The sequence below is a fragment of the Giraffa tippelskirchi genome, chromosome 13 (assembly GCF_054371585.1).
Source record: "Giraffa tippelskirchi isolate mGirTip1 chromosome 13, T2T-mGirTip1v1.2.pri, whole genome shotgun sequence".
NCBI classification, from domain to species: Eukaryota; Metazoa; Chordata; class Mammalia; order Artiodactyla; family Giraffidae; genus Giraffa; species Giraffa tippelskirchi.
In genome coordinates, this window is record NC_137287.1 from 46,308,731 (window position 1) to 46,380,819 (window position 72,089).

Genomic DNA, 72,089 nt, shown 5'->3' on the forward strand with positions numbered 1-72,089 from the left:
CGGTGGTAACTGGCTTGAAAACACATCTCTCTTACTGACTGCCTTTCCTGTCTCTTTGCTAATGATATTTTCTGAGTTCCCTTTCTGCATAAACTCAAATAATTGCCTCCAGTTCTGCTTTGGGGGACCCCCTAAGTAGGCAGCATGTGTTACTTTATGCTGCCACACTCATGGTCTTTCCTACTAAACTGACAACTTTTTGCAGGAAGGAAACTAGAAAGAGAGAGAGAAAATAAGAGGATAACATGGTAAAGAGAACAGTAAGTTAAAAGGCCATGATGCCAACATATTCTTGGTGGGTTCAAGGAAGAATAAGCTATCAGTCGGGCTGCAGTGAAGGGAGCAAGGATAAGCATGGCTGGAGTTGGAGATGAGCTCGGGTAGCGATGGTCTGACTTTCCCTTTCTTCAGAGACGAAATGAGAGAAAAGATGAGGACAAGCGGCTGAAGGGAGTTTTATGGACGAATGGCTTTGGAAATGTAATATTTCTCATTAATATCATCAGTGTCTGCATCTTTAATATATCATCAGTGCACACAGGCTATTTCTCCTGGTATTTTAAAGTTATTAATGCACATAATCAAACTAATTAGAAAACTTAGGATATTCTTGTTAAATGGAAAATTGGATATGTGAACAAGGTTCCAGGTTATATATTTGTTGATTAAACAGATATGAAGGCAGCACACATTTTTGGGTTAGGTATGATGGTGAGGTTAAAATGACAGTCTGTGAATTGGGCAGGGACACTAGCCATTTTCAAGCTGGATGTACTGGCCATTGAATTTGGGTTAGGCTATTTATGCTACATTCTCAGGTTATTAATCTCAAAAATGAAACCACCTGAATCTTGACATACATCCTTCCCAAACCAGGGGATAAGAGCATTAATACCAACCAGCTGTATCTGTGACCAGAAGCCATGAACCTTTTCCACAGAGCTGAAAAATAGATTTCATTCTTGACCTGAGACACTACCATTTATCTAAGAATTGATCCTAGTCTGTAAGAATCAGTGACTTTGAGGAGAAGAACGTTCTCTGGAGACCAAGCTGGGCGGTAACCAAATCCATTTCGTTTGTGTTTGAAGGTAGGCTTTCAGGTTTTAAGTTTTACAATGAACATGAAAAGATGCCTGACATCACTAATCACTGGTGACATGCAAATCAAACAACAATGAGATACCACCTCACACCTGTAAGAATGGCTGTTATCAAAAGGGCAAGAGATAACAAATGCCTGTGAAGACCTGGAGAATAGGGAACCATGGTGCATAGTTGGTGCAGTCACTATGGAAAACAGCATGGAAGTCTTTCAAACAGTTAAACATAGACCTACCATAAGATCCAGCTGTTCCTCTTCTGGATATATATATATTTAAAGAAATGATGTCAGGCCTCAAAGAGATATCTGCACTCCCATGTTCACTGCAGAGTGACTTACATTAATCAAGACATGTAAACAGCTTAACTGTCCACTGATAGATGAATGGATCTATCTACCTTTTTATTTATCTGGATTCATGTATATAATGGAATATTACTTAGCCCCAAAAGAAGGAAATCCTGCCATGGTAATAAGATGGGGGAACCCTGAGGGCATTATGCTGTGTGAAATAAGGCATAGAAAGACAAATATTATATGATGTCACTTATATGTGGAATCTTAAAGCACTGAACTCATAAACAGAGAATAGAATGGTGGTTGCCAGAGACTAGAGGCTGGGGAAATGGGGAGATTTTGGTCAGTTATAAGTTTAGTTATAAGTTCTAAGGATCTAAAGTACAGTGGCTTTAGATGACTGTATAGTATCATAAAGTATATGGTGACTACAGTTAACAGTTGTTGTTGTTATTTAGTCACTAATATGGTTCCAACATTTTTGCAACCCTGTGGACTATAACCCACCAGGCTCTCCTGTCCATGGTATTTCCCAGGCAAGGACTGGGTTGGCATTTCCTTCTCTTCAGTGCAGTTTGTTCGCTCAGTCATGTCCAGATATTTGTGCCTCCATGGACTGCAGCACGCCAAGTTTCCCTGTCCTCCACCAACACCCAGAGCCTGCTCACTCATGTCCATCAAGTCAGTGATGCCATCTAACCATCTCATTCTCTGTCATCACTTTCCCTCCTTCATTTAGTCTTTCCCAGTATCAGGGACGTTTCCAATGAGTCCTATCTTCGCATTAGGTGGCCAAAGTACTGGAGCTTCATCGTTAACATCAGTCTTTCCAATGAATATTCAGGACTGATTTCCTCTAAGATTGACCGGTTTGATCTCCTTGCAGTCCAAGGGACTCTCAAGAGTCTTCTCCAACAAAACAGTTTGAAAGCATCAATTCTTCAGCATTCAGCCTTCTTTATGGTCCAACTCTCACATCTGTACATGACTACTGGAAAAACCATAGGTTTGACTAGATGGACCTTTGTCAGCAAAGTAATGTCTCTGCTTTTTAATATGCTGTCTAGGTTTGTCATAGCTATTCTTCCAAGGAGCAAGCACCTTTTAATTTCATGGCTGCAATTATCATGTGCAGTGATTTTAGAGCCCAAGAAAATAAAGTCTGTCACTGTTTCAATTGTTTCCCCATTTATCTGCCATGAAGTAATGGGACCAGATGCCATGATCTTCGTTTTCTGAATGTTGAGTTTTAAGCCCACTTTTTCACTCTCCTCTTTCACTTTGATCAAGAGGCTCTTTAGTTCCTCTTCACTTTCTGCCATCAGGGTTGTGTCATCTGCATATCTGAGGTTATTGATATTTCTCCCAGCAATCTTGATCCCAGCTTGTGCTTCATCCAACCTGGCATTTTACATGATGTACTCTGCCTCTAAGTTAAATAAGCAAGGTGACTATATACAGCCTTGACGTACTCCTTTCCCAATTTGAAACCAGTATGTTGTTCCATATCTGGTTCTAACTGCTGCTTCTTGACCTACTTACTGATTTCTCGGGAGGGAGGTAAGGTGGTCTGGTATTCCATCTCTTTAAGAATTTTCCACAGTGATTTTGTGATCCACACAGTTAAAGGCTTTAGTGTAGTCAATGAAGCAAAAGTAGATGTTTCTCTGGAATTATCTTGCTTTTTCTATGATTCAGCAGATGTTGGCAACTTGATCTCTTGTTCCTCTGCCTTTTTTGGATCCAGCTTGAACATCTGCAAGTTCTCTGTTCATGTACTGTTGAAGCCTAGCTTCAGGAATTTTGAGCATTACTTTCCTAGCGTGTGAGATGAGTGCAATTATGCAGTAATTTGAACATTCTTTGGCATTGGCTTTCTTTGAGATTGGAATGAAAACTGACCTTTTCTAGTCCTTGGCCAATGCTGAGTTTTCCAAATTTGCTGGCATATTGAGTGCAGCGCTTTCACAACATCATCTTAGAATTTGAGAGCTCAGCTAGAATTCCATCACCTCCACTAGGTTTGTTGTGATGCTTCCTAAGGCCCTCTTGACTTCGTATTCCAGGGTGTCTGGCTCTAGGTGAGTGATCACATCATCATGGTTATCTGGGTCATGAAGATCTTTTTTGCATAGTTCTTTGTATTCTTGCCACCTCTTCTTAATGTCTTCTTCTTCTGTTAGGTCCATACTGTCTCTTTTATTGTGTCCATCTTTTCATGAAATATGCCCTTGTTGTCTCTAATTTTCTTGAAGAGATCTCTAGTCTTTCATATTCTATTGTTTTCCTGTGTTTCTTTGCATTGATAACTTAGGAAGGCTTTCTTATCTTTCCTTGCTATTCTTTGGAACTCTGCACTCAGATGGGTATATCTTTCCTCTTCTCCTTTGCCTTTTGGTTCTTTTCTCAGCTATTTGTAAGGCCTCCTCAGACAACCATTTTGCCTTTTTGAATTTCTTTTTCTTCGGGATGGTTTTGATCACTGCCTCCTGTACAATGTTACATCCATAGTTCTCCAGGGACTCTGTCAGATCTAATCCCTTGAATCTATTTGCCATTTCCGTTGTATAATTGTAAGGGATTTGATTTAGGTCCTACCTGAATGGTCTAGAGGTTTTCCATACTTTCTTCAGTTTACATCTGAATTTTGCAATAAAGAGTTCATGATCTGAGCCACAGTCAACTCCCAGTCTTGTTTTTGCTGACTGTATAGAGCTTCTCCATCTTTGGCTGCAAAGAATATAATCAATCTGATTTCCATCAACCATCTCGTGATGTCCATGTGTAGAGTTGTCTCTGTGTTGTTGGAAGAGGGAGTTTGCTATGATCAGTGCATTCTTTTATCAAAATTCTGTTAGCCTTTGCCCGCTTCATTTTTCACTCCAAGGACAAGCTTGTCTGTTACTCCAGGTATCTCTTGACTGCCTCTTTTTTTTTTTTTTTATAAATTTATTTATTTTAGTTGGGGGCTAATTACTTTACAATATTGTAATAGTTTTTGCCATACATTGACATGAATCAGCCATGGGTTTACATGTGTTCTCCTTCCTGGACCCCCCATCCACCTCCCTCCCCATCCCATCCCTCTGGGTCATCCCATTGACCCGGCCCTGAGCCCTTGTCTCATGCATCGAACATGGAATGGTGTTCTGTTTCACATATGATAATATACATGTTTCAATGCTATTCTCTCAGAACATCCCACCCTCACCTTCTCCCTCAGAGTCCATAAAATTGTTCTATGCATCTGTGTCTCTTATTCTGTCTCGCATATAGGGTTATCGTTACCATCTTTCAAATTCCATATATATGCGTTAATATACTGTATTGTTTTTCTTTCTGGCTTACTTCACTCTGTATAATGGGCTCCAGTTTCATCCATCTCAGTAGAACCGATTCAAATGTATATTTTTTAATGGCTGAGTAATATTCCATTGTGTATAAGTACCACAGCTTCCTTATCCATTCGTCTACTGATGGACATCTAGGTTGCTTCCATGTCCTGGCTATTGTAAACAGTGCTGCGATGAACATTGGGGTACACGCGTCTCTTTCAATTCTGGTTTCCTCGGTGTATGTGCCCAGCAGTGGGATTGCTGGGTCATATGGCAGTTCTATTCCCAGTTTTTTAAGGAATCTCCACACTGTTCTCCATAGTGGCTGTACTAGTTTGCATTCCCACCAACAGTGTAAGAGAGTTCCCTTTTCTCCACACCCTCTCCAGCATTTATTGCTCGTAGACTTTTGGATAGCAGCCATTCTGACTGGTGTGAAATGATACCTCATTGTGGTTTTGATTTGCATTTCTCTAATAATGAGTGATGTTGAGCATCTTTTCATGTGTTTGTTAGCCATCTGTATGTGTATGGAAATATAAGAAACCTCGAATAGCCAAAGCAATCTTTAGGAAGAAGAATGGAACTAGAGGAATCAACCTGCCTGACTTCAGGCTCTACTACAAAGCCACAGTCATCAAGACAGTATGGTACTGGCACAAAGATAGAAATATAGATCAATGGAACAAAATAGAAAGCCCAGAGATAAACCCACGCACATATGGACACCTTATCTTTGACAAAGGAGGCAAGAATATACAATGGAGAAAAGACAATCTCTTTAACAAGTGGTGCTGGGAAAACTGGTCAACCACTTGTAAAAGAATGAAACTAGAACACTTCCTAACACCGTACACAAAAATAAACTCAAAATGGATTAAAGATCTAAACGTAAGACCAGAGACTATAAAACTCCTAGAGGAAAACATAGGCAAAACACTCTCCGACATAAATCACAGCAGGATCCTCCATGACCCACCTCCCAGAATATTGGAAATAAAAGCAAAAATAAACAAATGGGACCTAATTAAAATTAAAAGCTTTTGCACAACAAAGGAAACTATAAGCAAGGTGAAAAGACAGCCTTCAGAATGGGAGAAAATAATAGCAAACGAAGCAACAGACAAACAATTAATCTCAAAAATATACAAGCAACTTCTGCAGCTGAATTCCAGAAAAATAAACGACCCAATCAAAAAATGGGCCAAAGAACTAAACAGACATTTCTTGACTGCCTCTTGACTGAAATCTTCTGAATTCTAGTCCCCTGTTTTGAAAAGGATATCTTTTTTTGGTGTAAGGTCCAGATGATCTTGTAGATCTTCATAGAACTTTTCAACTCCAGCTTCTTCAGCATTACTGGTTGGGACATAGACTTGAATTACTGTGATATTGAATGATTTGTCTTAGAAATGAACAGAGATCATTCTGTCATTTCTGAATTTGCACACAAGTACTGCATTTCAGACTCTTTTGTGGACTATGAAGGCTACTCCATTTCTTCTAAGGGATTCTTGCCCAAGGTAGTAGATATAATAGTCATCTGAATTAAGTTTGCCCATTGTAGTCCATTTTAGTTCACTGATTCCTAAAATGTTGATGTTCACTCTTGCCATCTTCTGTTTGACCACTTCCAACTGACCGTGATTCATGGACCTAATGTTCCAGGTTCCTATGCAGTATTGTTCTTTAGAACATCTGACTTTTTACTTCCATCACCAGTCACATCCACAACAGGGCATTGTTTTCACTTTGACTCAGCCTCTTCATTGTTTCTGGAGCTATTTCTCCACTCTTCTCCAGTAGCATATTGGGCATCTACCAACCTGGGGAGTTCATGTTTCAGTGCCCTATCATTTTGCCTTTTCATACTGTTCATGGGATTCTCAAGGCAAGAATACTGAAGTGGTTTACCATTCCCTTCTTCAGTGGGCCATGTTTTGTCAGAACTCTTTACCATGACCTGTCCATCTTGGGTGGCCCTACATTGGCATGTCTCATAATTTCATTGAGTTAGACAAGATTGTGATCCAAGTGATCAATTTGGTCAGTTTTCTGTGATTGTATTTTTCATTCTTTCTGTCCTCTGATGGATAAGAATAAAAGGCTTGTGGAAGCTTCCTGATGGGAGGGACTGGCTGTGGGGGAATTTGGATCTTGCTCTGATGGGCAAGACCATGACTAGCAAATCTTTAATCCAATTTTCTGTTGATGGATGGGGACATGTTCCCTCCCTGTAGTTTGGCCTGAGGTCAAATTATGGTAGAGGTAATGGCAGAAATGGCGACTTCCTCTAAAAGGACTTATGCCAGCATGCCACGGTTCCCTGGACTGTTGTGTTCAGTGCCCCTTACCCCATAGCAGGCCACTGTCAACCCACACCTCCACCAGAGACTCCTGGACACTCACAGGCAAGTCTAGCTCAATCTCCTGTTGGGTCACTGCTCCTCTCTCCTGGGTCCTGGTGCACACGGGTTTTGTTTGTGCCCCCCAGGAGTCTGTCTCCCCAGTTCTGTGGAAGATCTACAATCAAATTACACTGGCCTTCAAAGTCAAATTCCCTGGGGTTCTTAATCCTTTTGCTGGATCCCCAGGTTGGGGAATCTGTTGTGGGTTCTGCAACTTTTGCAGCAGTGTGAGAACTTCTTTGGTATAATTGTTCTCCTTCTCTAATAGTTAACAATACTATACAATATACTTGAAAGGTGCTGTAAGAATCGAGCTTTAATGTTCTTACCGTAACAACAACAACAAAATAGTGAATTATGTGAAGGGTGTGTTAATTGACCTTATTGTAGTAAACATGTCACAATATATACATGTATCAAATTATCACATTGTACACCTTAAACTCATGCAGTGTTATATATGAATCATATCTCAATAAAGCCCGGGCAGAGAAAAGTTATGCCATGAACAGGGAAAAGAAATATAAATACCCATTTTGACATCTTCCTTATATGCATTTTCAAGGATAAAATATTTTAGGAGAGATAATTGTTTACATTATAGTAGCTTTCTCTTAATTATGTACCTTTGTTTGGTAATCTGTTATCATTCTACAAATTACCCCCCAAATGTAGTGGTTTAGGACAATGGAAGAATTTACTTGGGACAGAGCTCAATAGAGAATAGCTGTCTCTGCCTCACTCGGTTTGTGCTGTAAACGGGGCTGGATGCTGGAATCATCTTGAGATCCACTCCCACATGTGTCTTGCTGAGAAGCTGAAACAGATGGGGCTGGTAAGACCAGGGCTCCTGGGGCAGGGCTGTCTCTTTCAGTGGGAGATGTCCACGTGGTCTCCCCTGTGTTGTAGCTTCAGTGTGGTTGAACTTCTTACATATGGCAGAGTGTTGTCAGCACACATCCCAAAGGATTGCATCAGACAAAGCCATACTGCCGTTTATAACCTAGTCTCAGAAATCACACATCACATCCACCAAAGTCTATTGACCAAGACACTTACAAGCTTTGCTCAAGTTCGAGGGAGGAGACACAGCTGGAGGAGTGTCAGTGTCACGTTGTAGGAAGACTCTCTATCTTTGGAAAACAGTGTCAGAGTATCTTGCCTTTCCTGATATGTGCTGAACTGCAGACCTGTGAGTTCTCTCCCTAACAGGCAAATAACTCACAGCCTTCAAGATCTGCATCTGGCTCCTTGAACAGAACAACTGGAAACAATAAAAGGATGAAGAAAACACTCATATTACATACCATGCCCAACATTTTTATACCTGACATCAGACTGAATCAATTGAATCAAATTTTCTTCATCTGCTGAAATATATAGAATTCCTACCTCAGGGTAGTTACAGTGATAAAAAGAGATAGTTCAAGTAAACCCTGGACAGAAGGCCTGCCTGTATAGTTACAGGTTTTAGAGGGGAGTGTTAATGATGGATGGAGATAGAAATTAATAGCAGTAAAAGAGATGAAGTATTTTTTAAATTGTCTGTTTTGAATCGTCTCTATAGATTTCCTTCTGTGTGGTTCCTCTAAATTGCACAATAAATGAGATTCCTTTAGTTTTATGCCATTCAAGTTCAAGAACATTACTGCTGAGTATTAGTGTGTATATTTGAAGAATGCACATGGATTTGAATTAAACAGAACCAATCAAGTGGCCTCTTAAAAGAATACCTCAGTTCTGTTCTTGGTTCAGCTACTAAATCACTGTGGAACTTGGCACTGGTACACCTTGTGTTAGGGACAATGATTACATTGCTTTAGGGTTGCCCCTTTCTACTGCAGAAGATCTATGAGTTAGCATTTGGAGTGAAACCTACAAACACTGAGTGGGAGGCAACAGCTCTCAGAAAGGAGGCTGCTACCCTTCTGTGAGCTGATTGGGGGTTCCCAGATTCTCTCCTTCCATCAGGGCCCCAGACTCCCTCCTTCCATCAGGGCCCCAGACTCCCTCCTTCCATCAGGGCCCCAGACTCCCTCCTCCCATCAGGGCCCCAGACTCCCTCCTCCCATCAGGAACCCAGACTGTCTCCTTCCATCAGAGCCCCAGACTCTCTCCTTCCATGGAATCCCCCACATCCCTTGCTTTCCAGGCTCCTCCTTTATCATGGTACTCCAAGCTCTCCCACAGCCACTTTACAGTTCTCTTCAACTATTCATTTGCTCTTCCTTTCTCACTCTGCCATTCATTGAAACCTTGTAGATTCTCCAAGGGCAAGTAATGTGTGCTCCTCTTTAGTAATTCTTACATCACTGCATATACTTTTAACCCCCACCACCGCCTGGACACTGTTCTTGGTCTAAAACGTCACAATGAGCCGCAGAAGCGCTGTGTTTCAGGCTGGCTCCCCCACAAGCATACCTGGAGATCTGGATTCACGTGCATGGAGCATGTTTCTGAGGTAATAGCGAGACCCAGCAGTACCTGGGTGGGACACTGAGGCAGTAAAAGAGGAGCCACCAAGAGGGACATTTTCCAGCAGGTTCTACGCTATGGACAAGTAGAGCTTGATCCCGTTGGGGAGCCCTGGGAAGCAGTGCGGGGTATGCTCCTCAGAGTGAGCCCACCCAAGGGGGAAGGCCTGGCCTGTCTGCCCTCCCATCTGCTCCTATCAGCTCCTGGGCCTCTCTGCAGTCCCACAGCTGGAGAGAGCTCTCAGGCAAATACTTGTGTGTGGTAAACGGTGGTTCATTGTGGACTAGAATAATGGGGCAAAGGGATGTATTCATTCTGTAGGGCTACTGTAACAAAATATCACACAGTAGGTTGCTTAGACAAGGAGAAATGAATTGTCTCACAGTTCTGGAGGTGGGAAGTCCTAAATCAAAGTGTAGTCCACCTCTGAAACTGAGGAGGAATCCATCCTCGCCTCTTTCTGCATCTAGTGGGCTGCTGGCAATCATCGACTTTCCTCAGCCTGTAGGTGCATCACTCCAGTCCTGTGTCCACACCTGTCTGCTCCATGTCCACCTGTCCACACCACGTCTTCATTCTGTCTTCCCTCTGTGCACATCTATCTCTGTGTATACATCTCCCCTTTTTATGAGGACTCCCTTTGGATTAGGGTCCACTCCAATGACTTCATTTTTCCTCGATCATCTTGATAAAGTGCCTACTTCCAAAGAAGGATACGTTCTGAAGTACCAGGGGTTAGGATGTCAGCAAATATTTCTGGGGAGACAGATGAATGACAAGGGACAAAAGCACAGTACTAGCAACTCAGCAGTGGCCACAAGACTAAAAAATGTCAGTTTTCATTCCAATCCCAAAGAAAGGCAATGGAAAAGAATGCTCAAACAACCGCACAATTGCACTCATCTCACACACTAGTGGGAGAAGACAATGGCAACCCACTCCAGTACTCTTGCCTGGAAAATCCCATGGATGGAGGAGCCTGGTAGGCTACAGTCCAGGGGATCACAAAGAGTTGGACACGACTGAGCGACTTCACTCTCACTTTTCACTTTCATGCATCGGAGAAGGAAATGGCAATCCACTCCAGTGTTCTTGCCTGGAGAATCTCACGGATGATGGAGCCTGGTGGGCTGCCATCTATGGGGTCGCACAGAGTCATACACGACCGAAGCGACTTAGCAGCAGCAGCAGCACACACTAGTAAAGTAATGCTGAAAATTCTCCAAGCCAGGCTTCAGCAATATGTGAACCGTGAACTTCCAGATGTTCAAGCTAGTTTTAGAAAAGGCAGAGGAACCAGAGATCAAATTGCCAACATCCACTGGATCATCGAAAAAGCAAGAGAGTTTCAGAAAAACATCTATTTCTGCTTTATTGACTAGGCCAAAGCCTTTGACTGTGTGGATCCCAATAAACTGTGGAAAATTCTGAAGGAGACGAGAATACCAGACCACCTGACCTGTCTCTTGAGAAACCTGTATGCAGGTCAGGAAGCAACAGTTAGAACTGGACATGGAAGAACAGACTGGTTCCAAATAGGAAAAGGAGTACATCAAGGCTATATATTGTCACCCTGCTTATTTAACTTATATTCAGAGTACATCATGAGAAACGCTGGGCTGGAGGAAGCACAAGCTGGAATCAAGATTGCCAGGAGAAATATCAATAACCTCAGATATGCAGATGACACCACCCTTATGGCAGAAAGCGAAGAAGAACTAAAGAGCCTCTTGATGAAAGTGAAAGAGGAGAGTGAAAAAGTTGGCTTAAAGCTCAGCATTCAGAAAACTAAGATCATGGCATCTGGTCCCATCACTTCATGGGAAATAGATGGGGAAACAGTGCAAACAGTGGCGGGCTTTATTTTGGGGGGTTCCAAAATCACTGCTGATAGTGATTGAAGCCATGAAATTAAAAGATGCTTACTCCTTGGAAGGAAAGTTATGACCAACCTAGAAAGTGTATTAAACAGCAGAGACATTACTTTGCCAACAAAGGTCCATCTAGTCAAGGCTGTGGTTTTTCCAGTAGTCATGTGTGAATGTGAGAGTTGGACTATAAAGAAAGCTGAGCACCAAATAATTAATGTTTTTGAACTGTGGTGTTGGAGAAGACTCTTGAGAGTCCCTTGGACTGCAAGGAGATCCATCCAGTCCATTCTAAAGGAGATCAGTCCTGGGTGTTCATTGGAAGGACTGATGTTGAAGCTGAGACTCCAATACTTTGGCCACCTGATGCGAATTGCTGACTCATTTGAAAAGACCCTGATGATGGGAAAGATTGAGAGCAGGAGGAGAAGGGGAGGACAGAAGATGAGATAGTTGGATGGTGTCACTGACTCAATGGACATGGGTTTGGGTGGACTCCTGGTGTTGGTGATGGACAGGGTGGCCTTTCGTGCTGTGGTGCATGGGGTCGCAGAGTCAGACACGACTGAGAGACTGAACTGAACTGAGCATCATCTGATGTAGTATCTGCTTGAAAGAGCCTATACTCTAGTGGGAGAAGACTAATAATAAAGAAAATATGTAAGTACAACATATAAGATACAGATGATCATAAGTGCAGTGGAGAAAAATGTAGAAAGGAAATAGGGTATTTCTTTGTGATTCCTAAAGCCTTAGCACAGTTCTACACACAGAGTCGGAGTTAAATAAATGTTTTTGTCATGGCTAAATGGAGAGAGCATAACAATTCACATTGTCCTTCACTGGATATGTAATATCTATCAGTGATCATCCAGTTAGTGCACTGGGTCTTTGTGGGTCTTTTGTGTTTCTTGTTATTTTAATGGTTTATTTATTTACTCCCTAAGGATGTTTAGCATCTCCATATGTTGAAATGTTGAGATCAGTAAAATGATCAATTACAAGTTAATTGTAATCTCCCTGGAGAATTATTTTGTGGAAGAAGGGTTAACATTTTGATATCTTTGTTGATAAAAGTGCCTCCAAAAAAAACAAAAAAGTGATTTTATAATGTGTTAGCCTGAAAATGGAATGTCAACATGAGAATGTTTCCTAGCTTACCTAAAATGGTCACAGTGATACAGTGAACCTCGCATGAGGCTTTCATTTGGTCTATTTAATTTTCCTATTATTTTTAATGCATTTCCTTAGCGACTCAGAAATGGACATTCTAAGCACTGAAGGTATAATTGTATAAAAATGCACTGGCTTTGTTTCAGTTTCACAGTGGTAGAAATTATAGCAGTACAGACCTTCTTACTCTGTATATTATGGGGAAAATGACATTAATGCAAAACAATGGGTGACAACTGAGAGGTGTTGTTAAGCAGTACAGTGACAGAAAATTCCCTGAATAATTACCAGGTATAAAAAAGGGAACAGGTCAGTGCCATAATCCCTTTCTGTTATTAATTGGAAAAAGGATGGTTTTCATCTTATTTTGACAATCCTTGCCTAAACTAGTAACAGTTTCTCAACTCTGCATTGCTAGGTCAAGTCACCAGTTGCAGCTGCTGACAACCAAGCATCCTCTCCCTGCTCTTTGCAGTCTTGCTCCTTGGGCTATGTCCCCCAAGACACATGGGGCTCCATTCAGTACTGTTCTTAAAATACACAGTTGTGTTTTGTTTTTCCCTGAAAGCTACTAAATACAGTTTGAATGCCAGTGCTTTCAATTAAACCTCCTAGGTTTTATACTGGTGTCAAATAGGCCATCACCAGGGTTGGTTGCTTCCAGTAAATGTAGAACTAAGGGAGACTGTAGAGCGTAGAGACAGATGATCTTTTTAAACATTATAATGGAGATAAAAGTTTGAGCAAACTGCTCTTTTTCTTGCTTGAGGTAGAATAGAAACATTGTAAATGATACTCTTAAACAACTGAACCACTGTAAATATATCCACTGACAGAGGAAAAAGAAAGAAAGAAAAGGGCATTTATTTAACTGTGTTAGTTATTGGCAATGCATTTGTTAGAAAAGTCGAGCAATCCGATGTTGAGGGTTGATTTCATACGTAGCAAGATTACATAGTGAAGAGACAGTTAAATAACGGTCCTTCCTCCCTTGTCCTTCTTGGCATCTTTCTGTGTCCTGTGTGGAGGACTGGGTCAGCCTCCCCTGACTGTCCTGCACACTGGTCTGCTAGGAGGACAGTCAGCAAGCCTGTGTGTCCTGGCCCCCTCCTCCCCTGCGCACTGACTGCTCCTCACTGTGAACACCTCTGACTGTCTTCCTGAGCACCCTCTCTGTCAATGGAAGCCAGGCTCGGCCATTCATGGAGCAGGTCAGAGGTAGGCTGAAGTCCCTGTCCACGTGGGCAGGTCTCAGTCTTCCCCCTTCAGGTGAGACCACTCTTAGTGGGGTGCAACCTGCACTCATCCCAGACGTCCCCGGTTGGATGGAGCTCTGATTGCTCACAGCGGTCATCTGCCTGTAATGTACCCAGTATTGGCTTCCTTCTTTGCCTTCTCTTGTTTCCTGGAATCGCCCCAACCTCCACTCCCAAACTACCAGCACTCATATCTTTGTGTTACCATCACTATGAAGATGTTTGTGTTTTAGATATAAAGAAGCCCTTTGGCCTTTCTAATTGCCCTTTTCTTCTTTTCTCAAAGTGATATTTGTAGCCAGTCCAGATTTTTCCAGAAACCTGTGCTTAACATTTTAATATTGCTTTTTTTCTTTTTTTTTTTTTTTTTTTTAAAATACCAGGTCAGATTGGTTACGTTAGCATGATTGTATCTTCTAACCCTATTTGGTCTTCTCAAGCTCTCCCTTCTAGAGGATTACTTAAAGCACTTGCTTCTCAATCCAGAGGTTAAGTAAAGTAACCTGGGTCATACAGATTGGATTCAAGTTCAAGATGTCCTGACAAAAACTTCCTTCCCGACTCACAGTACACAACGTCTCCCAGTAGTTTAGAGTGCCAAGTAGCACAGTGGTAACTTGTTAGGTTGGAGGTAGTCAGGTTCTTCTTTTCCCTTAAACAGTGCAAGAAAAAACATAAACCAGAGCCCGGGTCCAGGCTATTCCCTGAGACCATCGTGCCTTGTGTGTGGCTAATGATCTTTCTGCCGGCCTTCCTCAAAGGAGAGGAATAGTGCTTCAAATTACACCTTAGTAATTTAAAAGAGGCGTCTTCAGAATAAGAGACACAGATGCATAGAACAGTCTTATGGACTCTGAGGGAGAAGGTGAGGGTGGGACGTTCTGGGAGAATAGCATTGAAACATGTATATTATCATATGTGAAACAGAACACCATTCCATGTTCGATGCATGAGACAAATGCTCAGGACCGGGGCAATGGGATGACCCAGAGGGATGGAATGGGGAGGGAGGTGGGTGGGGGGTCCAGGAAGGGGAACACATGTAAACCCATGGCTGATTTATGTCAATGTATGGCAAAAACTATTACAATATTGTAAAGTAATTAGCCCCCAACTAAAATAAATAAATTTATTAAAAAAAAAAAAAAAGAGGCGTCTTCATATGGTTTCCTAACTCTTAAGAGATGAAGATGTCACATCTTCTAGAAATTCAGTAAGTTATCTATGGTCTAAAATATACAGGATTTTGACCTGTACATACCATAGTATGTGAACAATTTTTTAAAAAAATTGGCCTGTGAACAATAGTAGTAGTAGTAGTTTCCTTTTTTACTTCAGGGAAATAATTATTGAGATCTAGTGTGTACATGTTTAAAAAAATTTTTTTTAAATATTTATTTATGTATTTGGTGCACCAGGTCTTATTGCAGGATGCAGAATCTTTTTTAGTTGCAGCATGTGGGATCTAGTTCCCTGACCAGGGATGGAACCCGGGGCCCCTGCATTGGGAGCACAGAGTCTTAGCCACTGGACCACCAGGGAAGCCCCACGTACTGTATACATGTTTTAAAAGCTGGTCCTTTATGCACGATGTTGTTGTTGTGCAGTTCCTCAGTCATGTCTGACTCTTTGTAACTCCATGGACTGCAGCACACCAGGGTTCTCTTTCCTTCATTACCTCCTGTAGTTTGCTCAAACTCATGTCCATTGAGTCGGTGATGCCATCCAACCATCTCATCTTCTGTTGCCCTCTTCTTCTCATGTCCTCAATCTTTCCCAGCATTGGGGCCTTTTCCCATTAGTCAGGCACCAGTACTTCAGGTGTCCAAAATATTGGAGCTTCAGCCTCAGCATCAGTACTTCCAATGAATATTCAGGGTTGATTTCCTTTAGGATTGACTGGTTTGATCTCCTTGCTGCTCAAGAGACTCTCGAGAGTCTTCTCCAGCACCACAGTTTGAAAGCATCAGCTCTTTGGTGCTCAGTCTTCTTTATGTTCCGACTCTCACATCCGTACATGACTACTGGAAAAACCGTAGCTTTAACTATATGGACCTTTGTTGGCAAAGCGATGTCTCTGCTTTTTAATAGACTATCTAGGTTGGTCATAGCTTTTCTTCCAAGGAGCAGGCATCTTTTCGTTTCATGGCAGCAGTCATTGTCCACAATGATTTTGGAACCCGAGAAAATAAATTCTGTCACCGTTTCCATTGTTGCCCCATCTATTCACCATGAAGTGATGGGACCAGATGCCATTACCTTAGTTTTTTGAATGTTGAGTTTTAAGCCAGTTTTTTCACTCTCTTCTTTCACCTTCATCAAGAGGCTCTTTTATTTGAGGTTATGCATGATGGTTCCTCACCAAAACTCACGGCTGGTGGTGGTTACTGCATCCTAGAAAATTCTGTCCTCTTCTGCTCTAAGTTTCCTTGCATTGTAGACTTCGAAGAAGTGAGTGTATCATGCCAAAATAAGAGAAGCTCGCAGGATGAAGAGGAGGATTAATAGGAAGGCTAAGCTCTTAAATAAATGCAACTCATATTTATTTCTCATCTTATGGCCAGGCTCCCAAGCAAGTTTACCCAAGAAACACTCCAAAATGGTTTTTGGTGATTATCTATCATACAGAAAAAGAAGTAAGATGAGTGATCTGTTCTTTGTAGAAATGCTTCAACAATAGGATGGTGGTGGTTTAGTCACTAAGTTGTGTCCAACTCTTGCAACGCCATGGACTGTAGCCTGCCAGGCTCCTCTGTCCATGGGATTCTCCAAGCAAGAATACTGGAGTGGGTTGCCATTTCCTTCTCCAGGGAATCTTCCCAACCCAGGAACTGAACCCAGGTCTCCTGCATTGCAGGCAGATTCTTTACCAACTGAGCTATGAGGAAAGCTCAGGGACAATAGGATGAAGTCCACATAATCTAAATATTAGTTTGTTTCCTCCGTCTACAAACCAATCAGGGTCCACCAAGGCCATGGAGAAAGAATTGTTAAGGATTACCCACTTGGACTTTCTTGGTAGTCCAGTGGTTAAGAATCTGCCTTCCAATACAAGGACATGGGTTCACATCTCTGATCTGGGAAGATTCCACATGCCTCTGGGCAACTAAGCCTGCATACCACAACTGAAGAGAAGCCCGATCCTACATTCTCCAATGAAGATCTCACATGCCACAACTAAGAAACCGAATGCAGCCAGAAACAAATGAGGAAATAAGTAACTATTTCTTTTTAAAAAGATAGACGCTGCTGCTGCTGCTGCTGCTAAGTTGCTTCAGTCGTGTCCGACTCTGTGCGACTCCATAGACGGCAGCCCACCAGGCTCCCCCATCCCTGGGATTCTCCAGGCAAGAACACTGGAGTGGGTTGCCATTTCCTTGTCCAATGCATGCAAGTGAAAAGTGAAAGGGAAGTCGCTCAGTCGTGTCTGACTCCTAGCGACCCCATGGACTGCAGCCTACAAGGCTCCTCCATCCATGGGGTTTTCCAGGCAAGAGTACTGGAGTGGGTTGCCATTGCTAGAAGTCATTTCTCTAACTTGTTCCTTCAGGAATGTTTTATATGTTATTAAAAAAGTACAAAAGTAGATAGTGGCCAATACCAAAGATCATACTTCCCAAGATAGGGAAGTTCTGAAAGTAGATAGATGTGTGATATTACCAGGGCAGAAATGTAGAAACAGAACTGTCATATAGGATGTGTCCTATAGAACTATACAGGTAGCTGGAATATAGAATTACTTCAAGAAGTAATAGATGTACCTCTAAAGCATTTGGGTCAAAGTGCACAGCCAGTATCATTAGAGGACCTGAGGCCCTCCAAAATCTACTGAATCATAATATAAAAATTTTAAGAAGGCACCCTGTACAGCCTAGAGTTTGAGAAGCATTGCCTTAGAGCCTAGACTTATACTGTTCAATATGGTAGCCACTAGCCACATGTGGTTATTGTGCACTTGAAATGTAACTAGCCTAAATAGAAATACACTGTAAGTGAAAAATATGCACCCAATTTCCAAGATATGTAGTACAAGAAAAATAAGGTAATAAATATATTTCAATAATCTTTATATTGATTACATATTGACATGATAATATTCTGAATATATCAGGTCAAATGAAATATATTTTATACAAATCATTTTACCTGTTTATTATTATCTGTTTAATGTGTTTACTAGAGGATTTGTAATTATATATGTTGACTGGCCAAGATGTACAAATTTACTATAGCCTGTCTCTCCTACTGATTACAATTAAAAACTCTGGATAGAATATGAAAAAAAAATTACTTGAGATGTTTGCAAAGGAACAATCTCAGATGGATTAGGTATTGGAGTCAAATCTAATTCCAAAGAAAGGCAATGCCAAAGAATGTTCAAACTACCACACAATTGCACTCATTTCACATGCTAGCAAATAATGCTCAAAATTCTCCAAGCTAGGCTTCAACAGTATGTGCACTGTAAACTTCCAGATGTGCAAGCTGGATTTAGAAAAGACACAGGAACCAGAGATCAAATTGCCAACTTCCTCTGGATCATAGAAAAAGCAAGAGAATTCCCATTAAACATCTAATTCTGCCTCATTGACTGCACTAAAGCCTTTGACTGTGTAGATCACAACAATCCTGGAAAATTCTTACAGAGATGGGAATACCAGACCACCTCACCTGTCTCCTGAGAAAGCTGTATGCAGCTCAAGAAGCAACAGCTAGAACCAGACATGGAACAACAGACTGGTTCCAAATTGGGAAAGGAGTACATCAAGGCTGTATGTTGTCATCCTGCTTATTTAACTTATATGCAGAGTACATCATGCGAAATGCCGGGCTGGATGAAACACAAGCTGGAATCAAGATTGCAGGGGGAAATATCAATAGCCTCAGATATGCAGATAACATCACCCTTATGGCAGAAAGTGAAGAGGAACTAAAGAGCCTCCTGATGAAAGGGAAAGAGGAAAGTGAAAAAGTTGGCTTAAAATTCAACATTCAAAAAACTAAGATCATGGCATCTAGTCCCATCACTTTATGGCAAATAGATGGAGAAACAAAGGAAACAGTGACAGATTTTATTTTCTTGGGCTCCAAAATCACTGCAGATGGTGACTGCAACCATGAAATTAAAAGACGCTTGCTCCTAGGAAGAAAAGTTATGACAAACCTAGAAAGTGTATTAAAAAGTAGAGGCATTACTTTGCCAACAAAGGCCTGTAAAGTCAAAGCTATGGTTTTTCCAGTAGTCATGTATGGATTTGAGAGTGGGACCATAAAGAAGGCCAAGTGCCAAAGAATTGATGCTTTTGAGCTGTGGTGTTGGAGAAGACTCTTGAGAGTCCCTTGGACTGCAAGGAGATCAAACGAGTCAATCCTAAATGAAAACAATCCTGAATATTCATGGGAAGGAGTGATGCTGAAGCTCCAATACTTTGTCCACCTGATGTAAAGAGCTGACTCATTAGAAAAGACCTTGATGCTGGGAAAGATTGAAAGCAGGAGGAGAAGGAGATGACAGAGGATGAGATAGTTGGATGGCATCACAGACTTGATGGACATGAGTTTGATCAAGCTCCAGGAGATGGTGAAGGACAGGTAAGCCTGCCTGCTGCGGTCCTTGGGGTTGCGAAGAGTCAGACGTGACTGACCAACTGAGTACAACAACAATGAGTAATGATCCATATGGGCATTAGAGCTGAGGTTTGGGATGTGGGAGGTGAGTTCGTGTTTTTTTTTTTGTGCAATAGAGTTTATTAAAGTATAAAAGGGATAGAGAAAGCTTCTGACATAGGTATCAGAAGGGGGCAGAAAGAGTACCCCTCGTGTTTTGTTTTTTCTCCTTTGCTGCCCAGCTTTGCTGCAACAGACAGAGGCTGAATCCTGGAATTGCACAGCACACATTGAGAGCAAAAACTTAGAGGAAATGCTCTCTTTTTGACCACAGGACTAGAGAAAAGGGACGCCTGAGAAAAGGGATGTGGTGGGGAGAAATCCTTGTACCTTCTTTTTTTCTTGCTTTTCTGTCCATTCTAGTCACTAAGCTGTGAATATAGGTGGTGGTACAGGGGCCTCAACCTTGAGAGAAGCATTGTCTTTGAGGTAGAAGAACCAGAAAAGGACCAAAAAACCTAAAACCCTGTTGTCTAAAGGGTGTGTAGAATCCATGCTATGTTTCTCTCTTTACTTTTGCCACTTAACCTCGGAGCAGCCCCACTTGCACAGCACTGCACAACATCGTGGGAGGAGACTGAGGAGACCCTATCTTGCTGACTAGAGGAACCGGAATGAGGAGGGTCTGGGAATTGGAGAGTGTATGAGGAGACTCAGAAGAAAGCTGGAGAATTGGGTTTCCAAATACTGGATGTGTAATGATACAACTTCTAGAATCTCCCCCTGAGCTGGGTGTGTGGGGATAGTTCCACCAATCACAGCAAAGGCTGTGAGGATGAACTGCAATTATCAAGAAAGAAAGAAAGTGAAGTCGCTCAGTCGCGTCTGACTCTTTACGACCCCATGGACTGTAGCCCACCAGGCTCCTCGATCCATGGAATTTTCTAGGCAAGAGTCCTGGAGTGGGTTCCCATTTCTTTCTCCAGGGGATCTTCCTGACCCAAAGATCGAACCCAGGTCTCCCGCATTGCGGGCAGACGCTTTACCATCTGAGCCACCAGGGAATCCATGACCCAAATGTCAGGCTATCCTCCAAGCAGAACATGCAACCAAGCACTCCCAAGTCACAAAGTACATTCTGAAAAGAGAACTGACTTTGAGACCATCACCACTGAAGGTGAAACTTCTTGGCAGTCTCAGGCTTATCATGTAGATTACTGGTTTAAAAAGGAAATTAGCACTCCTCAGAGGATTTTAAAAGGACCTAGAAACTTGCAAGAAAAAAATCTCCTGGATGCAATCCAAAATTATGTGACATGCTAAGAATCACAAAAATCTGACAAATACTCATGGAAAATGGCTATAAATAAACGCAAAACACAAGATGACCTAAGTCTTGGAATTGTCAGCAGAGACTTAAAAGCAGCCATTATAACCATACTCAGTGATGTAAAGTTAACATACTTTAAGTTCTCAGTAGAGAAATAGAAATAATTTTTATAAGTACTAAGTGGAAATTTGAGAACTGAAAAATGCCATATCTGAAATAAAGAAGTATACTGAACAGGCTTGATCACAGGACAGAAGTACGAAAGCAAAGAGTCCAATAGAAATAAAACAATGTGAATAACATAAGAAAGATAAAAAGAAAATGAACAGAGCCTTAGTGTCTCATGAGACAATATCAACAGGTCATGTCATTGGAGTCCCAGAGAAAAGGAAAAAGAGTTTGATGCAGGAAAAAAAAAAATTTTTTTAGGAATAATGAATGAAAACTTCCTACATTTGTCCAAAGTACAAATTTACAAATTTAAGAGGCTCAATGAATAAAAAAAAAAGATAAATTCAAAGAAAGCCATCTCATACATATAATAATAAAACTACTGAAAATCAAAGTAAAGAAGAAAAAAAACTTGAAAGTAGCCAGAGAAAGGCAACACGTATTATAGGTAACAGCGATTCAAATGACTGCAGATTTCTTATCAAAAACCATGGATGCCAGTAAACTGGAATAACATTTTGCTTGAAAGAATAAAAATAATAATAAACAGTCCACTTAGAACCTTCATCCAGAGAAAATATCTTTCAGGAATGAAGACAAAAGAGACACATTTTCAGGTGAAGAAAGACTAAGATGGTTTATCACTGGTAGACTTAACAATAAAAGGAATGGTAACAGGAGTTCTTCAGGCTGAAGTGAAATAATAAAGAAGGGAACTGGAAACATCAGGAATAAAGGAAGAGGAAAAATAAATGAAAATACTTGAGTAAGTATAAAAGATTAGTTTTTTCCTCTCAAAACTCTTTAAAAAAAGTATGACTGTTAAAGAGATATAGTAAAAAAAAGGTCAATAGATGAGTTTGTATAAGTATTAAAACTACAAACGATCCAAAAACAGTAAGAAAAAGGGAATTAAAAATAAAAAAGGGAGGGAGCAAAGAGAAAATAGATGGTTAAATGGTAAACCTAATCCATTAAACCTTTATCAGGTCAGATAAAAAATTAATACCCAATTAGATGCATTAATAAAATGATATAGCTAGGCTAAAAGAATAGAAAAAGATATACCATGCAAACCCATTTAAAAGAGAACTGGAAGAGTTATGGAAAATTACCATAAATAAGCAGATGTCTTCATCACGAAGATGTAAGAATCCTAAACGTGATCCTAACCTAGCAAAAAAGTGCCAGAATACATGAAGCAAAAAAGGATAAAACTTTAAAAAGAAGTAGACAAATTCACAATGGTTCTTGCCAACTATAACACTTAATTCTCAGGATTTGATAGAACATTTAGACAAAAACTCAGCAAAAATAAATAAAACTGAAAAACTCTATCCATCAACATCATCCTTCATTGACACATACAGAACCCTCCAGCTGACCACGTAAGAGTACACATTCTTTCCACGTGCTTTTAATTCTGGGCCATAAAACAAACCTTAACAATTTTTTTAAAAATGAAATAATGTGTAATAGTATTATCTCACTATTCAGAATTAAAAATCAATATAAAAGGGCTATCAGGGAACTCTGAAACATTTTAAAATTAAAACATTTATTTAAAAACCCATGGGTTATTGTCAGAAAAATGGGGAAAATATACAAAGATCTAATGGGATAAATAGCAAAACAACTTACAAAGTGATAAACTTAATCATTACCAATAATTATACTGAATATATACCCCACTTCCATTAAAAGGCAGATATTTTCAGATTGGTGAAAAAAATAATGACCCAATTATATGCTGCCTACATGAAACCCATTTTAAATACAAAGATTCAAAGTAGAATAAAGTCAAATTTGGTAGATGATGTATTATGATAATAGTAAGCAAAGAAAGATCAAGTGGATATATTAATACCAGACAGTGTTTATTTATAGACAAAGACTTTAGAGCAAATATCACCAGAGATAGAGAAGGCTACTCCTCAAGAAGACATAATAATCATAAAAGATTTACTTATCTAATAATATAACTTCAACATACATAAAGGAAAAAATAATGGTAGAAATGAAAGAACAGATTGGCAAATCCACAATTATAGTTAGAAATTTCAATGCTCCTATCTCAATAATTGACAGGTGAGATAGGCCAAAAATCAGTAAATATTACAAAGAAACATTCTTTGTAATATTTAAGACATTCTTTTCATGTGAACATGGAACATTCCCAAGACAGACTATATTCTGGGTTATAATAAAAGCATTTATAAATTTAAAAGGATTAAAGTCATACTAAGAATGTTTGGGCTTCCTCAGCTCAGATGATAAAGAATGTGCCTGCAATGCAGGAGACCTGTGGTCCATCCTTGGGTCAAGAAGATCCCCTGAAGGAAGGAATGACGACCCATTCCAGTATTCTTGCCTGGAGAATCCCACGGACAGAGAAGCCTGGAAGGATTGAGTCCTTGGGGCCGCAAACAGTCAGACACAACTGAGCGACTAACACACACACACAAGAATGTTTATCACAATGAAATTAAAGTAGAAATCAATAGCAGAAAAATCTTTGGAAAATTCTTACATATTTGTAAACCAAATAACACACATCTAAATAAAGAGGGCCGAACACTGAAGAATGGATGCTTTTGAACTGTGATGTTGGAGAAGACTCTTGAGAGTCCCTTGGACTGCAAGGAAATTAAACCAGACAATCCTAAAGGAGATCAACCTTGAATATTCATTGGAAAGACTGATACTGACGCCGAAGCTCCAATACTTTGGCCTCCTGATGTATTGGTGACCGACTCATTGGAAAAGATCCTGATGCTGAGAAAGATTGAAAGCAAAAGGAGAAGGAGGTGGCAGAGGATGAGATGGTTAGTTAACATCACTGACTCAATGGACATGAATCTGAGCAAACTCCGGGAGATAGTGAAGGACTGGTGTGTTGCAGTCCATGTGGTCACAAAGAGATGCGCATGACTTAGTGACTGAACAACAACAAGGGAAAATTATGAATAAGTTTTTAAAATAATTTTAAATTAATTAATTAATTTTTGGCTATGCTGGGTCTTCATTGCTGCATGGGCTTTTCTCTAGTTGCAGCAAGTGGGAGTTAATCTTTAGTTGAGGTATGTGGGCTTCATTTCAGTGGCTTCTCTTGTTGCAGTGGGCTCTAGGGTCAGAGGTCTCAGTAGTTGTGACTCCCAGGCTCTAGAGCTCAGGCTCGGTAGTTCTTCACATGGGCTTAGTTGTTCCTCGGCATGTGGGATCTTCCCAGATCATGAATGAACCCATGTCTGCTGCATTGGGAGGTGCATTCTTTACCCCTGAGCCACCAGAGAAGCCCCTATGAAAACTTTTATGCCGGTAAGTTTGACAACCTAGATGAAATAGGCAAGTTCCTTGAAAGCCCCAAATTACCAAGGCTGAACCAAGAAGAAATAGATAACCTGAACAGCCCTATATTATATCCTGAACTGAATTTTATATCCAGCCTGAATTGAGTTATATCCCATAATTAGTGTATATAATTACTTTATCATGATAATTTAAAGGATTGAACTAGTGGTTAAAAACCTTCCTATAAAGGTAAATCCAGACCTGGATGGCTTCACTGGTGAATTCTGTCAAACACTTAAGAAAAAAAATAATACCAATTTTAGGCAAAGTCTTCTAAAAAATTGAAAAGGAGGCAATACTTTTGGACCCTTTCTCTGAAGCAACCCAAACCCTGATATCAAAATGAAACAAAGATATTATATGAAAAAGAAAGGATAGACCAATATCTCTACCTCGGGAACATAGGTACAAAATTTCCAAACAAAATTTTAGCAATTCTAATCCAACAATTAAACAGCAAGATAATCCCTCATGACCATGTGAAGTAAAATGTATTTTAAGAAAACAAGATTTATTTAACATTCAAGAGATAGTTTAACTCACCATATTAAAAAGCAAACGAAAATCTTGGTGATTTTTGGTTAAGCAAAGAGCTCTCAGATACATCAACAAAGACGAAGTGTTAGTCGCCCAGTAGTGTCTGACTCTGCGGCCCCAAGGACTGCAGCCCACCAGGCTCCTCTGTCCACGGGATTCTCTGGGCAAGAATACTGGAGTGGGTTGCCATTCCCTTCTCCAGGGGATCTTCCCAACCCAGGAATCGAACCTGGGTCTCCTGCATTGCAGGCAGATTCCTTATGGTCTGAGCCACAAGGGAAGTCCACATCAACAGAAGCACAATCTATAAAAGAAAAATTGACAAATGCTTTTTCTATATTAAAACTTTGATCTTCAAAAAACTTGGAGAGTGAAGAATTATAGACTAGGAGAAACTGTTTGCAAACTGAGTATCTCACAAAGAACATTTACCTGCAGTATATGAAGAACACTCAAAATTCATTAAGAAAACAAACAGCCCAATAATAAAATTTGCAAAATATTTGAACATATTTCACTAAAGAAGATACATGAATGGTAAATACACACATGAAAAGATGTCTAACATCATTAAAAATTAAAATATGCAAATTAAAGCCTCAGTAGGGTAGCCACTCAGGTGGGTTCTTTACCAGTTAAGCTACCAGGGAACCCCTAGTAGGGTAGCACTATATGCCTATCAGAATGGCTGCAATAAATAAAAGCAACAGTGCTAACTGATGGTGAAGATGTTCCACTAATGGAAGAGATATATTGCTTGTGAGAATGCAAAATGGTACAGCTACTATCGAAAACAGCCTAGAAGTTTCTTACAAAGTTAACCATGTATTTGCTCTCTTTTCCACCTGTCTCACAATTGGGTGATTATTCAAGAGAAAAGAAAATTTATGATTTATGTCTATATATAAACCTATATACAGATGTTTATAAGCAGAATCTTCAAAATTGGACATGACTAAATGTCCTTCAGATATCTTCAAAATTGGACATGACTAAATGTTCTTCAGTGGGTGAAAGGATAAAATTCAGAATCTTCAAAACTGGACATGACTAGAAGTCCTTCAGTGGGTAAAAAGATGAAAGGTACATTCCTAAATGAAAGAAGACTCTTAAGAGGAGCAGACTACTGATATTTGCCACAAGAAGGAAAAACAACTACTTTATTTGATAGTTTAAAGCAACCAGTCTCAAAAGGCTTCTACTATCTGACTTCATATATATGCCATCTGGATAAGACAAACAAAAGGATGGGCAACCCATCAGTGTTTGCCAGGATTAGATTGGGAGGAATATTTGAATACAAGGGAGGAGAAAGAGCTAATCATTTTGGAGGCTGGAACTGTTCAGAATCTTGACTATGGTTGTGGATACATGACAATGTATTCATGAAGGCAGAATAATGGGCCCCAAAGACATTCACCTTCTGATCCCCAGAACCAGTACATATGTTATGTTACATGACCAAGGGGAGTTAAAATTGTGGGCAGAATTAAAGTTTTTAATCAGTTGATCTTGAAATAGGAAAATTATACTGGATTATCCAAATGGGCTCAGTGTAATTACAAGTGTTCTTAAAAGTGGGAGAGGGAGGTGGAGAGGGGGTCACCCTGATGTGACTGAAGGAGGACTCAGCTTGCCTCTGCTGACTTTGGAGACAGAGCAAGGGGGCTACAAGCCAAGGGATGCGGGGCACCTCTAGCTGCAAAAAACAAGGGAAGGGATGACACCCAGAACCTTCAGAAAGGAGTGCAGTCCTGTCCATGCTTTAGTTTTAGCTGAATGAGGATCGTGTCAGACTTCTGTGCTATAGAACTCTAAGATCATACATTTGTGTTGCTTACAGCTCTCAATTTGCAGTATTTTGTTATGATGGCAATAGAAAACTAACACAGTAGTCATGTGCCCAAACTTACAGAACTGTGTATCAAAAGCAGTCTTGACTTCATGTTAATTAAAAAATAAATTGAAAACCTTTAGGTGGTTCACAGTGTATTTCTGCTGGACAGCACTGGTGTAGACCATCTCAAAAACAGTGTATGTGTGTGTGCTCAGTAGTGTCCGACTCTTTGCAACCTCAAGGACTGTAGCCCTCCAGGCTCTTCTGTCCATGGGATTCTCCAGGCAAGAATACTGAAACAGATTGTCATTTCCTTCTGCAGGGGATCTTCCCGACACAGGGATCAAACCCACATCTCTAGAGTCTCCTGCATTGGCAGGCAGATTATTTACCACTAGAGCCACCTGGGAAGCCCCAGGAATACCTTTTTATTCTGAATATCTAGCACAGTGGCTGATGTGAAACATTATAAATGCCAAACATATGTTAGACTCATATGTGAATTAGAAACGTTGATGGGCATTGTGCCCAGCTTCTCTTCTCAAGCTTATCCTCCAGACCCCAGAAACTTAAGGACTCCCTCCCACCTCAATATTCCCTGTGATACATCCTCCTCTTCCTGATCTATTTCTAGAGCCAAGGAAGATGCATATAGATTAATCCTTTGTTTTAAAATGAATGTGAGCACAGGGACTCTGTTTTATGAGCCAAAGTTGAGTACACATACCTATGTACTTGAGCTAGAGAACATTTGAAATAGTCACAGAAGACACAAGGCTTTGGTCATCTTCAAGGAGGATGTGAGCATTTTGGATGAAAAGCTCCTACAGATTCAAAATGTAATTACTCTGCATTGTTTTCTGAACTCTGGCACTTCAGTATTACTGTGGGTATTATTTTTGATCATCAGTTTTTACAGTGTCATATTATTTAGAAGAGGTTTAGGAATTTCATACCTTTCTGTTTTCAAAAAAGGAGGCAGAGACTGCTCTTACTTAGATAATAACATTTAGTGTAAGATACTTTCATCCTTAATGTCTGGACTACAAAAAAAAATTGGAAGAAATCATGAAGATTGTTAATTTCCATGGCCAGAGTTAGCTCACATAGTTCAAGAAGATTCTTCACTTTTTGAGAGAATTTAAAAACTAACTAGTATCCCTTAAGAGAGGCTGTAGACATCTTGAAATTAAAAGTAAAATTTATGTGCTTATTTTTCCTGGATACAAGAAACATATCTTTCATCAGCATCACAAAGAGAGTAGCTACTGCCTTAGCAGATGCATGAAAGTCCATTTATGGAGAAGAGGTATTTCATATGCATTGCTCACATATCGGTTTTCCAAAATATATTTTGTAGAGCAATGGTCCCAAAAGCATCATTAAGAGGAACAGGATTCCATGATGAAATCATGGTAAGCATATTCCACTATATGTACTTTTGGAGATTCTTTATATACATCACATTATTTGTTACATCCTAGGTCTTGAGAAAATTTACTCCATAGTTAAATTCCAACTCTCACTAGAGAGTAACATTGTTGCTGCATTGTGTAGACACATTGTGAATCTAAAGCCATATATTTCATATAAATCTTTGTTGAGTCCCATGTGTTTTTATTAAAACTGTGTATGTATTTTTATAATTTACAGTTTAAAGTTCTTAAAGAAGCTTGTTTATCTTAAAGAAAGCTGTTTATATGAATGAAGAAAATATTTTAGCTTGTGAATGATTTTGGCTAAATACCAGTCTTAATTATCTACTGAAGGGAGATACTTTCACATTTAAGAAGGAATTACAATATTATTCTAATTGGATTCAACAGTGGAAAAAAAAAAAAACAAGCAAAGCATACCCAGTCAATTACTGTTTCTTCGTTTTACATTTCCAACGTAATTTATAGAGAACTTACTGGAAAAATCATGTCTTGGAGTATTATAGGTATTCAATACACGGATCTACTGAATCTTCACTACAGAGTACAGTAAATCTGAATCTTCACCTGAATCACCCCTCCTGGGATCAGAGAGGTTAGTACTCTTGCCTGGAAAATCCCATGGATGGAGGAGCCTGGTAGGCTACAGTCCATGGGGTCGCTAAGAGTCGGACACAACTGAGCGACTTCACTTTCACTTTTCACTTTCATGCATTGGAGAAGGAAATGGCAACCCACTCCAGTGTTCTTGCCTGGAGAATCCCAGGGACGGGGGAGCCTGGTGGGCTGCTGCCTATGGAGTCTCACAGAGTCGGACGCGACTAAAGCGACTTAGCAGCAGCAGTAGCAGCAGTAATTTTTAACCAGATATACTGAGATATAATTTACGTGCCACAAAATTCTCCCATTTATAACATGCATGAAATTCAGTATTTTCTAGTGTATTCACAGAGTTGCATAACTGTCACCTTTAGGACACTTTCATCACTGCAAAAAGAAATTCCATACACTTTAGAGGTAAATCCCATCCCACCTCCCCTCCAGCCCTAAGCAACTTGTAATCTAATTTTTGTCTCTATGGATTTGCCTATTCTGGACATTTCATAGAAACAGAATCACACAGTATGTGGTTTTCTGTAACTGCCTTCTCAGCACAGTGTTTCCAAGGTTCATCCATGTTGTGGCATGCGTGAGTACTTTATTTCTCTTTATGACAGAATAATATTCTACTGTGGAGATGTGCCACATTTTATTATCTATTCATCAGTTAATGGGGATTTGGGCAGCTTCACTTTTTGAATTTTTTTTGTGAGCACCAGTATATACAGTTTTATGTAGACATGTTCTCAATGCAGTTGTGTATATATGTCAGGGTGGAACTGTTGGGTCATTTTGTAACTCTGACTTCTGAGGGATTGCTGGACTATTTTTCTCACCCTGAATACTTTCAACTAAGCTAAATCTGCTTTTGAGCCTCTCTAACAAATTTTTCATTTCAGTTATTTAACTTTTCTATTCAACTTTCTTTTTGATTTGTTTTTATAATTCTCTTTATTGACTGATATACTGTATTTGAAAACACATCATTGTCACACTTTCCTTTAATTCTTTAGACATGATTTCGTTTAGTTTTTTGAACATAGTTAGGGTAATTGACAAAAAGTCCTTATCTACCTGGCCAACGTCTGGGCCATTTTATGGATATTTCCTATTGGCTGTTTTTTTCTTTTGTAGAGGCAGTATCTTCCTGTTTCTCTGTGTGCCCCATAATTTGTGGTTGGAATCTGGACATTATAGATAGCGTACCAGCTCTGGTATCCAGCATCCCCCCTTGCCTTTGCAGCCCTGTATGTTACTGTTGGCTGGTTTTGTGGCTGTTTTCTCTTCTTACTGCGTTTTCTTCAGCAGCTTCCCTAGACTTAATCTGTAGATTCTATATGCTCCACAGCGTGCTCGCTAAGTTCTCGCTAATTTTTTTTTAATTCTTTTTTTTTTATTTTTAAGCCTGGTACCTAAGGTTCACCTCGTGTCAGTATACTTTAATGGTTGTCTGGGTCACTGCTAGTTCAGAATTCCTTAATTGCCTTGAGGCACTTTGTCTTCTGCCCATGCTTTTGCACGAGGCTCTGTTTGAAGCACAACTTCAAATCTCAGGAGTTTGCCTTAGATTCCTGCTTGCATAGGACTTGAGAGTCAGTCAGAAATGAATGACTAGGCTTTTTCCTTCCTTGGGTCATTCCTGGGCCGGGAAATATCCCTGATCATGGGCACAGCCCTGCACATGTGCCCAGTCTTCTAGATCCTCGGGAATATGTCCAAGCTTTTCAAAGTTCTCTGCAGTCAGCTAGTTCTCCTTCATTTCTTCCTTCTCCATTTTTGTCCAGGTTCTTATTGGTCTCAAGCAAAGTTACAGCCTCTGGCAGCTGTGAGGTTAAGTGTTAATAGTAGATTGCTATTCGTTTCACCAGTGCCCTGGGAATAGGACTTTTTTCACCTGATCTGAGCTTCAAGTTGAATAAAATAGAAACAACAATGGTGGTATGGGGATTTTCCTGGGAGCTGCTAATTTTATCAAGATTGACTGTCCTGCAGAGATGGAGCTTTTACTGGAGTCCCAAAGAGGTCAGTGTCCTGTTGAAGCTGCAGGCATTCCATGGCCACCCCACCCTTCAGCTGGGGAGGGATATGGGTGGGAATACCCCCACATGAAAGTGACACAGACTTAACTGTTTTTTTTTTAATGAGATTCAGTAGTTTTTCTTGAATGGATATTTTCTGAAGAGATATTTTGTTCTGTGTCTCTGATTAAGTGGCAGAATTCTGAAATGGTTGAATAGAGATTTGCTTCTATTTTCATTGTTGGTGGGGGCATGGATTCACAGAGGTGTATGCTTTACTATTTCAGCTGAATAGTCTTAATCAGACTCAAGTATCGAGTAAGCAGGCATGCTGTGCACCCCTGTGCTTAGTCAATAAATGACTTAATGAATGGAAAGTACTCAGAAGAGCTTTCGGGCACACGTTGTAAGTACCATGAGCATGTGTGCACGTGAGTGTTGGTTGTGATGACTGTTGTTCTTCCCCCGCCCTCCCTCCCACCCCCAAGAGCAGTGTCTCTCTTCTGCTTCACTGTTTGGAGCATAGTGAAGAGTAGACTATTTGAAGCTGCAACTCTGTGAAGCCATTGATAAGAGAGGAACACATTTAAGATGTATTTTCAATGATTTAACATTGTAACTAATAACCAGTGCAAAGAGCTTCAAACCCCAAGCTAGCCTTGCAGATGGATAGCTTCTAATCAAGCTTGGGAGTAAAACGAGTCAGAGCGAGCTGTGACTGGAAAGAAATTCAGTGTGATGACAGAGGTACCAAACCATACTGAAGGTGTCTCTGTTCTTTGATTTACCCTTTTTAAATAAAAAAGTGATTTCACTTCAAAAAACCTAATTGAATAGAAAAGCACTGTTTCTCTTTTTCTTTCTAAACCCTGTTTCTAAGGATCAAGGCTGCCCATGGCCAAGTTGCTAACGGGATCTTATGTTGATTACAAGGGAGACAAATAGAAGGAAATTAGAAATTAGAAGCCTCCTGAATTAGGTTATTTTACATACAACTTATAAATGGAAAACAACTCACCATTCTATATAGCAGTGGCCCCCAATCTTTTTGGCTACAGGGACTGGCTTTGCTGGAGACAGTTTTTCCATGGACCACATTGGGGGTTGGTATTGGGATGATTCAAGCACATTACATTTATTGTGCACTTTATTTCTATTATTATTACATCAGCTACACCTCAGATCATCAGGCACTGGACCCCAGAGGTTGGGGACCCATGTGATGTAGAACACTTGAACTGGGTAGCATGATCCCTGTGAGGGAAAACACCTGTGTGAAGGTGAATAAAAATGTCCTTTTGAAGCAATATATCGAAATACAGAAACAGAATGCCTTGATTTTTAAAAGAATAAAAAGTTACATGAAATTACAAAAGCTTTAGATAATCCATGACATATTGACCTCAAATCTATGGGCAGTAGAATCAGTAGTCTTAAACATGCAACAAGACAAGGCTGGGTATTTGTATTTATTAGTGACAAAAAAGGAAAGTCCTGCTTTTCAATGACCCTGGAATTTAGACAGGAAGTGACCAATCTAAGAAAATGATGCCAGGAGCCAGATTTCCATAGTGGGTTTTCATTTTAGTTTTGTTTGGAGAGAAGCAAAATCTATGTGGATTTTTGTTGTTGTTGTTGTTTTTTTTTTTTTTTTTTTTTTTCATTGAAGCATTATTTTATTTTATTTTATTTTTTTTTATAAATTTATTTATTTTACTTGGGGGCTAATTACTTTACAATATTGTAATAGTTTTTGCCATACATTGACAAGAATCAGCCATGGGTTTACATGTGTTCCCCTTCCCGAACCCCCCACCCACCTCCCTCCCCCTCCCATCCCTCTGGATCATCCCACTGCCCCGGCCCCGAGCCCTTGTCACATGCATCGAACATGGAATGGTGCTCTGTTTCACATATGACAATACACATGTCTCAATGCCATTCTCCCAGAACGGCCCACCCTCACCTTCTCCCTCAGAGTCCATAAAATTGTTCCATGCATCTGTGTCTCTCATTCTGTCCCGCATATAGGGTTATCGTTACCATCTTTCAGATTCCATATATATGCATTAGTATACTGTATTGTTGTTTTTCTTTCTGGCTTACTTCACTCTGTATAATGGGCTCCAGTTTCATCCATCTCAGTAGAACCGGTTCAAATGTATTTTTTTTAATGGCTGAGTAATATTCCATTGTGTATATGTACCACAGCTTCCTTATCCATTCGTCTGCTGATGGACATCTAGGTTGCTTCCATGTCCTGGCTATTGTAAACAGTGCTGCAATGAACATTGGGGTACACGCGTCTCTTTCAATTCTGGTTTCTTCGGTGTGTATGCCCAGCAGTGGGATTGCTGGGTCATATGGCAGTTCTATTCCCAGTTTTTTAAGGAATCTCCACACTGTTCTCCATAGTGGCTGTACTAGTTTGCATTCCCACCAACAGTGTAAGAGGGTTCCCTTTTCTCCACACCCTCTCCAGTTGTTGTTTTGTGTGTGTGTGTGTGTGTTTAAGGACACCTAGACAAAAGGGGACAGGCCAAGGCATTCTCTTGACCCCAGGCACCCTGTATAGGAGCCCCTTCCCTCTGCTCCAGGGAAGGCTGCGTGACTCCAAGGTTGGAAGCCTTGGAAACTCAAGGAGGCAGCTCAGCTGTGCAGTAGTCACTGCACTGCGGAGAATGGCGGCAGCAGCCTCTTAGGTGGAGGCTGTCAACCAGGGCAATTAACAGGAAAGATGGCAAGCTGTGGTGTGTGGATTCAAGTGAGACACACCCCTAGGGAAGTCCTGGGAAGAACTATTTGAGGTTCAGGGGAGGAATCTTGACCTACCATCATGCTCCAATCTGGGAAATCTGAATGATTGCTATGAATATGACTGCTTTAGTATTTACACGGGCTTTCTTGGTGGCTCAGATGGTAAAGAATCCACTTGCAATGTGAGAGACCTGATTTCAATCTGAGTTGGGAAGATGGGGAGAAGGGCATGGCAACCCACCCCAGTATTCTTGCCTGGAGAATCCCCATGGACAGAGGAGCCTGGTAGGCTACAGCCTAAGGAGTCACAAAGAGTAGGACATGACTGAGTGACTAAGCACAGCACAGCACAGTATCTACACACCAGTGAGGGTTGAAGACACCCTTCCTATATCCCCAACAAAGTAGTCTATTTCTAAATCTGTGTTGTTTGCAGCAATTTTTTTTTTTCGGAGGTGGGACGGGGGCTTCATGCTGCATAGCATGTGGGATCTTAGTTCCCCACCCAGGGATTGAACCTGTGCCCCTTGCAGTGGAAGTGAGGAGTCTTAACCATTGGACCACCAGGGAAGTCCTTACCCCAATTCTTTAAAGCTGCTTTTATTTACAGTTAGTAAATGAGGAAGGGAAGGCGCAATAAGGTAAGCAGCTTTCCCAAGGGTGCACATCTAGTGCTCAGCAGAACCAGCTCAAATCTTGGTCATCCCAAATGTTATTATCATTTCAGGACACCGGCTCTCATACACCTGTAGAAGTACACTCCTTACATGCACCTTCAAAGTGTCTGAATACCAATGCAGAGTAAGCAAAGAAGGCCCATAAACATCAACAACAACAAACATCAAAGGAATAAAGCAAAGAAGTTAAAAAAGAACTTCTGTTAGGTATTTCTGGGTCCTACAAAATCACAGTGAGAAAACTGGGAGGACGGAAATTTTTTCTGCAGGAAAAGTGCTCCAAAGAATGCAAAAGAAACCTGACTCACAGGCTATTACTGTGATAAGTTAGTGTCCAGTAGCCAAAGTAACAGTTGCTTTCTATTCATTTAACCAAGTTGGGAAAAGAAAGTTACCTTCAAAAGCTGAGATGCTGATAATTGTATATGTGAGCTTCCCATTTTAAAGTGAAAAGCATTACTGAAGCTGGCATCGCTCCAGTGGAAGAGTAGTCAATATTAGAATAATTTGAGTGAATTTTAAAAATTGAATGGTGACGAAGAAAATCAATTATGTCTAAATATAAATTAACCAATTCTCAAGGGATCCAATAGTACTAAATTACTCAACAAATTAGCCAGCGGGATATTACTATCCCAATAGAAATCATGCTGGTACATGCCAGAGGCTACCATTTTGGATAAATAATTTTTATTAAAAGTTTTCTTTCTCAAGGATCTGGGCCCAAAGATCTTGGCCAGTTTATGTAGTTGATTTTTAAGATGTTAGAGCCATCAGTGCTGGGACTGCCAGTGAGTCCCACTTTTATGGACTGAATTGTACTCCCCGACCCCCAGTCCGAATATTGGAGCCCTGACTCCCATTGTGACTCTGGTTGGAGATAGGGTCTTGCTTAAATGACATTTAAATGAGACCATAAGAGTGGCACCCTGAACCAGTAAGACTGGTGCCCTTATAAGAAAGGGACTGGCACGGCACTACAGTCCACACTCAAGGGCAAGGTGATGACACAGTGAGAAGCCAGCCGTCTTCAAGGCAGGAAAGGTCCCCACAAGACACCTGTGCTGCTGGCACCTTGATCTTGGACTTCCAGCCTCTAGAACCATGATAAAATACATATCTGTTGTGTAAGCCACACAGTCTGAGTATTTCCTTTCGGCAATCTGACCAAACTAATGTGCACAGCAACAATCCTCAAATTTGAGTGTGGCTATTTCATGTGCCTTATCATATGTCAACATCATTTAGCATTCTTCTGTCAGTCCATAGAGGAGGTTTCAAGATAAGTGAGTGATTTTAACTACCTTTGTGTGAATTTTAAAATAAGTGACATGAATTAATCCTGGCAGATCTCCTTTGTCTCTCAGTTTATTTTCACTGCATATCATTTACACGCATCTTTGTAAATTTTGTATCTGCCTGACTTCTCTTTCAACTGTAAATAATTTTGTTACCTTTAGAGTTGTCATTTAAATACCACTTAAAAAGTATTTTTACAAGGACTTTGCAATATCACAGGAAAAGCATGGTCATTTAATTCCGTAATGCTTGATATTCATCCAGGAAGAAGAGGTGATCTAAGGAAAATGCAGATGAGGCATGCATAATTTTTAGAGCTCATGAAAGGTATGGATGAAATAAAGTTGTCTCCAGGTATTTATCATATGGGCCATTCATTCTTTCAACATAGTTTTTGAGCACTAATGTTGAACTAAGTTGACAGAGACACAGTAGGCTTTATGCAAAGCACTCATTTAATCAGTTCTAAGCCAACTCTTCTAGGACCCTTTACTTTTTCTAACTAGTTTTCAAAAACAGCCCTGTTCTTCTGTGGGCTCTTTCGAAAGATACCCTTTTTACCTTATTTCAGTGTCTCAAGAAACTCATATTTATTACAAAATATTGAATTGTATTGAGGGTTACCTGAACTAATTAATAGCTTTTGTCCTTTAAAAGCTGAATTCAATAATAAAGCTACAATAGATTTATAATAAGCTATTTTATCCTAAGTGTGTTTTAAAGTCACTTTTTTTTTCATTCTCTGAGACCCAAAGGATACATACATTTCCCTGGGAAACAGGGCAACTCTACAAATTCATGACAACTCCTTCAAACAAAAGAAGAGAAAAGTGGATCCATTTAGCCAGACAATAAAAATTAAGTTACTTCTATTTTGACTAAAGAAAACATCTTCTTTTATGGAAGAATTTCAAAACTGTAAATTACAATTTAAAATGATAGCTGCAGGGCATAATCTACAGGAAGGCAATTTTTGTAAGGTATATTAAATTGAACTTTTCTATTATATTTGGTGAGATGTAAAATCATACCATTTTAAAAACTTAAAATAAGGAAGGGGCCTTGGAGAGCTCCCATTGACAAGCATATCACAAAGAAGAGCTCTTCTAGTGTAAAAATGCAAATTTGCCTTTGAAAGATGGAGCAGCATTTCCCCAGAGGTCTGTCTGAAGAGTGATTTTCAAATAAAGACACTTAGAGTTAAAAAAAAAAGAAAAGTTGTTCTCTTAATATCTGGTTAAAAAAACGCACAAACCAAAAAACAAACATCCATCGTCTATGGTGCCTCTGCTAAAGATACTGTATGTTGCCATGGCACCACAACGGGGTTGCTAGCTGGCTTGTCCACCTGGGAGAAGCCTTGCATTGCATTCTCCATACCCACACAGTATTAGGAGTCTCAGCAGTTTGTTATGCTTTGCTTTTTCCCTAATTTTCTATCCTGGCACTAAATAAATAATTCCTGAGCATCAAGCTATACTAGAAATGGCAAGAGGTTTGAAATCAAACATAGCCAGGTTGGGAATCAACTCTGCCATTTACTAAGTAAGTGGTCTTGGTCAGCCACTTCATCACTCTCATTTGTAGTTGAATAGTGGGAATATTGATGCCTGCTCATGGCATTATTGTACAAGTTAGAGACAGTGCATCTAATCTAGATACTGAGTCTAGTACCCAGTGGGCACATTTACCATTATTCAGTTTGTATGTGGAATTGACCAATTTGTCATCCAGCTGTAGTTTCTCAGTTTCAGTCTAAATTGAGTTGTGACCAATTTACTTGTGTGAATCCAGACTAGTTTGGATCAGGTCAAGTGAAAAATAGCACTAGACATGTCACCTGTATGCTAATTCAGAATCAGTGAAAGCCATGATATCACATGGTATCACAAGCCATGATGTCCATTACTAACACAGTGGCACGCACACACACAGATACACTGCTTCTATGAGCAACTTGTCCACCTTTATGAACTCTCCCCTAAATGCGCAAGAGTCATGATAAATATCATGAGCATTTAGGTACACAGATGTTTACTGAAAACCACTGTGTCAGGCACTTTATAAGATATCTAGGTAGCAGCTATGAACAAGATGGTCACAGTCATGGACTTCATGGTATTAGAGAGAAAACAGAAATTTAAAAATACTTATAAGTCCCTTTTCAACAGATTTTTTTACTCCATTTACAGCCCATGAAAATTTAACAGTCAATTTCCTCAGAACCCAGTTCTCAATTATGAGACACTGCCTATTTCCTGCTAAGGCAATAAGGCACCGGACCATATATTTGTATTAGTGTGTAGTGCTCTGTTGCCAAAAAAATAGTTCAATATCTGGAGTAAAGACTTCTGAGCAAAGAAGTAAAGGGGAATAGAAATTGGTGCCTCCTGGTCTGGTCGACCCAGGTTCAGTATTTATAGTAAATAATCTGCCACAAAGAATGAACCTAGCCATAGCCATTATGTATCTTACACACTTGGTCACCTAGGCTGGGTCTATTAGCAGGAATGCACTGGTCCATCTGTCCAATGAAAGTCCAGACTTTGAAGATTCAGGTTCAAAAAGAAATCAGATGTGGTGTATCAGAGGTAGGGGATGGGAGACAGGGCTCAGAGACAGGTGATCAAAAGGTGAAAACTTCTAGTTGTAAGATAAAGAAGTATTAGGATGTAATGTATAGCAAGATGGCTATAATTAATGCTACTGTATTATATAAAGGAAAGTTGATAAGAAAGTAGATTCTAAGAGTTCACATCACAAGAATTTTTTTCCTTTCTTTTTACTGTGTCTATATGACATGATGGATGTTGACTAAACTTTTGTTAATCGTTTCACGATATATGTAAATCAAATCAGTGTGCTGTGCACCTTAAATTTACACAGGATGTATGTCAATTATTTCTCCATGAAACTGGAAAAAGGAAGGTATGAATTGGTATCATTGGCTTGGAAAACTCTTGGCAGTATTAACAAAGCTAACTAGATGTGTATTCTCTGATATTCAGGTCATTCTATTCCTAGACGTGAATTCAACAGAAGTACACACTATTTTGTTTCTTTTTTCTTATTTTTCGGTTTCTCACCTTTGATACTAGTTAAATTACTTCCTGCCATCCCAGATGTGCATAGATTTTTATGTCTATTTGAGGACAGTAGTTGAAATTTTCTGCTGACCACATCAGTTCAGTTCAATTCAGTCGCTCAGTCGTGTCTGACTCTTTGCGACCCCGTGAATCGCAGCGCGCCAGGTCTCTCTGTCCATCACCATCTCCCAGAGTCTACCCAAACGCATGCCCATAGAGTCAGTGATGCCATCGAGCCATCTCATCCTCTGTCGTCCCCTTCTCCTCCTGTCCTCAATCCTTCCCAGCATCAGGGTCTTTTCCAATGAGTCAATTCTTTGCATGAGGTGGCCAAAGTATTGGAGTTTCAGCTTCAACATCAGTCCTTCCAATGAACACCCAGAATCGATCTCCTTTAGGAGGGACTGGTTGGATCTTCTTGCAGTCCAAGGGACTCTCAAGAGTCTTCTCCAAAACCACAGTTCAAAAGCATCAATTCTTCGACACTCATTTCTTCACCGTCCAACTCTCACATCCATACATGACTACTGGAAAAACCATAGCCTTGACTAGACGGACCTTTGTTGCCAAAGTAATGTCTCTGCTGTTTAATACGCTGTCTAGGTTGGTCATAACTTTCCTTCTAAGGAGTAAGCATCTTTTAATTTCATGGCTGTAATCACCATCAGCAGTGATTTTGGAACCCCCCAAAATAAAGCCCGCCACTGTTTCCACTGTTTCCCCATCTATTTCCCATGAAGTGATGGGACCAGATGCCATGATCTTAGTTTTCTGAATGCTGAGCTTTAAGCCAACTTTTTCACTCTCCTCTTTCACTTTCATCAAGAGGCTCTTTAGTTCTTCTTCGCTTTCTGCCATAAGGGTGGTGTCATCTGCATATCTGAGGTTATTGATATTTCTCCTGGCAATCTTGATTCCAGCTTGTGCTTCCTCCAGCCCAGCGTTTCTCATGATGTACTCTGAATATAAGTTAAATAAGCAGGGTGACAATATATAGCCTTGATGTACTCCTTTTCCTATTTGGAACCAGTCTGTTCTTCCATGTCCAGTTCTAACTGTTGCTTCCTGACCTGCATACAGGTTTCTCAAGAGACAGGTCAGGTGGTCTGGTATTCTCGTCTCCTTCAGAATTTTCCACAGTTTATTGGGATCCACACAGTCAAAGGCTTTGGCCTAGTCAATAAAGCAGAAATAGATGTTTTTCTGAAACTCTCTTGCTTTTTTGATGATCCAGCGGATGTTGGCAATTTGATCTCTGGTTCCTCTGCCTTTTCTAAAACTAGCTTGAACATCTGGAAGTTCATGGTTCACATGTTGCTGAAGCCTGGCTTGGAGAATTTTGAGCATTACGTTACTAGCGTGTGAGATGAGTGAAATTGTGTGGTAGTTCGAGCATTCTTTGGCATTGCCTTTCTTAGGGATTGGAATGAAAACTGACTTTTTCCAGTCCTGTGGCCACTGCTGAGTTTTCCAAATTTGCTGGCATATTGAGTGTAGCACTTTCACAGCATCATCTTTCAGGATTTGAAATAGCTCAACTGGAATTCCATCACCTCCACTAGCTTTGTTCATAGTGATGCTTCCTAGGGCCCACTGGACTTCACATTCCAGGATGTCTGGCTCTAGGTGAGTGATCACATCATCATGGTTATCTGGGTCATGAAGATCTTTTTTGTACAGTTCTTCTGTGTATTCTTGCCACCTCTTCTTAATATCTTCTGCTTCTGTTAGGTCCATACCATTTCTGTCCTTTATCGAGCCCATCTTTGCATGAAATGTTCCCTTGGTATCTCTAATTTTCTTGAAGAGATCTCTAGTCTTTCCCATTCTATTGTTTTCCTCTATTTCTTTGCATTGAGCACTGAGGAAGGCTTTCTTATCTCTCCTTGCTATTCTTTGGAGCTCTGCATTCAAATTAGAATATCTTTCCTTTTCTTCTTTGCTTTTCACTTCTCTTCTCTTCCCAGCTATCTGTAAGGCCTCCTCAGACAGCCATTTTGCTTTTTTACATTTCTTTTTGATGGAGATGGTCTTGATCCCTGTCTCTTATACAATGTCCTGAACCTCTGTCCATAGTTCATCAGGCACTCTGTCTATCTGATCTAGTCCCTTAAATCTATTTGTCACTTCCACTGTATAGTCATAAGGGATTTGCTTTAGGTCATACCTGAATGGTCTAGTGGTTTTCCCTACATTCTTCAGTTTAAGTCTGAATTTGGCAACAAGGAGTTCATGATCTTAGCCACAGTCCACTCCCGGTCTTGTTTTTGCTCACTGTATAGAGTTTCTCTATCTTTGGCTGCAAAAAATATCATCAATCTGATTTTGGTGTTGACCATCTGATGATGTCCATGTGTAGAGTCTTCTCTTTTGTTGTTGAAAGAGGGTGTTTGCTATGACTAGTGTATTGTCTTGGCAAAACTCTGTTAGCCTTTGCCCTGCTTCATTCTGTAGTCCAAGGCCAAATTTGCCTGTTACTCCAGGTGTTTCTTGACTTCCTACTTTTGCATTCCAGTCCCCTGTAATGAAAAGGACATCCTTTTTGGTTGTTAGTTCTAAAGGGTCTTGTAGGTCTTCACAGAACCATTCAACTTAAGCTTCTTTAACATTACTGGTAGGGGCATAGACTTGGACTACCGTGATATTGAATGGTTTGCCTTGGAAACGAACAGAGATCATTCTGTCATTTTTGAAACTGCATCCAAGTACTGCCTTTCGGACTCTTTTGTTGACCACGATGGCTACTCCATTTCTTCTAAGGGATTCCTGCCCTTAGTAGTGGATATAATGGTCATCTGAGTTAAATTCACCCATTCCAGTCCATCTTAGTTCGCTGATTCCTAGAATGTCGATGTTCACTTTTGCCATCTCCTGTTTGACCACTTCCAATTTGCCTTGATTCATGCACCTAACATTCCAGGTTCCTATGCAATATTGCTTTTTACAGCACTGGACCTTGCTTCTATCACCAGTCACATCCACATCTGGGTATTGTTTTTGCTTTGGCTCCATCCCATCATTCTTTCTGGAGTTATTTCTCCACTGATCTACAGTAGCATATTGGGCACCTACCGACCTGGAGAGTTCATCTTTCAGTGTCCTATCTTTTTGCCTTTTCATACAGTTCATGGATTTCTCAAGGCAAGAATACTGAAGTGGTTTGCCATTCCCTTCTCCAGTGGACCACATTCTGTCAGACCTCTCCACCATGACCCGTCCATCTTGGGTGGCTCCACACGGCATGGCTTAGTTTCATTGAGTTAGACAAGGCTGTGTTCCGTGTGATCAGATTTGCTAGTTTTCTGTGATTATAGTTTCAGTGTGTCTGCCCTCTGATGCCCTCTCGCAACACCTACCATCTTACTTGAGTTTCTCTTACCTTGGATGTGGGGTATCTCTTCACGGCTGCTCCAGCAAAGCACAGCCGCTGCTCCTTACCTTGGACAAGGGGTATCTCCTCTCGGCCGCCGTCCCCGACCTCTGGCACGGGGTAGTTCCTTTCGGCTGTGCTTCTGCGCGGTCCGTTGCAGCCTACCACATTGAAGTACATAAATTTTAACTTTATTTGGAAAAATAAATCAGATATGTGAAAAAGTAGAATGAATGGTATAATTAATCCTGTATGCCTAATTATTCTGAAACAATTTTTTTTAATTTTGGTTACATTTGATTTATGATTCCAATCTTCTTTTTCTTTACTTTTTCATAATGTAATTTACTTTTTTTGTGTGGATGGCTTTATTTTCTACCTAATTAATAGTCTAATAATTTGACAAAGAAAGAGGACCATTATCAAATATATTTATGCTGTATTAACATAAGGAATTTAACAGAAATGCATACTATGTTTACCAGATAATATGTATGGGAATTCTTATGGTACCACCATTTTAATAGCCCCAAACTAAAAGCAACCCAACTGCTTGTCAATGAATGGCAGATTGGCCATCACTGGTGCCATAGTTCTTGCAATGGCTGTGACACAGCAGTGACAGTGAACAACCTGCAGCTGCACGTGACATCCTGCCTGAGTGAAAGAAGCCGGAGAGACAAGGGTCCCGTGTATGCCTCTTGGTCTTCCTAAGCAGGCTGGACTAACACAGGGTGTTAGAAACCAGGATGCTAGTAACCCTTGGAGGGCAGTCACTGCAGAGAACACAGGGAGTTTCCAGACTGCTGGTGATGTTCTACTTGATCTGGGCACTGGTTTTATTGGTGTGCTCACTGAGTAAACATTAATTTGTGATTAATTATGAGTTAATGTCTGTGCACTTTTCAGTATATATGTGACACGTCTACAAAAACTCCCCCTGCCCTAAAGTTAGGTCTCTCTCATAACAAGTGGAAGTGGCGAAAGCTGGTCAAAAAATCTATGAGAAGATAAGCAAGTTCATTATGATCCTTGTACCTAAAAAGGTCTACAAGGCAAAGATGAATCTGACCTCTCTGGTTCAACATCAGTACCTTCTTTTTACCCCGTGGTTTTCAACTTTTCTTTTTGGAGATAATTGAATCCAGTGGCTTATGCAGTGATTGAACGATCACTTGTTCCAATGCAGTCCTTTTATTATCCGCTTTTAATTGTTGGCGTGCCCCACCTCAGTGAAATGGACAATACCGAATTTTGGCTAAAAGCCTCCCAGGTTATGAGTAAACAGGCTGCTCAGACAGGACACTGCAGTGACACAGCTCAGTGGCTTGTCAGGCTGGAATAGAAAGCTAAATCTGAATGAATGACTTTGTTCTTCTCCAGAGATGACCATTGTTCTCGTGTAGGCATTGATTTATTCACCAATCAGTCACAAAGCCTCTATCCTATTCTAGGCCCTGTATTTAAATACTGGGAACAGGGGAAAAGCTGCTTGCAGTCCCTGTCCTCATGGAACTAATGATCTAGCCAGGGGATAATGCATTTAACAAATAGCTTGAATGATAGGCTCTATCACAGGAGTGAATTATACAGAGGGCCTTGAAACAGAAAGAAAATAAATGGCGTATCCCTTCTAGGGATCAAAGGGGACTTTTTTGAGAGGGTAACTGTTGCACTTGGTTTTAGAGAATAAGGTGGAGCTTAGGAGGAGGGCAAAGGGGGAAGGGGAACCCACTGTGAGGGAGCAGTCTCTTAAGTCTGCACTGCTAATGTGCTCTTGCATGACGTGCTTGGAGGGAGCAGGGCAGGGACCTGGCAGCTGAGGACAGCAAGGCACTCCCAGAGGGTCTCAGTGCTACCCAAGCTGCTGCTGGTGCCCTGCCCAGACCCCTTTGCCTGGCTAGTGTCTGCTTCCTCCCGCTGCTGTGAGTGTGGGCTCATTTCTGCCCCTTCTCCAGAGAATTTTCCTTGGTCTGTATGAGCTACCTCATCTGGAATGCCTGCGAGGTTACAGATCTTGCCAGGGAAACCTGCCGCTGGTAGTGATCCGAGGCTGTGAGAGACCGCCGCTCACCCCACAAGCAGGCAGCTCTGTGGGGCTGTGCACGCCCCAGAGCTCCTGTGGGCTGCAGAGAACACAGGCTCCAGTGCAGGCACATCCCTGCGTGGCCCCCTGTGCCCGTCCTGTCTAGTTCCCCACCCCCTCCCTCTGGGAACACACCTCATAAATGATAGGCGCAAGCATTCCTGACTCAGCTTGTAGGGAGTCTGACCCAAGCCTTGGATTTCAATTCTGTAACTATTATTAATAGGAAGCCAGCGAACATTTTCAGTCAGTGGAATGACCCAGTCAGAACTGGATTTTGTAAAGTTAGCAGTGGGCTTCCCAGGGGAAGACAGAGGACAAGATGATTGGGTGGCATCACCAACTCAATGGACATGAGTTTGAGCAAGCTCCGGGAGATGGTGATGGACAGGGAAGCCTGGCGTGCTGCAGTCCATGGGGTCGCAAAGAGTCAGACACGACTGGGCGACTGAACAATACAATACAACCCAGGTGGCGCCAGTGGTAAAGAAACCACCTGCCAATGCAGGAGGTGTAAGAGACGCAGGTTTCATCCCTAGGTTGGGAAGGTCCCCTGGAAGAGGACAAGGCAACCCACTCCAGTATTCTTGCCTGGAGAATCCCATGGACAGAGGAACCTGGTGGGCTACAGTCCTCGGGGTTGCAAAGAGTTGGACATGACTGAAGCGCCTTAGCAAACATGCTCACAAAGTTAACAATGTCTCATGAACTGTGAGTGTGACTTTGAGAATAATCCTTTTGTTTATTTCTAATGTATACTGCTTTTAAGCACTGTTCTAATATAACTTCTTGATGCTCAGTGTTTGTGTGATCCTATTTCTGTGAGAAAAGTGTGATTATGTGGCTGCATCTGGGAAAATGGAAAGGGAGTTTTCCCTATGTTTATTAGTTTATTATAATTGAGTTCCAGAATTTTCCCCTTCATTTAATTGTTTTCTGATAATGGTTTTATCATGTTTCTTGCCGCAATAATTACTTTTCATCTCCTTGTACTTTGTTTAAACAACATTCTTCTCCAAAGAAGAAATACAGATGGCTAACAAACACATGAAAAGATGCTCAACATCACTCATTATTAGAGAAATGCAAATCAAAACCACAATGAGGTATCATTTCACACCAGTCAGAATGGCTGCTATCCAAAAGTCTACAAGCAATAAATGCTGGAGAGGGTGTGGAGAAAAGGGAACCCTCTTACACTGTTGGTGGGAATGCAAACTAGTACAGCCACTATGGAGAACAGTGTGGAGATTCCTTAAAAAACTGGGAATAGAACTTCCATATGACCCAGCAATCCCACTGCTGGGCATATACACCGAGGAAACCAGAATTGAAAGAGACTCATGTACCCCAATGTTCATCGCAGCACCGTTTATAATAGCCAGGACATGGAAGCAACCTAGATGTCCATCAGCAGACGAATGGATAAGGAAGCTGTGGTACATATACACAATGGAATATTACTCAGCCATTAAAAAATACATTTGAATCGGTTCTACTGAGATGGATGAAACTGGAGCCCATTATACAGAGTGAAGTAAGCCAGAAAGAAAAACACCAATACAGTATACTAATGCATATATATGGAATTTGAAAGATGGTAACGATAACCCTATATGCGAGACAGAATAAGAGACACAGATGCATAGAACAATTTTATGGACTCTGAGGGAGAAGGTGAGGGTGGGACGTTCTGGGAGAATAGCATTGAAACATGTATATTATCATATGTGAAACAGAACACCATTCCATGTTCGATGCATGAGACAAGGGCTCAGGGCCGCGGCAATGGGATGACCCAGAGGGATGGGATGGGGAGGGAGGTGGGTGGGTGTCCAGGAAGGGGAACACATGTAAACCCATGGCTGATTCATGTCAATGTATGGCAAAAACTATTACAATATTGTAAAGTAATTAGCCCCCAACTAAAATAAATAAATTTATAAAAAAATAAAATAAAATAAACAACATTCTTATTCTATAGTTCATTATTTCACAATATTATTAGAATTAGAATTTTAGTGATTGATCACTGGTGAGAGAGGCGACCAGCTCTCATTGGTGACCTGCTCAGGATCACTTGAACAATGTAATAAAGTGGCTTTCTTTTTTCTCTATTCCTTCCTCCCTCCTTCCTTCCTCTCTCTTTCTTTCTTTCTTGGCTGGATAATTCAACATGTTAAGTGTATAACAATTAGCCTTCTATCACAGAATAATTGCCTTTTAAATTCTGTTTTATAAAAACTCACTCTTGCTAATTAGTTGACCTTTATGAATAAAATATGCACGTTTCAGTCAACAGGTGCTGGGGTGATGATAGGTGCTTTGCTGTAGAGTGTTATTCTGTTCACTGGAAATATAATTGTCTTTCCAAAACTGTAATATTCGAGTCTTGATTCTTGCCATGTGAAGAAGAGAAATTTATGCATCTATACAATTCCTTCTCAGTCACAGAGGAAAGGAATAAAACTTTATTTAAGATATTACATATATTAGAAACCCATTGGAAACTTCAAATGAAGAATTAGTCTTATTAAAAATAAAGATGCTATGCTCTCCTTTTATCTTTACCTGTGGAAACTCTATTTAATCTTCAAAGCTAATTCAGAATATCACTTCCTCTGTGAGCAGGGAACTGAGGGCCTATATTTCTGATCCAGAAGCCAGTCCTTCCTTTTCCTTCATAATATTTAGTTCTGGCCCTCTTCAGCGGCCATTGAGTGCCCTCTTGGACTGTAAATGCATAAATTTCAATTAGTTATCAGTGCATAACCAACTTCCCCCAAACTCAGTAGCTTAAAATAATAAAAAAATGTGTTATCGATCACAAGACTCTGAGTCAGCAGGGCTGTCCTGGCCTATCTTGGATCACAGCTTTACACTGGGATGTGGCTCTGCCCTTCACTGCTGTGTCCTTACAAGCTTGGGCTCAGCAGGCTGGTGTTGGTCCAGGGGAGCCTTGGCCGAGACAAGTGGGCTGGAACTGACATGGGCCCTCCTGCTGCATTTTATCAAAGTAACTGTCAGGGGTCTTCCCTGGGGTCTCAAGTGGTGAAGAATCTGCCTGCAATGCAGGAGACATGGGTTTGATCCCTGGATCAGGGAGATCCGCTGGAGGAGGGAATGGCAACACACTCCAGTATTCTTGCCTGGAGAATCCCATGGACAGAGGAGCCTGGGGTCTAGAGTCCACGGGGTTCCCAAAGAGTTGGACACGACTCATTGACTAACACTTTCACTTCACTTTCAAGGCAGCCTAAGTGCAAGGAGTGAGAAATTGGCTCTGCATCTTGAAGGAAGACATTACAAGGCCACGTTACAAAGAACATGGTTGAGAGGAGGGTGAAGCATCAGGGGCCTTTTGCAGTGCATTTATCACACATACACGTTTGTTTACATGTCATCTCTCGATCAGTCTGCAATCTTCTTGAAGATAAGGTAATATTTTGTCATCTTGTATTCCACCATTAATGGTGTTGTTTAGAATGAACAAGTGTTGATTTTAAGATCACAGCAACTCTCCCTCTTTTCAATGATCTAGCTCTTTGTTTATCCTTTGTCACTCCTATCCACTGTGGTCCCACTGGGTTTCTGGGGTTCTCAATTGGGTGCCATAACTCAAAGAGCTGATCAAGGGATCAGGGTGAAGCTAAGTCTGGAACAACGAGAGTCTCTCAGAAATTTCACTTGAAAGGCCCATGTAAGGAGAAGATGTGGTTGAAGCTCCTCACCATCTTTCTTTTATTTTTGACTTTGTATTTTGTATTGGAGTATAGCCAGTTATCTTCCCCGATGGTGCTAGTGGTAAAGAACCCACCTGCCAATGCAGGAGGTGCAAGAGATGTGGGTTTGATCCCTGGGTCAGGAAGATCCCCTGGAGGAGGGCATGACAACCCACTCCAGTATTATTGCCTGGAGAATCCCCTGGACAGAGGAGTCTTGTGGGCTATAGTCCATAGGGTCACAAAGAGTCAGACATGACTGAAGCAACTGAGCATGCATGCAGCCCATTATGATCCATGGGGTCACAAAAGAGTCAGTGGTGATTTAGCTACTAAACAATAATAACAACATAGCCAATAGTTTGTGATAGTTTCAGGTGAACTGCAAAGGGACTCAGCCATAAAAATACATGTATCTATATATCCTTGCCTTCTGGAAGTCTGGTTCCTTAAATCTTCCTCTGGTTTTAAAGCCCCACAGTAAATATCCTTTATCTTTCTTCTTAAGGAAAAATATCTAACTGTCTTAGGGACCTTACACACTGCTAACTCTCAAAAGTTCGTTGAGCGACTGAATGAAAGCAAGAATCCTCCAATCACTGACTCTCTTTATCATATAAGAGTATTTAGCATAAGCTTTCCTAGGGCATTGATGCCTTTGGTTTCACCTGCCCTACAACCCTTTCTCTAAGAACTGCCCCCGCCCTGCCCCAGTCTACATGCTTAATGTGGAGCCAACCAGTTCCTGCTAAAGGCACCTTAACTTGGGGCTGGAGGATATTGGGGCTGGTTAGGATAGTCATCAAGTTCCCAGGGTTTGTGAATGGGAAACCAAGACAGTCAAACAATCTGACAACATAATGTGTTAAACTGACACACAAAGATGCTGTGGAGCATCTTTCCACCTATACAGAGATCTTTGCTGTGAGTGTCGAACCTCTCTAAACTTCCATTTCCACATCTCTAAAACAGATCCCAGGATCTCCCTTGGAAGGCTGTTTAAACTATTACCCGTGATCCAGAGTGTGAAGAACCTTGTACAGTTCTTCGTGTACAGGAGGTGGACTGTTTGTTTTTCTCTCCTTCTCCTATGTGGGTCTCCTTTCATTAAATATCTGCTTACTGAGTTCCTGAATTATTTTGAAAACAGAGCCCATACAAAACTCGTATTATGTGTCAAGTACTTTGTTAGGAGTTTTATTTAGCAAAGTGAATCAGCTATATGTATACACATTTCCCTTCTTGTTCGGATTTCCTTCCCGTTTAGGTAACCACGGAGCACTGAGTGGAGTTTCCTGTGCTCTCCGCTGGGTTCTCGTTACTGTATGCACAGTGTCAACAGTGTATGCGTGTCAGTCCAGTCTCTCAATTCATCCCACTCTCCTTTACCCCGCCTTGGTGCCCATACCTTTTTTCTCTATGTCTGTATCTCTATTTCTGCTTTACACGTAGGTTCATCTGCACCATTTTTCTAGATTTCACATATACACATTAGTATATAAGATTTGTTTTTCTTTTTCTGACCTACTTCACTCTGTATGACAGTTTCCAGGTCCATCCACATCTCTGCCAATGAAACTAATACAACATTGTAAAGCAACTGTACCCCAATAAAAGTTTTAAGAAGTCTTACCTAGTGGGAATAGTACTGAATTCTTGAATACCACCAGATGAAGTAATTTGCATATATTGACAGATTTAGTTCTCAAAGCAATCTCCTGGATGAAGACTTCTACGGTTTGACAGATGAGGAAACCAACCCAGGACCCTGGTCTTCAGTTCAGTTCTCTGTCTCCATCAATCTTCAGTCCTTTGCCAGTACCTTCTCAGTCTTGTGTCCTTTGGCTCAGACCAGAAACGCTGATATTTCTGTGTCCCTCAAGGATCAACGGATGAAGCTGCTCACAACTGGAGGTGACTGGGCTTTGGTGCTCTGCTTGTCTCACACCGAACCTAACACCCCCTTGTGGCTCAGAGTATAAACGTTTCAGTTCTCTATTCGCAAAAGTTTGGGGGTGATGGGCTGCCGTCTATGGGGTTGCACAGGGTCGGACACGACTGAAGCGACTTAGCAGCAGCAGATGTTAGAATAATTTTTCACAATAAAGTTTGTAGGGAAAAAACAGTTCTTTGATAAACATTCTCATGTAACCAGAACATCCAGCCTTCCAAACTGCCCTTGGAAAATGGACAGAGGCAAAGTACAAAGCTGATCTCCAGCGTTACGGTGTTTTGTAAATCAAGTCTGATTCTATTGTTAAATGACTTCTTGCTGTTGTGTTCCATTGCATCATTTTCTAATGTAAAGAGCAAATGCAGGTTTCTAGATTAGCAGTAAACATAAAATTACTTTAGAATCCATCCCCCCATTTTCTCACCTACTTTTTCTTTGTCAAGAGTCAGGAGTCTCCTAAGAAGATAAAATGTTCTTATATGCAGATTTTGGAACTAAAGTGTTCTGCCCAGCCTTGGTGGCGAGAGTGCTTTTCCAGCATTTTTTATTTGCAGTGCCTGTGAGTAAGAAATATGCTCACAGCCTCATTACTGAAGAGAAGGCTGTGTTTTAAAATATGTGAATAATTAGCTCTATAAGGAAATTCTAATGGGAGGGAACAGCAGAATGAGGACTCTCAGAGAGATTAGAAACGGGATGAGGATAACCCAGCTCATATATGGAAGAGGTAGGATTCAAATCTCAGCTTTTCTAACTTTACCCAGATATTTCTTAATGCCATTTTGATGCAGAGTTGGTAGCTGAGATACTTAAAATGATCTTCTGTGCCTCTCTGTCTCTGGGACATCTCAAACTCGACATGTCTAGCATTAAACATCTCATTTTCCCCAAAGCTGCTCTTTTTTTGCAGCTTGCTCCAGCTCAATGCACGGCAACTCCATTCTTCAGGTTGCCCTGGCCAAAATTCTTGGAGGCATCCTTGATTGCTGTTTTTTCTCTCATTCTTCCTTCTAATCAATCGGAGAATCAATCCTGTTTTATTCACATTCAAAATATAGTAAAAATCCAGCCCATTTCTCTCAACCTTCACCATTACCACCATTATCTGAACTGCTGTTATCTCTTGTCTAAGTTGGTGCAAAAGCCTGTTAACCGGCCTCGCCCTAGTCTTGCCTCCATACTGCTAATTCAGTCTCTCCAAGAGCTCCATTTCCTTCACAGTAAAAGTAGATCTATGAGATCTGGTGTCCTTTGCTGTGCACCCCCTCTGATATCTCTTTATTCCTCTCTCCCCTTCTCAACCCTCCCCTGTGACATTGGCTGCCTCGTTGCTTCTCAAACACATTAGCCAAGTTCCTGCGGTGGGATCTTGCACTGCTGTTCCTTCTCCTTGGGACACTATTTTCCAAGATGTTTACATGGCTCCCTCTCTTACCTTCTTGGAGTTTTTGCTAAAATATCACCTTTTATTTAAAAACTGCACCCCAACCCTAATAACAATCGATTTCCCTTATCTCACTTTAAAAATGTATCACACTTACCTTCTTCCAGCGTACAATGATATTGATTATCAGTTTATTGGTTTTCTTCCCCCTCCTCCCTCCCAGTTAGGATGCAGTCACCTGGGGGGAGAGATCTTTGTTTCAGCCCCTAATGTGTCCCATGTGCCTAGGACAGACTGGCACATAGTAGCACCCAATAAATGCATGATAAGTGAACAAATGAATGAATCAATGTAGAGACTTAACTTTTTCAGTTTGAGCATCTGTCTTTTAATTAAAATGGGAGCTGTACACAAGGATATTTTGGAGTCGAATGACTAATGGAGTAACACATATGTTTTTTCTGAGTTTGATCAAATTCATTAGAGTGGGGCTTCCCTGGTGGTTCAGTGGCAAAGAATCTGCCTGCCAATTCAAGAGACATGGGTTTGATCCCTGGTTTGATCCCGGGAAGATCCCACGTGTGGCAGAGGAACTAAGCCTATGCACTGCAACTACAGAACCTGTGCTCTAGAGCCCGGTAGCTGCAACTGCTGAGCCCCCAGTACTGAAGGCCACGCCTAGAGCCCATGTTCTTCAGTGAGAAGCCTGCACACCACAGCTAGAGTAGCTCTCATTCTCTGCCACTAGAGAAAAAACCCACAGAGCAACAAAAACCCAGTATAGCCCAAGAAAGAAAGGAAAAATTATTACAGTGGAGATTGCACAAATGCAAGCATACACATGCACACATGTGACTTTGGTTCCTGTTATCAGGTTGTTTTCTTTGTCCTTTTACACACGAATTTCTCTTCAAGGTACACACTTTGTCACTGAGACAGTGAAGAACTGCGTCCCTTGTCAGTCAAGGACTTTGGCCAATTCTCTCTCATTTCAGTAGCAACTAAACAAGAGTTGAGTAAAATGTTAAATATTTATGAAATTTCAAGTGGGACAATTCAGATGGTCTCTTTGGAAATGAGTTAACTATTCAGTTATTTCTTTTTCTTTTTTCTATGTTAGCATTTTCCACCCTGTCAAAGGACACATTAGCCATCCTACACCAAATGGAGACACTTCATGGGTTCATAGAGTGCTACAAAATCCATATTCCCACAGGATTAAAATGTTCTTAGTCTGCTTACACTCTGTTTGCTCATAAGTTTAGTCCCAAGTTGCAAGGGAAGGAATATAACAAACGTTTTCAAATCTAATAAGAGAATATGTAAGTATATGTATTCATGAAAAAGAACTGGAGAGAACCATCTCTAAATACTACTCTGTTCTCTCCAAGGGGCAGGATTCTGGGGAATTGGTGTCCCTTTCCTGTACACACCTCTTCTGAGGTGTTCTAACATATATTTGAAATATATTTCAAAATATTTCTGGAATATTTTGTGTCTGGTTGAACAAAAGTTCCAAGCCCCTTCCTCAAAATGTAAAATTTGGATCTGCCTCCATACTCTAATATTCTTTCATCTTAAAGAAGGAAGTTACTTCGTACCCAAATATTTTTAAAATACTCCTTTCTTGATACTCATTCTCCTTGAGTTATATATATATATATTTTTTTACTTTATTTTTTTTTAATAAATTTATTTATTTTAGTTGGGGGCTAATTACAATATTGTAGTAGTTTTTGCCATACATTGACATGAATCAGCCATGGGTTTACATGCGTTCCCCTTCCTGGACCCCCCTCCCACCTCCCTCCCCATCCCATCCCTCTGGGTCATCCCATTGCCCCAGCCCTGAGCATTTGTCTCATGCATCGAACATGGAATGGTGTTCTGTTTCACATATGATAATATACATGTTTCAATGCTGTTCTCCCAGAACGTCCCACCCTCACCTTCTCCCTCAGAGTCCATAAGACTGTTCTATGCATCTGTGTCTCTTATTCTGTCTCGCATATAGGGTTATTGTTACCATCTTTCAAATTCCATATATATGCATTAGTATACTGTATTGTTGTTTTTCTTTCTGGCTTACTTCACTCTGTATAATGGGCTCCAGTTTCATCCATCTCAATAGAACCGATTCAAATGTTTTTTTTTTTTTTTTAATGGCTGAGTAATATTCCATTGTGTATATGTACCACAGCTTCCTTATCCATTCGTCTGCTGATGGACATCTAGGTTGCTTCCATGTCCTGGCTATTGTAAACGGTGCTGCGATGAACATTGGGGTACACGCGTCTCTTTCAATTCTGGTTTCCTCGGTGTGTATGCCCAGCAGTGGGATTGCTGGGTCATATGGTAGTTCTATTCCCAGTTTTTTAAGAAATCTCCACACTGTTCTCCATAGTGGCTGTACTAGTTTGCATTCCCACCAACAGTGTAAGAGGGTTCCCTTTTCTCCACACCCTCTCCAGCATTTATTGCTTGTAGACTTTTGGATAGCAGCCATTCTGACTGGTGTGAAATGATACCTCATTGTGGTTTTGATTTGCATTTCTCTAATAATGAGTGAAGTTGAGCATCTTTTCATGTGTTTGTTAGTCATCTGTATGTCTTCTTTGGAGAAATGTCTGTTTAGTTCTTTGGCCCATTTTTTGATTGGGTCGTTTATTTTTCTGGAATTCAGCTGCAACAGTTGCTTGTGTATTTTTGAGATTAATTGTTTGTCTTTTGCTTCATTTGCTATATTTTTTTAACCACTTATATAGCTGTGAAGTTTGGTCTTTTATACATTTCCAGAAAGCAATGTTTCATAAGAGACACGATTGTTCTTATATTCATTCCTTATTATATTATCTATATTATTATATATATTATATCATTCTTATGTCATGTTCTTATATTCAGTCCTGAATATTCATTGGAAAGACTGATGCTGAAGCTGAAACTCCAATACTTTGGCCACCGGATGTGAAGAACTGACTCATTGGAAAAGACCCTGATGCTGGAAAAGATTGAAGGCAGGAGGAGAAGGGGATGACAGAGGATGAGATGATTGAATGGCATCACCGAGTCAATGGAGGTGAGTTTGAGCAAGCTCCAGGAGTTGGTGATGGACAGGGAAACCAGTCCACGGGGCTGCAGAGAGTCGGACACGACTGAGTGACTGAACTGAACTGATTGTTCTTTTGGGTGGTACAAGCTCTGATCTGATCTGATTGTTGGAGGATTATATAGTCTTGGTATCCTCAAAACTCTGTGACAAATTCCAAGTAGCCTGTTAGTGAAGAACAGTGATGACTGTCCCCATGAAGATGAAATCCCCATCTACTGCAAGTACGATATTGAATCTGGAGCTTAACGTGTTCCTGGCTCCTCAGGCAATCAGTATTTGCCCACAAACAGCTTGTGGAAAATAAGTGATCATTGACAGTTAGAGGTCATGTCCCATAAACATTAAAAGTCCTGGGCTGCAGGCATGTGTCAAAGTAGAGCCTGGAACTTCCCAGTTTTTGGTGACATCTTTCAAACTGCCAATGGCAGGTCTTTCAAACTAATCAAAGTTTAAGGCAAATAAAGTACTTTCCTTTTTGGCATCACTTCTTTTTGTGGAGGCAGCATTTTGCAAATTCGAAGAGCCTTCCATATATATACCATAGATCCCACAGACACACAGTGTCAGTGACCTTAAAAATCCTGCCGACCTTGCCATTTACTTGAGCAGAGAGGATCTCTCCATCTGCCATCGCCAGTACTCTGAGAAAATAACCAATGGCTTCAGTAAGAAATGTTAATCACAGAAGGGGAAGAGAGGATTCACTGTCACCATTAATAATCAAAGTTTTAAGAAGAAAGATGTAGATGTATTCTGAAATGGCTGTGACTGTCTTTCCAAATCAAAACCGGTCTGGATTTTTGTGTTTCGTTGAAAGCAAAACACAAAACTGTGAGGACCCATTATGTTGAGCTACATTTAGAAGCAATCAGCTTAAAAAGAGAAGTTTATTCCTTCTATGTGACCTGGAATTCTTCCCATCTGAAAACAGGTGCAGAGATGGTGCTGTCTACGTGAGATGCATAAACATAGTATATTACTTGAGGGCATTTTTTTCCCTCTCAGATACTTGTTTTTATTCCAGATTGTTCCACTGTCAATTAAATGCTAACTTCATGTCCATTCTTTGCTGCAAGGAAATGCTTATTCATTAACTGGAAAGAAAAAGAAAGAATCCACAGCTGCCCAAGTGGTTAACTAAACACTTTCTGTTTTCAACATCATCTGCCAAAAGTAATGTCTGACATTATGAGAGGAAAAAGATAAATATACTTGGACATTTGAGAAAAATAAATTCATTTTAGCATTACGTTATTTTTGTGAGGAAAAAATTGAATGAACTCTTTGTATTATGTGTGCAAATCACAACCACACATATTAAAATATAGAAGGCTTGTTTATCTCAGTTCCTGAGCTCTGCCTTACCCAAAAGTTTGTTTCTCTTAAAAGATGTATGAAGACCCTTGGGTTTCTAGAAAACTCTTCAGTTGAATGTGTCAGTACCCTTAATAGGCTTCTGATGTTTGTCTAAAGGTTATGACTACTTCCCTAAATTACTATTTGTGCTTTAGTAAGACCATAGTTTATTCATTAAAAAGATATGCCTTCAAATTCTTGATCAACAGCTTCCTTCTTTTTTGTAACTTAACTAAGAAGCAAAAAACAGTTTTGAAATTTATTAAAATATAGATTTAAGTATATATTAGAGCCATGGCTACTTAATATTGATTACATTCATTTATTAAGTATATTGATTGCATTAATTAATTATACTGATTGTGTACAGGACTCTACCACAAAATGAAAAGAAAAACTTGTAAAAGTCATTCATTTATAATTAACTGGTCAGCAGGCTGTTCAATGCCAGGAGATTATTTCACTTCAAAAACCCCTGCTAATTCTGTCTTCTTTCCCAACTGTTTCAGTGGCAGAGAATTATTCCTTACAGTTCAACTTGATTTTCCTCTTCTTTGTCCTCAGGACATGGGATTGATCTGTCACATCTGCAGGATAGCACTAATAAAATTGTTGCTAGAGCAGAAAGTGATTTGTTTTTGTGGATTTTTTTTTCTTTCACTTTTTGGCTATCCTGCATAGCTTGTGGGATCTTAGCTCCCCAACATGGGACCAGGGATCAAACCCATGCCCCGTGCAGTGGGAACATGAAGTCTCAACCACTGGACCACCAGAGAGGCCCCAGAAATTGATTGGTTTTTTATTTACCTTCTTCCATGGAGTGCTGCAGTCCATGGGTCGAAAAACGTTGGACATAGTGACTGAACAACAATAAAAACAAAATGGTTCTTGAAAATCTTCCCTTTTCATATAATGCTGTATCCCAACATTGCCATATTTACAAATTCTTCTTGTCCTCCAGTTTTAGCTCAAAGCCACTTTCTCCCAGCAGCTGCTCTCAGCCATCCATTCCTGACCCCACACTAAAATGACTTCGCTTGCCTTCACTGTTATAATACAGAACTTTAAAAAATGTTTTTTGCATACCTCTAATTTTCTCCCATAATTTTGGGCTCTATTTCATTATGCTATGTTTTCAATATGTTGCATACTTTTGGAAAGCAGAGCACAGGATTCATTCTTTTTGTACTTGCCATTCCATTCAGCAAAGTTCATTGTGTAAAGGAAGTCCTCCAGTCATGTGGTGATGAAGAATGAACATATGTATACCACTCATGACATATTTATTTTATGAATACCAACACATTAGGAGGAAGGGCAGGTTAGATGTCAAGCTTTTCAATGAAAATAATAATATTTAACAAAGCCTTTATATTCTGTATTTTTCAGGTTAAAGTGAAAAGTGAAATCGCTCAGTCATGTCTGACTCTTTGCGACCCCATGGACTGTAGCCTACCAGGCTCCTCTGTCCATGGGATTTTCCAGGCAAGAATACTGGAGTGGGTTGTCATTGCCTAAGAGAGACACAAAAGTTATGGTGACATACAGAAAGGAAGTTCAGGTTGCACAGAGGGGGAAAAGGAAAACTCCTCAGCGCTGTAAGTATCAATCATGTTGTTTTTTAAAATTTCCTACATCCATCAGTTCAGTGAGTCAGTGAGTCAGTTCAGTAGCTCAATCGTGTCTGACTCTTTGTGACCCCATGGACTGCAGCACGCCAGGCTTTCCTGTCCATCACCAACTCCCGGAGCTTGCTCAAACTCATCTCCATTGAGTCAGTGATGCCATCCAACCGTCTTATCCTCTGTCATCCCTTTCTCCTCCTGCCTTCAATCTTTCCCAGCATCAGGGTCTTTTCCAATGAGTCAGTTCTTCGCATCAGGTGGCCAAAGTATTGGAGTTTCAGCTTCAGCATCAGTCCTTCTAATGAATATTCAGGACTTATTTCCAATAGAATTGACTGGTTTGACCTCCTTGCAGTCCAAGGGACTCTCAAGAATCTTCTCCAACACCACAGCTCAAAAGCTTCAATTCTTCAGCGCTCAGCTTTCTTTATGGTTTAACTTTCACATCCATACATGACTAAATCCTACATCCATAGTAACAGGAAAAGGACTAGAACCCAGAGTCCTTTAGAGATAAGATCACTTCCCAGTAAATATGAAAATGTGCTCTTGACTTCTTTGGAATTGTTTCTAATGAATAATGAATGCCCTTGAAAGAATATTCTGCAGTTTGTTTTAAGCATAGCTAAAATATAAATAAAAAACAATGCATTGTATTCTCTCTGTACCTCTGTGTTGTTGTTTTTTTTCCTTCTTCTTCTTCTGTCCTTATATTAGGAGAAAGGGAGATGTGGAATGCTGGGAATATTTATAAAATTAGCACACATTCCTCCCATTAACATGGAAAATATCTGACCCACAGTTGCTCCAGTCTATTCACTGCTGTGGCTACACTATGGATAAAAGTACCTACGCTTCCACGGCCTTCTGGGCTTATCACAAAACTCTGGGTAAGCAAAGCTGTATGGTTTTCAAAACTGTCATCTTTAGTAGATTTACAGACACAAAGAGATTGTCATTAAATTTACTCAGTGACCCTAAGCTTGGAATCATCTCAAACTTACACTCTCAGCCAGGAGTGGGCAAAAGTCTAAGGAACAATTAGGAGCAAATAATAAAATTATGTTCCATAGCACAGAGTAAGAGGTGAGTGGAAGAGAATTGAAATGCTGATTCGGTAATGTTAGGTAATTTAGATCCCACTAAAGAATTATTTCTTCTTTGCTGGCAGTCCTACAATTACTCAGCAGGGTCAGCTGCTGGCAATATTAACACAATCAGCCTTCTGGAACTTGGAGGGGTATAAAAATCACCACAGGATCTTGTTAGAATGCAGATTCTGAGGCAGCAGTTCTGGGCTGCAGTCTGAGGTTCCACATTTATTTTTTTTCTCTTTTGTTTTTCAAATTTCTCTCTTTCTTTTTAATTAATTAACAATTAATTAATTAAAAACACAACATGACTATATTTTAACACACAACCAAAGTACAAAACATCATAGTAAATTGATGGCAACAAAATATGGTATTTTATCTGCATCGCATGACAAATGGTTAACATCCTTAATCATAAATGCATTCTTAGAAACCAGTAACAAAAATACTGATATACAAAGGCAAATAAAAAAAAGAAGAAAATTAAATAGCACAAGTGACTAGCAAGGATTAAGCATATATAAAATGACTGAGCTGAACAATAACAAAAGAAAAAGAATTTATTTATAATATCATATTACCAAAGATTAAATATCTAACATTTGTACAGTTTTAGGAAACAGACTCTTATAAACACTGGGGAACAAGATTGATGAGGTCCTATCTATATAGTAGGGGAAATCTAGTTTGGATTCAAACCATAAATATTGGATATCTTGAATATCTTTAGCCCTATAAGTTCCAATTTATTGGAGTTATTTCAACAAATTCATTGGATAAATTTACAGTTTATGTATTGATAATGTTCACTGCTTATCTTTCCTTTTTTAAAGTGAAGAATAGTTGAGATACAATATTATATTAGTTTCAGGTGTACAATGTAGTAATTTGATATTTTTATAGACTATACTGCATACTGCATACACAGTAATTATAAAATATTGACTGTTTTCCTTGTGCTGTACATTACGTCCGTACAACTTAGTTATTTTATACCTGGTAATTTGTATCTCTTGAACCCCTTCACCTATCTGCCCTTCACACTACCGCTGTCCCGTCTTGTAACCACTAGTTTGTCTGAGATTCCATATTTTAACCAGAGAAGACAATAGCACCCCACTCCAGTACTCTTGTCTGGAAAATCCCATGATGGAGGAGCCTGGTAGGCTGCAGTCCATGGGGTCGCTAAGAGTCGGACACGACTGAGCGACTTCCCTTTCACTTTTCATTTGCACGCATTGGACAAGGAAATGGCAACCCACTCTGGTGTTCTTTCCTGGAGAATCCCAGGGATGGGGGAGCCTGGTGGGCTGCAGTCCATGGGGTCACACAGAGTCGGACAGGACTAAAGTGACTTAGCAGCAGCAGCAGCCACATTTTAACTGGCTCCCGAATAATGCTGATGTTACTGGTCCTTAAAACACTCTAATCAGAATAACAAAGATCTACATTTTCACCATCTATACAGCATTTGATGGCTACATGTGGATACCAAACACTGAATTGAGATGTCCTATTTCATCCCACTCTTCTCCAGTAGCATATTGGGCATCTACTGACCTGAGGAGTTCATCTTTCAGTGTCATGTCTTTTTGCCTTTTCACACGGTTCATGAGGTTCTCAAGGCAAGAAGACTGAAGTGGTTTGCCATTCCCTTCTCCAGTGCACCATGTTTTCTCAGAATTCTCCATCATGACCCGTCCATCTTGGGTGGCCCTACACATCCATCTTGGTTGGCAAGAATCCCTTAAAAGAAATAGAGCAGCCCTCATAGTCAACAAGAGTCCAAAATGCAGTACTTAGGTGCAATCTCAAAAATGACAGAATGATCTCTGTTCATTTCAAAGGCAAACCATTCAGTATCACAATAATCCAAGTCTATGCCGAACCACTAATGTTGAAGAAGCTGAAGTTGAAGGCTTCTATGATGACCTACAAGACCTTCTAGAACTAACACCCCCCAAAAAGATAAACTTGTTATTGTAGGGGACTGGAATGTAAAAGTAGGAAGTCATGAGATACCCGGAGTAACAGGCAAGTTTGGCCTTGGAGTACAGAATGAAGCAGGGCAAAGGCTAACAGAGTTTTGCCAAGAGAATGCACTGGTAATAGCAACACCCTCTTCCAACAACACAAGAAACAACTCTACACATGGATATCAGCAGATGGTCAACACTGAAATCAGATTGATGATCTTTTTTGCAGCCAAATATAGAGAAGCTCTATACAGTCAGCAAAAACAAGACTTGGAGCTGACTGTGGCTCAGATCATGAACTCCTATTGTCAAATTCAGACTTAAATTGAAGAAAGTAGGGAAAACCACTCGACCATTCAGGAATGACCTAGATCAAATCCCTTACGATTATACAGTGGAAGTGACAAATAGATTCAAGGGATTAGCTCTGAGAGACAGAATGCCTGAAGAACTATGGACAGAGGTTCATGACATGGTACAGGAGGTGGTGATCAAGACCATCACTAAGAAAAAGAAATTCAAAAAGGCAAAATAATTGTCTGCGAAGGCCTTACAAACAGCTGAGAAAATAAGAGAAGTGAAAGGCAAAGGAGAAAAGGAAACATATACCCATCTGAATGCAGAGTTCCAAAGAAGAACTAGGAGAGATAAGAAAGCCTTCCTCAGTGATCAATGCAAAGAAATAAAGGAAAGCAATAGAATGGGAAAGACTAGAGATCTCTGCAAGAAAATTAGAGATACCAAAGGAATATTTCATGCAAAGATGGGCTCAATAAAGGACAGAAATGGTATGGACCTAACAGAAACAGAGGATTAAGAAGAGGTGGCAAGAATACACAGAAGAACTATACAAAAAGATCTTCATGACCCAGATAATCACGATGGTGTGATCACTCACCTAGAGCCAGACATCCTGGAATGTGAAGTCAAGTGGACCTTAGAAAGCATCACTACGAACAAAGCTAGTGGAGGTGATGGAATTTCAGTTGAGCTATCTCAAATCCTAAAAGATGATGCTGTGAAAGTGCTGCAGTCAACATGCCAGCAAATTTGGAAAACTCAACAGTGGCCACAGGACTGGAAAAAGTCAGTTTTCATTCCAATCCCAAAGAAAGGCAATGCCAAAGAATGTTCAAACCACCACACAATTGCACTTATCTCATGCTAACAAAGAGATGCTCAAAATTCTCCAAGCGAAGCTCCAACAGTATGTGAACTGAGAATTTCCAGATGTTCAAGGCGAATTTAGAAAAGGCAGAGGAACCAGGGATCAAATTGCCAACATCTGTTGGATCATAGGAAAAGCAAGTGAGTTCCGAAAAAACATCTACTGCTTTATTGACTACACCAAAGCCTTTGACTGTGTGGATCACAACAAACTGTGGAAAATTCTTAAAGAAATGGAAGTACCAGGCCATCTTACCTGCCTCCTGAGAAATATATCTGAATGCCAGTCAAGAAAAAACAGAACCAGACATAGAACAATGGACTGGTGCCAAATCAGGGAAGGAGTACGTCAAGGCTGTATATTGTCACTCTGCTTATTTAACTTATATGCAGAATACATCATGAGAAATGCTGGGCTGGATGAAACACAAGCTGGAATCAATATTGCTGGGAGAATTATCAATAACCTCAGATATGCAGATGATACCACCCTTATAGCAGAAAGCAAAGAGGAACTGAAGAGCCTCTTGATGAAAGTGAAAGAGGAGAGTGAAAAAGTTGGCTTAAAACTCAACATTCAGAGAACAAAGATCATGGCATCTGGTAACATTATTTCTTAGCAAATAGATGGGGAAACAACAGAAACAGTGACAGACTTTATTTTCTTGGGCTCCAAAATCACTGCAGATGGTGACTGCAGCTGTGAAATTAAAAGACGCTTGCTCCTTGGAAGGAAAGTTCTGACCAACATAGACAGCATTTTAAAAAGCAGAGACATTACTTTGCTGACAAAGAACCGTATAGTCAAAGCTATGGTTTTTCCAATAGTCATGTATGGATGTGAGAGTTGGACTATAAAGAAAGCTGAGCACCGAAGAATTGATGCTTTCAAGCTATGGCATTTTAGAAGACTCATGAGAGTCCCTTGGATTGCAAGGACATCAAATCAGCCAATCCTAAAGGAAATCAGTCCTGAATAGTCATTGGAAGGACTGATGCTGAAGCTGAAGCTCCAATACTTTGGCCATCGGATGAAAAGAGCTGACTCACTGGAAAAAACTCTGATGCTGGGAAAGATTGAAGGCAGGAGGAGAAGGGGATGACAAAGGATGAGATGGTTGGATAGCATCACTGACTCCATGGACATGAGTTTGAGCAATCTTTGGGAGTTGGTGAACAGGGAAGCCCAGTGGGCTGCAGTCCATTGGGTGGCAAAGAGTTGGACACAACTGAGCGACTGAACTGAACTGAACTGATAAATGTAAAATACACTTCAGGTATTTTACAAATGAAATTTAAATACCACAAATTATTCTATATAAAGTGTACACAATTGAGTGGTTTTTTAGTATCTGCACACAGTTTTATAACCATCACCACCACCTAGTTCTAGAACGTTTTCATCATCACAGAAAGAAACTCTGTATACTCTAGCTGTCATCCCCATTTCCACTTTCTTGCAGCCCCTGGCAACCTACTTTGTAGGTTTACTTTTTAAAGTAAAAAAATAATATACTTCCTTTCTTTATTGTTGTTGTTCAGTTGCTCAGTCGTGTCCCACTATTTGCAGCCCCATGGACTGCAGCACTCCTGGCTTTTTGTCCTTCACCATCTCCCGGGGTTTGCTCAAACTCACGCCCATTGAGTCAGTGATGCCATCCAAACTTCTCATCTTCTGCAATCCCATTCTCCTCCTGCCTTCAATCTTTCCCAGCATTATGGTCTTTTACAATGAGTCAGTTCTTCTCATCAGGTGGCCAAAGTATTGGGATTTCAGCTTCAGCATCAGTCTTTCTAATGAATATTCAGGATTGATTTCCTTTATGATGACCTGTTTGATCTCCTTGCAGTCCAGGGGACTCTCAAGAGTCTTCTCCAACATCACAGCTCTAAAGCAGCAGTTCTTTGGCGTTCAGCCTTCTTTATGGTCCAACTCTCACACCCATATGTGACTACTGGAAAAACCATAGCTTTGACCAGATGGACCTTTGTAGGCAAAGTCATATCTCTGGCTTTTTAATGTGCTGTCTAGATTTTTCATAGTTTTTCTTCCAAGGAACAGCGATCCCACTGCTGGGCATACACCCCTAGGAAGCCAGAACTGAAAGAGACACATGTACCCTAATGTTCACTGTAGCACTGTTTACAGTAGCTAGGACATGAAAACAACCTATATGTCCATTGACAGATTAAAAAAGTTTGTGGTACGTATATACAATGGAATATTATTCAGCTATAAAAAGGAATACATTTAAGTCTGTTCTAATGAGGTGGATGAACCTGGAGCCTATTATACAGAGTGAAGTAAGTCAGAAAAAGAAAGACAAATACTGTATATTAACATATGTATATGGAATTTAGAAAGATGGTAAAGACGTCCTAAATGCAAGGCAGCAAAGGAGACAGATGTATATAATAGACTTTTGGACTCAGTGGGAGAAGGTGAGGGTGGGATGATTTGAGAGAATACCATTGAAATTGTACACTACCATATGTAAAATAGATGACCAGTGCAAGTTTGATGCATGAAGCAGGGCACCCAAAGCCAGTGCTCTGGGACAACGCAAAGGGATAGGTTGGGGAGGGAGGGGGGAAGGGAGTTCAGGATGGGGGAGACACATGTATACCTGTGGCCAATTCATGTTGTTGTACAGCAAAAGCCTTCACAATATTGTAAAGTAATTATCCTCCAATTAGAATAAATTTTAAGAAAAGAAAAAAAAAAGAGGCTGTTGAGTTCCTCTTTACTTTCTGCCATAAGCATGATGTCATCTGCATATCTGAGGTTATTGGTATTTCTCCCTGTAATCTTGATTCCAGCTTGTGCTTCATCCAGCCCAGCATTTCGCCTGATATATTTTGCATGTAATTTAAATAAGCAGGGTGGCAGTATATGGCCTTGTCATACTCCCTTCCCAATTTGGAACCAGTCCATGGCTCCATGTCCGGTTCTAACTGTTTCTTCTTGACCTGCATACAGGTGTCGCAGGAGGAAGGTAAGGTGGTCTGGTATTCCCATTTTGATAAGCATTTTCCACAGTTTGTTGTTATCCACACAGTCAAAGGATTTAGCATAGTCATTGAAGCAGAAGTACATGTTTTTCTGGAATTCTCTTGCTTTTTCTATGATCCAATGAATGTTGGCAATTTGATCCCTGGTTCCTCTGCCTTTTCTAAATCCAGCTTGAACATCTGGAAATTCTTAATTCACATACTGTTGAAGCCTGTCTTGGAGAAGTTTGAGCATTTCTTTGCTAGCATGTGAGATGAGTGCAATTGTTCAGTAGTTTGAGCATTCTTTGGCATTGCACTTCTTTGGGATTGGAATGAAAACTGACATTTTCCAGTCCTGTGGCCACTGCTGAGTTTTCCAGATTTGCTGGCATATTAAGTGCAATACTTTAACAGCATCATCTTTTAGGATTTAGAATAGTTCAGCTGAAATTCCATCACCTTCACTAGCTTTGTTCATAGAGATGCTTCCTAAGGCCCACTTTGCACTCTAAGATGTCTGGCTACACTATTGTGGTTATCTGGGTCATTAATATCTTTTTTGTATAGTTCTTCTGTGTATTCTTGCCACCTCTTCTTAATATCTTCTTCTGTTAGATCCATACTGTTTCTGTGTTTTATTGTGCCCATCTTTGCATAAAATGTTCCCTTGGCATCTCTAATTTTCTTGAAGAATTTGCCTGTTCTGGATATTTCTTATAAATTGGATCATACACTATGTGACATTTTTAATCTGGCCCCTTTCTTTTAGCTTACTGTTTTCAAGATTCATCCTTGTTGTAGCAAGTATCCGCACTTCATTTTTTTTTAATGTCTATATATTTTATAGTAAGGATATACCACATTTCATTCATCCCTGCATATTTTGATGGACATTTGAATTCTGTGTACTTTTTGACAATTATGAATAATGCTACCATGAACATTCTTATACAAGTACTTTCAGGAATATGTTTTTCAGTTCTTTTAAGTATTTACCTAAAATGGCATTGTTGAGTCATATAACTTCTGTTTCAATTTTTGAAGAATTCAATTTTTTTCCAAAGTAGTTGAAGCATTTTCACTTTCCTTCCAGCAATTCATGAGCTTTATAATTTCTCTATATCCTTGCTAACACTTGAAACAGTATTAAAATATTATTATTAACTAAAATCTATACTTTATTCATATTTCTTTGAGTTTTGCCTAATGTCTTTTTGTTGTCATTGTTCCGTGGTCCCATTCAGGATACCACATTATCTTTGGATGCCATATCTCCTCAGGCTCCTCTTGATTGTGACAGTTTCTCAAAGTTTCTTTGTTTTTGAGGATCTTGGCAGTTTGAAGAGTATTGGTCAGTGATATTGTAAAGTGCCCTTCTATTCAGTTCGGTTCAGTTGCTCAGTCATGTCTGACTCTTTGCAACCCCATGAATCGCAGCACCCCAGGCCTCCCTGTCCATCACCAACTCCTGGAGTTTACCCAAACTCATGTCCATCGAGTCAGTGATGCCATCCAGCCATCTCATCCACTGTCATTCCCTTCTCTTCCTACCCCCAATTTCCCAGCATCAGGGTCTTTTCCAATGAGTCAGCTCTTTGGGTCAGGTGGCCAAAGTATTGGAGCTTCAGCTTCAACATCAGTCCTTCCAATGAACACCCAGGACTGATCTCATTTGGGATGGATTGGATGAATCTCCTTGCAGTCAAAGGGACTCTCAAGAGTCTTCTCCAATAGCACAGTTCAAAAGCATCAGTTCTTTGGCGATCAGCGTTCTTTATTTTATAGTCCAACTCCCACATCCACACATGACTACTGGTAAAACCATAGCCTTGACTAGATGGACCTTTGTTGGCAAAGTAATGTCTCTGCTTTTTAATGTGCTATCTAGGTTGGTATATAACTTTCCTTCCAAGGAGTAAGTGCTTTCTAATTTCATGGCTGCAGTCACCATCTGCAGTGATTTTGGAGCCCCCCAAAATAAAGTCTGACACTGTTTCCACTGTTTCCCCATCTATTTCCCATGAAGTGATGGGACCAGATGCCATGATCTTAGTTTTCTGAATGCTGAGCTTTAAGCCAACTTTTTCACTTTCCTCTTTCACCTTCATCAAGAGGCTTTTTAGTTCCTCTTCACTTTCTGCCATAAGGGTGGTGTTGTCTGCATACCTGAGGTTATTGATATTTCTCCCGGCAATCTTGATTCCAGCTTGTGTTTCTTCCAGCGCAGCATTTCTCATGATGTACTCTGCACAGAAGTTAAATAGGCAGGGTGACAATATACAGCCTTGATGTACTCCTTTTCCTATTTTGAACTAGTCCGTTGTTCCATGTCCAGTTCTAACTGTTGCTTCCTGACCTGCATACAGGTTTCTCAAGAGGCAGGTCAGATGGTCTGGTATTCCCATCTCTTTCAGAATTTTCCACAGTTTATTGGGATCCACACAGTCAAAGGCTTTGGCATAGTCAATAAAGCAGAAATAGACGTTTTTCTGGAATTCTCTTGCTTTTTTGATGATCCAGCGGATGTTGGCAATTTGATCTCTGGTTCCTCTGCCTTTTCTAAATCCAGCTTGAACATCTGGAAGTTCATGGTTCACGTATTGCTGAAGCCTGGCTTGGAGAATTTTGAGCATTACTTTACTAGCGTGTGAGATGAGTGAAATTGTGTGGTAGTTCGAGCATTCTTTGGCATTGCCTTTCTTAGGGATTGGAATGGAAACTGACATTTTTCAGTCCTGTGGCCACTGCTGAGTTTTCCAGATTTGCTGGCATATTGAGTGTAGCACTTTCACAGCATCATCTTTCAGGATTTGAAGTAGCTCAACTGCAATTCCATCACCTCCACTAGCTTTTTTCGTGGTGTTGCTTCCTAAGGCCCACTGGACTTCACATTCCAGGATGTCTGGCTCTAGGTGAGTGATCACATCATCTAATAATATTCTGATGATTAGGCTGTGATTATGGGTTTTGGGGAGCAAGATTTCAGAGGAAGATCATCACATTGTATTAAGGGCGTATGCTATCAAAATTATTTATTCCCGTTGATGTTGACTTTGGTCAATTGGCTGAAGCAGTTTTTCACAGTAAAGTTATTCCTTCAAAAACATTATGTTGGTAAGGATTCGTGGATACTTGTTCATACTTTTGGTTATAATCCAACGCCATTTTATTTCGTACTACTCAAATTATTCCAGATTTGACCTTTGGGAACACTTTCAACTTGACCTAACTCCAATCATTGTGAGGTTTGTTTTTGTTTTGCATGTGGGTATGCCAAGTCTCTTTAGTCGTGACCGACTCTTGTGACCCTGTGGACTGTAGCCCGCCAGGCTCCTCTGTCCATGGGATTCTCCAGTCAAGAATACTGGAGTGGGTTAACATGCCCTTCTTCAGGGGATCTTTAAGACCCGGAGATTGAACCCACGTCTCTTAGATCTCCTGCACTGCTAGGTGGGTTTTTTTTTTTTACCACTAGCGCCACCTGGGAAGCCCCGTTGTTTTTTCAGCACTTTATCTTTTGTTGCTACAAGATGTCTAGGCTCATCTTGTATATTTCCTTTGTTAGTTGTGGAATCAGCCACTTCTCCTAGGATCCTTGGATCCTTTTCATTGGATAATGCTATTACAAAACAAGATTTGGGCATTAGATTGTTTATTTGAGATCTTTCTTGTTTCTTAATGTAGACTTATTTTTTTTTTTTTTTTTTTTTGCTGTAAACTTCCCTCTTGAAACTTCATTTTCTGCAACCCATAAGTTTGGTATGTTGTGTATCCATTTTTGTCTGTCTCTAGGTATTTTTTATTTCTCTTTTGACTTATACCATTGGTTGTTCAGTAACATATTGTTTACTCTTCACCCATTTGTGAGTTTTCCAGTTTTATTCTTGCAATTTATTCCTAGATTCCTACTATTGTGATCATGAAAGATACATGATAAAATTTCAGTCTTCTTAAGTTTGTTGAGAATTGTTTCATGATACAGCATATGATCTATCCTTGAGATTGTTCTATGTGAGCTTGAGAATAATGTGTATTCTGTTGCTTTTGGATGGAATATTCTGTAAATGTCTGTTAAGTCTATCTGGTCTAACATGAAGTTTAAGTTTAATGATTTTATCAATTTTCTGTCTGGATGATCTATCCATTTGATGAAAGTGGGAGATTGAAGTCCTTGACTATTACTGTGTTATTGTCTATGTTTCCCTTTAGGTCTGTTAATATTTGCTTTATATATTTAGATGCTCTTATGTTGGGTGCATGAATATTTACAAAATTATATTCTTTTGTTGTATTAACACCTTTAAGACTATTCATTTTATTCCAAATGTAATGGGAAGCTGATAGTAGATTGTATTTTCCAAAGCTGGGAACAACCATATCACCTGTGCTCTTCCAGAGGTGAACCTCTCATGCCCCCATTAAGAGGTGAAGTCAAATTTCCCATTGCTTGATTCTGGACTGGCTTTGACTACTTCATTGAGTAGAGGATGGAGAAAGTGATGCAGTATAATTTTTATGGTTGAGTAAAAAAGAGGCAATATACATTCTGCCTTGCTTGTGCAAGTGCCTGTGCAAGCATCACTGAGGCCACTGGACTAAGGAAGCCACACTATATGGGGAGACCATGAGCAAGTGCTCTGGTCAGCAATCCTAGTCTTCATGCCATGTGTTCAAGTGAGTGAATGAGTCTTCTGATCATTCCAGCCACCAAACATTGAATTACTCCAACCTTTGAGGTTTCCAGCTGGGGCTCAAAATGTCATGAAACAGACAGTTTACGCTCTCTGTGTCTTGTCTGAATTTCTGACACACAGAGAATTTGAGCATACTAAAATGATTGCTTTGAGCCACTAGGTTTGGGGATAGCTTGCTATGTAGCAATAGCAACTAGAACAGGACTGTCTTTTGACTTGGAAAGTGATATGATTGTATTTGTATTTTAAGAGGACCACTCTGACTTTGGAGATCAGATTATAGCAAAGCAAAAGTGGAAATGGGCACACAAGGTAGGAAGCTATTGTTTTTGCACAGGAGAGAGATGATTGTAGCTTGCATAGTGTGATATTGGTACAAGAGAGAGGACATGAAGATGAAGCCAACAAGACTTGCAGGTGAATCAGTAGGGGGCACAAGAGCAAGAGAGGATTTAGGATGGCAAGGGGTTCTGGACTGAGCAATTGGGTGGTAGTAGAGGTGAAGAGAATGAAGGGAGGAATGGACTTAGAACATTAAATTTATGATACCTCTGAGGCATTCCAGTGAAGATGGAAGTTTTAAGAGATACGTATATGTGCCTACAGTTTAGGGTAAAAATGGAACTGAAAAAATAAAATTGAAATATTGAAACATAAATGATACTTAAAACCATATACTTGGATGGCATAATTTAAGGAATAACTTCTAGTTAGAAAAAAATGTCCTTAGACTGAGGCCTCAGAAAATCCAATATGAAAAGGAGGAGAAGACATGGAGATAACAAAGTAGGAAGAAAACCAGACAATTGCAGTATTCCTGAAACCATATGAAGAAAATGATTTTCTGAGCAGTGAGTCATGGAATGATTCAAGTATCACCCACGAATACAGTTTAGGAAGGAGAATTGACCATTGTGTTTGACAACCTGGAATTCGTGGGTGATGTTGACAGGAGTCATTTATTGAGCTGGCAGAGATCAGTGTCTGAACAAGAGAGGAAATAAAAGGGTAGGTCACTTTTTGAGGTGATTTACTGTAAAAGGGCAAAGAGAAATAGTAGTGTAGTTGAACAAATGTATGGAGTAAAAGAAGACTTCATTGACAGTGAGAGATGCTGTAGCATGTTATAGAATATTTGTATGCTGCTTAGAATGATTTGATGGCAGACGAGAAGATGGATGATGCAGGAAAGAGACAATTACTTGGAAGATCTAAATTCTTGGGTGGGCAAGTGGTGAGTCAGTCCAGCATCCATGTGGAATGCAGAAAAGGAAACATCTTCCAGTACGGGAGGCAGAGTATATAGGCTCTGAGCAGAAAAGCTGGTAAATTGGATGTTATAGAAGATGGGAGTCCTATTTGATTGTTTTTATTTTCTGAGTGAAATAAGAAGTCATCACTGATCAGGAGAATGGTCTAGATGCTGGAGATGGGAGAACTGAGGAGACATGAGATAGTTATCTCAATAAAAAGGGAAAATTGACCAGGGGATTTTAGACTTGCTGGGAACTGCTTAGGTAGCACTTGAAGTCAGTAGTCAAGAATATGAGGTGAGGTCATTCATCAGGGTGTGGAGTTTTTCTCAAACTGTGTTCAGCTATTTGAGAGTGGATTCTACGTGTTTAAAGAGGAGTTGGAGTTTTGTTTGGTAATTTCAATAGCGAAAGAGAGATAATGGAGTTTAGGTGGAGTGGATTGAAATATTGTTTCTAGTTTTCACTTCCCCCAATAAATAAGGTTATACATATACTTCCCTTGCCATGCGACTTGCATTGCCTGCCATTAACCATTATCTCAATGACCTTGGACCCAGCCATGTGACTTGCTTTGGCCAATAGAGTACAGCAGTTGTCATGCAAGCAGTGACTTGAAACATGCTTGTATGATTTGGCTGATTCTGTTGAGCTCTTGCCATCATAAGAAAAACCTGCTCCAGGCAACTGTGTGTCCCAGAATGAAGTCATGTGGATCAGATCTGAACTAAGTTTTCAGCTTGATACTAAACTGACTCAGCTGCCCTGCAGATGCATGATTCAAAAGTAAATCTCTCTTCTTATCAGCCACAGAAATTTTGGACCATTTGTAGCATTATTTCAGCAGAATTCTGATTCATACATGAGAGTACGATCCTGCATATGATAATATGAGGTTGCATCCTAAAGATGAATCAAATCTACACCAGAAAAGGAGCTATACAGGAGGAAATAGACAGTGACAAGGTGGCTGAGTCAGTAAATCAGAAGTCACATTACAGGGTGAGTCAGTCTATTGGAAGTCATGAGTTAGAAGGATGAGGGAATGGAGAGAGAATGGGGGGCCTGAACTTGAGATTTGGAGGGGACAAAGTTACTGGTGATGTCAAGAAAATGACTAGGTCCAGAGATGGCCATGGTAATATGTGGCTCAAGAAGGAGAAAAGGCAAGGGATGATTATAGTAAAAGGTGAGAAGGACAAAGCTCTGGGGGTTAAGGTGATGGATAAATCATCTACATGGCCATTGGAATGACCAAGAATGATGACTGGAATCCTGTTGGAGCTCAAGAAACAAGGAGATTGTTAAAATCTTTCATAAGTGAGAAAATTTCTGATAGATCTATTGATGGCAGAACCAAGGAGGAAGAGTAGCTGATGTAACCCAATGGCAAGAAATTCAAGGAAGATGGAGCTGTTTAGGGAGATGAGAAGACCACTTATTTGGAAACAAAGATAAGGACTGAAGATTCTTCCAGATTCAGTAGTAATGGGAGAGAGAACAAAACAATTACCACAAGTCCTCTGGGTAGTTTCAGGGAGATAATTCTTGGGGGAAGCCTGGTTCCAAGTAGAGACACATAGAAGGGAGTTCATTTCAGAAAGGAAATGAGGATATTGGGGGATTTGCTGATGGTACACTGTGTGTACAGATGTGATAGTTGGACCATAAAGAAGGCT

At 40.3% G+C, this 72,089-nt stretch overlaps 2 long non-coding RNA genes across 2 annotated transcripts; one reads left to right on the top strand and one right to left on the bottom strand.

Moving 5' to 3' along the window:
- Positions 1-7,820: 7,820 nt before the first annotated feature.
- On the bottom strand, positions 7,821-9,465 carry LOC145533440 (uncharacterized). The gene is made up of 3 exons (XR_014074061.1): positions 9,282-9,465; positions 8,205-8,409; positions 7,821-7,962 (listed from the first exon to the last, which is right to left on the bottom strand). It is a non-coding gene; the product is annotated as an uncharacterized LOC145533440 (long non-coding RNA).
- A 19,483-nt stretch (positions 9,466-28,948) lies between these two features.
- LOC145533442 (uncharacterized) lies at positions 28,949-36,754 on the top strand. Its single transcript, XR_014074062.1, has 2 exons — positions 28,949-32,435; positions 33,287-36,754. It is a non-coding gene; the product is annotated as an uncharacterized LOC145533442 (long non-coding RNA).
- The last annotated feature ends 35,335 nt before the right edge of the window (positions 36,755-72,089 follow it).